This window comes from Mobula hypostoma, chromosome 18 (genome assembly GCF_963921235.1).
Source record: "Mobula hypostoma chromosome 18, sMobHyp1.1, whole genome shotgun sequence".
Taxonomy (NCBI): Eukaryota; Metazoa; Chordata; class Chondrichthyes; order Myliobatiformes; family Myliobatidae; genus Mobula; species Mobula hypostoma.
Genome location: NC_086114.1, coordinates 37,809,913 through 37,877,060, shown reverse-complemented (window position 1 = coordinate 37,877,060; position 67,148 = coordinate 37,809,913). Strand labels below are relative to the sequence as shown.

The window sequence follows — 67,148 nt, the reverse complement described above, 5'->3', positions numbered from 1 at the left end:
AACTAATTCCTTCGTCTTGCTAATGTTGAGGGATAGGTTATCGTCTTCGCAGCATGCCACTAGTTTCTTAATTTCCTCTCTGTACTCAAACTCATCATTACCCGAGATACGGCCTACAATTGTTGTGTCATCAGCAAACTTATATATTGAGTTCGATGGAAACATGGCTACACAATCATGGGTGTACAGTGAGTACAGCAGGGGGCTGAGTACACAGCCTTGTGGGGCACCGGTGCTCAGAGTGGTTGTAGAGGAGAGCTTGTCCCCTATTTTTACAGCCTGGGTCCTTTCTGTGAGGAAGTTGAAGATCCAGCTGCAGATCTGAGTGCTAAGGCCCAGATTCCGGAGCTTAGGAATCAGTTTATTTGGAATGATGGTATTAAAGGCAGAGCTGTAGTCAATGAAAAGGAGCCTTACATATTGCGTCTTTATTCTCCAGGTGTTCTAAGGAGGGATGTAGGGCCAGAGAGATGGCATCTGCCGTTGACCTGTTGCTCCGGTAGGTGAATTGCAAAGCGTTGAGGTTGACCGGTAGGCTGTGGTTGATGTGTGCCATAACCAATCGCTCGAAGCACTTCATAGCAATTGATGTCAGAGCCACAGGTCGACAGTCTTTCAGGCATGCCACCTTGCTCTTCTTTGGCACTGAGATTATCGTTGCCTTCTCAAAACACGAGGGGATCTTAGACTGAAGCAGGGAGCAGTTGAAGATGTCAGCAAACACTCCAGCTAGCTCGCTTGCACAGGCCCGGAGAACCCGTCCTGGGACGCCATCTGGGCCTGTCGCCTTCCTTGGATTTAGCTTCAGGAAGGCCCTTCTAATGTCCTCCTCGGTGATGATGAATCTCGATGCCACCAGGGCCGGTTCATCCAGAGGGAGCGGGACGCTCCTCTTCTGTTCAAATTTTGCGTAGAACATGTTAAGTTCATCAGGAAGAGAAGCGCCACAGTTATTGAAATTCCAAGCCTTTTCTTTGCACCCAGTGATCTCATTTAGACCCTGCTATAGTCTACTGGAATCCCTTTGGTTAGCCTAGGCTTCCAACTTGGCTCAATATTGCCTCTTAGCGCCCTTAATGGCTTTCCGTAGTTCACGCCTGGATTCCGCGTAGTGACTGGTATCCCCGGACCTAAAAGCCACAGCTCTAGCCTTCAAAAGGGACTTGATCTCATAATTCACCCAAGGTTTCCGGTTAGGGAATAACCGGATCATCTTGCGAGACACGCAGTCCTCCATGCATTTCCAAATAAAGTCCATGACAGCTGAGGCATACTCATCGAGGTTAGCTGCCAAGTCCTTGAATACTAACCAGTCCACCAATTCAAAGCAGTCACGGAGGACCTCATCCGTTTCCTCCATCCATTTGAAACATCATCTCTTGCTTACCATACTTAATCATGTATCATGAAGCTAGCAGCACAATATATTGCCATATCTGCAGCATCTCCTAGTGTTGGCTTTACAAGTTGTTTGAAATCCACCTAGTATGTCATATTAATCTGTATTTTTCACTGGCAATGTTCATATAGGCAGTGGCTATAATCATGGGATCTCCTATGTTGTACATTCAACTGTGAGGCAAGTATTCCTACTTTCTTTACAATTCACTCAAAATAAAAATGTTTTTCATTTGTTTTGCATCAAATTTCCTGTATGTGTCCACATACTTGGCAATATTAAAGGATTCTGATTCTGATTCAGTAACAGCATTTCTTGCAAGCATAATAATCTTCTGACACAAATCCCATAGATCTTTATTCCCTTAAATTCTAAAAATTTTTTGTTTTCTTGAATATACTCCATGGCTGAGCCTCCAGAGACCTCTTGGTCTGAATCTTCCAAAGGTTCAAAAGGTGAAGAACTTTCTCCTCCATCTTTATCCACTACTTTTGAGATTCCAGACAAGCCATATGGGAAAAACATAAACTCTGCATCAATAATTTCAAGACCATGAAAAATATTTTATGCTTCAAATAAACCATCGCTCAGAATGAGTACAGGCTCACATTTTCAATCTCTATAGGACAGAAGAACAAACTCAGGAATCAATCTGGTAAATTGTCACTGCATTAACCTCAAAGTTAGACAGCATAGAAGCAAATCCTTTAGCCCGCCGTGTCCATGCTGACCATTGAGTACTTATCTATTAGTCAGTAACATCTTAGATATCAATGATTCAAGACCTTGCCCAGATGCTTAAATTGAGAGATTCCATCACCCTCAGATTCCTTCTCAACTTCTTACCCCTTACACTAGATCCAGGCACTCTGCTTCTAGCCAGCTCCACTACAGTGACAAGTTTCCTACTATTTATTGTATTTAGGCCCCACATAACTTAATATATCTCCATCAGGACTTGCTCAGCTCAATGGAAAATGAATCCAGGCCATTCAGTCTGTCATCATAATATCCTGGCAAATCTCCGCATTCTTGACATAGAGAAGAGATCAGAAATAAGCACAATTCCTCAGCTACAACCTAATAAAAGTATTATAAATTTGTACCATGCTGTATTCAATATCCTGGCCAATCAAAGGAAGCATCTCATATGCCTTCTTCAGCACTTTATTTATCTGTGCTGTCAACTTTATTTACTGGTACACAAGTGTCTCTTTATTCCCCAATATTCCCTTGGATTCTTTCAATCATGGTGTATTCCTAGACGTATCACATCCCCTCAAAATGCATAACTTTGAATTTAACAGAATTAAATTCCCTGACACCACTCTGCCTAATTTACCAGCTGATCGTTATTGTTCTGTACCTCCTGTACCTAATAAAGTGACCATTGAGTGCATGTTCTGGTCTTCTGCTGCTGTAGCCCATCCACTTCAAGGTTTGACATGTTGTGCATTCAGTGATGCTCTTCTGCACACCACTGTTGTAACACGTGGTTATTTAAGTTGCTGTTGCCCTCCGGTCTGGCCATTCTCCTCTGACCTCTCTCATTAACAAGGCATTTTCACCCATAGAACTGCCGCTCACAGGATAGATTTTGTTTCTCTCACCATGCTCCATAAGCTCTCAAGCCTGTTGTGTGTGAAAATCCTAGGCTATCAGCAGTTTCTGAGGTATTCAAACCATCCTGTCTGGCAACAACATTAATTCAACGGTCAAAGTCACTTAGATCAGATTCTTACCCATTCTGATGTTTTGTCTGAACAACAACTGAACATCTTGACCATGTCTGCATGTTTTTATGCTTTGAGCTACTGCTACATGACGGACTGATTTGATATTTGTACTCACAAACAGGAGTACAGGTGTACTTAATAAAGTGGCCCCTGAGTGTATTTAACAAACAGCAAGTGCATCAACACAATTACCTGTGGTGCATCACTGGTCACAGGCTTCCAATCACAAAACAAATCTCCACTATAACCCTTTGTCTTCAACTATAAAGCCAGCTTCAAATCCAATTTGCAAACTTGCCTTGGATTTCATGGACTCTAAACTATTTGGCCATCCAGGACATTTTTATAAACATTGATAACCCTTAATAGCTCATCCAGGTTTCCCAGAGCTTGTCTTCCATATAGAGTCATAGAGAAGTACAGCACAGAAACAGGTCCTTTGGCCCATCTAGTCCATGCCAACCACTTAAACTGTCTACTCCCATCGACCTGTACCGGGACGATAGACCTCCATACCCCTACTATCCATGTACCTATCAAACATCACTTCAGTGTTGAAATCAAGCACGCATGCACTTGTGCTGGCAGCTTATTCCACACTCTCACAGACCTCTGAGTGAAGAAGTTTCCCCTCAAGTTCCCCTTAAACTTTTCACCTTTCACCCTTAACCTAGGACCTCTGTTTATAGTCCAACCATACCTCAGTGGAAAAAGCCTGATTGTCCTATCTATACCCCTCATATCTTTGTATACCTCTATCAAATCTCCTCTCAAGCTTCTACGTTCTAAGTATTCAAGTCTTAACCTATTAAATCTTTCCTTATAACTCAGTCCTCCAGACTCGGCAATATCCTTATAAATTTTCTCTGTACTCTTTCAATCCAATTTACATATTTTCTCTTGGTAGGTGACCAAAACTCCAAATTGGGCCTCACCAACATCTTATATAACTTCAGCATAACATCCCATCTCCTGTATTCAATACATTGATTTATGAAGCCCAATAAATGTGCCAAAAGCTTTCTTTACGAGCCCTATCTACCTGTGATGCCACATTCAATGAATTATGGACCTATTTTCCCAGATCCTTTGTTCTACCACACTCCTCAGTGCTCTACCATTCACTGTGCAAGACCTATCCTGGGTAGTCCTATTGAAGTACAACACATTAAATTCCATCTGCCATTTTTCAGCCCATTTTTCCAGCTGATGCAGATCCCTCTAAGCCATGATATCCTTCCTCACTGTCCACTTCACCCCCAATCTTGGTGTCATCCACAAATTTGCTGATCCAGTTAACTACATTATCATCCAGATCGTTGATATAGATGACAAACAACAATGGACTCAGCACTGATTCCTGCAGAACTCCACTGCAGGCCTCCATTCAGAGGGGCAACCATCTACCACCACTGTCTAGTTTCTCCCACGAAGTCAATATCTAATCCAATTTACTACCTTACCTTGAATGCCAAGTGACTGAACATCCTTGACCAACCTCCTAACCTCCTCTGTGGGGCGGGCGGGGGGGGGGGAGGGATCCTTGTTAAATGTGTTGCTAAAATCCATGTAGGCCTTGCCTTCATCCACTTTCCAGGTAACTTCCTCAAAAAAACTCTACAAGATTGCTTAGATATAACCTAACATGCACAAAGTCATGCTGACTATACTTAATCAGTCCATGTCTATCCAAATGCATATATAATTATAGGCTCACTGGCCTGTAATTTTCTGGTTTATATTTAGAGCCTTTCTTAAACAGTGGAATAACATTGACCTCACCAACATCTCCAGTCCTCTGGTACCTTCCCTGTCGCTAAGGATGATTTAAAATCTCTGCTAGGGCTCCGGCAATATTTACACTTACCTCCCATGGGATCTGAGGGAACATCTTGTCAGGCTCTGGGATTCATCCATCTGGACTTGCTACAGGATAACCAACATCTGCTCTTCTGTACAGGATACAAGTAGTAGATGTTGCTTTGCCTCCCTTCAATAGCCTCTGTCCATCTCCTGAGTAAACACAGATGCAAAAAATTTACTTATGATCTCCCACCACATCTGTTTTGACTCCACACATGGATTACCATTCTAATATTCCAGAGAACCAGTTTTGTCCCTTGTCATTCTTTTGCTTTTAACATATGTGAGAATCCCTTTGGATTCTCCTTTACCTTGTCTGCTAGAGCAAATTCATGCCTTCTTTTAGCCCTCCTGATTTTTTTCTTAAGTGTTCTCTTGCATTTCTTCTTCAACATAAGCACCGCATTTTCTCTTACTTGCCTATAACTGCTAAGCACCTTAATTTTTTTTCTTAACTAAGGCCTCAATATCTCTTGAAAACCAAGGTTCCCTGCACTTGTCATCATTACCTTTTATTCTGACAGGAACATACAAGTGTGTACTCTCAGAATTTTGCCTTTGTAGACGTCCCACTTACCAAGCACACCCTTGCCAGAAAACTGTCTGTCCCAATTCACACTTACCAGATCATTTCTGATACTATCAAAATTAGCCTTTCTCCAATTTAGAATCTCAATCCACAGCCCAAATCTATATTTTTGCATATTTACTTTGAAACTAATGGCATTGTAGTCACTAGATGCAAAGTATTCCCCTACACACATTTCTGTCACCTGCCCTGTCTCATTCCCCAATAGCAGATCCTGTATTGCATACTCTCTCATTGGGACTTCTATGTACTGAATAAGGAAACTTCCCCGAACACATTTGACAAGCACTATCCCATCTGGTCCTTTGACAGTAAGGGAGTCCCAGTTAATATCCGGAAAGTTAAAATCACCTACTGTAACAACCTTATGGTCCTTGAAACTGTCTGTGATCTCTCTACAAATTTGTTTTTCTAAATCCTGTGAAATGTTGGGCAGTCTGTAAAACAGCCCCGTTAAAGTGTTCATACATGTCCTATTTCTCAGTTACACCTATAATGCCCCACTAGACGAGTTCAGTCTGTCCTGATGGAGCACTGCTGTGACATTTGCCCTGATAAGTAATGCCACCCCTCCTCCTTTAATCCCTCCCACTCTGAAACAACAGAACACTGGAATATTGAACTCTCCTGCCTCTCCTGCACCGTCTCACTAATGACATAATTCCAGGTATCCATGCCCTGAGCTCATCCACCTTTCCTACGATACCTCTTCCATTGAAATACACACAGCTCAGGGCACCAGTCACACCATACTCAACCCTTGATTCCTGACTTTCTCTGAGGTCTTACCAACATCTGTCTCCACAACCTGTGCACTAACAGTTCTGGCACTCAGGTTCCCATCCCCCTGCAATTTTAGTTTGAACCCCATCATTCAGCATGAGCAAACCCCGCTAGGAAATTAGTCCCCTTCCAGTTCACATGCAAACCATCTCTTCTGTACAGGTTCCACCTTCCCTGAAAGAGAGCCCAATGGTCTTATGCCCTTCCTCCTACACTAACTCCTTAACCACACGTTAAACTGTATAATCTTCTTATTTCTGGCCTGATTAGCACGTGGCATGGGTAGAAATCCCTGAGATCACATCTCAGGAGGTTTTGCCTTTTAATTTAGTACCTAACTCCCTGAACTTCATTTGCAGAAACACATCATTTATCCTACCCATGTTATTGGTACCTACATGGACCTTGAACTCTGGCTGTTCACCCTCCCATTTGAGAATGCTGAGGACTCAATCTGAGATGTCCTGGACCCTGGCACCTGGGAGGCAACGTATCACCTGAGAATCTCGTTCTCGCTCACAGAACCTCCTTTCTGTTCTCCTAACTAGTGAATTCTCTATCACTACAGCTCACTTCTTCTCCCCCTTCCCTGCTGAAGATCTGACCGGCACTGACTTTCCACTGCAAGGACAATATGTGGGGGAGATCTCAAATATATTTAAGTCCAAAATGTGAGTCTAATTTCATGGTTACTTTAAGAGAGGTGTGAGAGCCCTGTTGGCAGCTGATGGAGTAACATCATTTTAGATTGTTCCTACCCTATTTACTTTATAGTCTCCTATCAGTTTTTTTGAAACCTTATTATAATACTTTAATACTGCTCTACTATGGCTGGGGAAAAAACAAAAGCTTCTGCAAAAGAAAGGGAAACAGAAGATGAATCCCTTGTCGCTTTGGATTCAATCAGTGACTTCCATAAACGGCAAAAATCAGAATTATCTGAGGAGTTTTAACGACTTAATGGAAAATTGGATACAATCCAACAAACTTTAACTGAGCATGAGAACCGAGTTCAGGTAAATACTGCAAAGCTGTTGACACTTGAAGAGGATGTTGAAGATACAATTAAACTCTGTAAAGAGTTATCTTTATCCAATGAAAAATTGATGAAAAGGATTATCAATCTAGAAAATAGTAACAGGAGAAATAATTTGCGAATTCTGGGTCTTGAAGAATCAATTAAAGGCACTGAACCTACGAAGTTCTTCGCAAATTTTCGGAAGCAGCTACTCCCTGTTTTATTCACTTCTGAGCCTAAGTTTGATCGAGCATATCGCTCGCCGACTTCGAAGCCACTGCCGTCGACAGTGAGACCTAGGTCGGTCATTCTAACTTTTCATGAATCTCATATTAAGGACCTTTTAATTCGCCATACCCATCGACAAGGAATGATCGATTTCCATGATTACAAGGTCAGATTTGTGGAGGACTATTCACCTGAAGTTATGGCTGATCATATGAAATATACAGAATTTATGTTGGAAATTTACAATAAAGGATTTAAACCATCTCTTCGGTTTCCCGCCCGTCTGAGTATTGTTTTGAAGAACGGATTGCAAAAAAGAATAAAGTTAGTTGAAAACGCAAAAGGGTTTCTGAAGGCTGAAGTCTAAAACTGTTATATTTCTTATTTGATCAATTTTTTTCTTCTGTTCATATGAATTTGAAATAAAGTTTCAATAAGCTTACATTCATATATTGTTTTTTGTTTTTTTGATATTTGTTTGTTATATCCCTTTTTGAGGCTTTATTTTAATATATCTTTCTTTGAACTTATTTAAATTGATCCTTTTATATTTTCGAATACTGAATTATTTTTCTTTTTATGTTGTGTCTTGGTAGGGACATAATTGACCTTGAAGGACCGGAGTTTCTGTCAATGGGGGGAACCTTTTAGTTGTTAGCTCGCTGATTGTCTGTTGGTCAGCTTTCTCGTTTTGGGTGTGGGAGGAGGTAGAGCTTATTTCTCTCTGGGAGCTGTGTTGGGTTGATTATATGATTGTCTGTTTGACTACCTTACCCTATGGTTTGCTTTCTAGTTTTAATAACTTATGGCCAGATCTTTTAATTACATGATGATTGGTAATTAAAATGGTTCGAAATATTAACTTATTTAGTCTGAATGTGAAAAGGCTGAATCACCCCATTAAATGGAACAAAGTGTTCATTTTTATTAAAAAATTAAAAGCACCCATTATTTTCTTACAAGAAATGCACATACGCAGCTGTGATAGCTTACGTTTTTTTACTCGGTGGAAGGATATTCAATTCCGTTCTTCATTTAATGCAAAATTACGTGGAGTTTCGATTTTTGTAGATAATACAGTTTCTTTTGTTCAGCATAAAGTTGTTTCGGATCCTAATGGTCGATTTGTTATTGTATCACGGAGTTTAGACAGTAAATAGATTGTTTTTGCTAATGATTATGGCCCCAACGTAGATGATCCAGGGCTTTCTGAATGTCTGTTTTCATTTTTGCCAGATTTGTGTACTTACTCTCTTGTGATGGGAGGAAATTTTAACTGCTGGTTAGATCCAGTATTAGCTCATTCGTCTGTTAAACCAGCCACACTTAATAAATCAGCTTTGTTTATCCAATCCTTACTAATTAAATGTGGTATAGTTGATGCTTGGCGTTTTCTTCATCCGACGGACAGAGAGTATTCATTTTTCTCTCATGTCCATCATTCTTATACCAGGATTGATTATTTTTTTATTGATAATCAAATGATTCCATTGGTTCGATCGACCGAATATAAAGAAATTGCTATTTCAGACCACGCTCCTGTACTTTTATCTCTAAATCTTCCTGGTCCTATCCCTATGAGTAGATTTTGGCAATTTAATTTAACTCTGTTATCCGATGAGGACTTTTTAAAATTTATGGAGAATCAAATTACTCTTTTTTTTTGAAGAAAACATGTTGGAAGAGACATCTAGTCTTATTCTATGAGATATTTTTAAACCATGTATCCAGGGTCAAATTATTTCTTATACTGCAAGTATTATTAAAGAAGTTAAAGAGAGAAATGAACTAGCTAATCAGTTAAAACAACTGGACCATAAATATGCTTCGGTACCCAATTCTGAAATATATAAGAGACATATTGAAACCAAAACTAAATATAATCTTCTTTTAACGTATCCAATTGAAAACCAGCTTTTATATTCACGGAGATAAAACTGGTAAGCTACTGGCTAATCAATTGAAGCCATTTATAACCAAGCGGCAAATTAAAGAAATATGTAAAATTAATGGGGACATGACAACTGACCACTTTGAAAGTAATGACACTTTTTGGGAATTTTATTCCAAATTGTATAGTTCTGACTCTGTTAATGATAATATTGTAATGAATAATTTTTAGATCAATTAAATATTCCTAATCTTTCGATAGATGATCGTAGGCAACTGGATCAACTTATTTCCCAGGAGGAAATTGCTCAGGCTATTCGAGAATTGCGTTCTGGGAAATCCCCAGGACCCGATGCATTCTCTGGAGAGTTTTTTAAGGCTTTTTCCTCCTTGCTTATACCACATTTATGTTCTACCCTTACAGATTCCTTTAAGGTAGGAAGGTTACCACAGTCTTTTTACAAAGCTTCCATGTCGCTTATTCTTAAAAAGAGTAAGAATCCTACTGAATGTTCTTCATATAGACCTATCTCTTTACTCAATTTTGATACTAAAATGTTATCTAAAGTGTTGGCTCGCAGTCTTGAAAATATTATATCTTCTATAGTTTCAGATGATCAGACAGGATTTATTAAAAATCGATAATCTCATTTTAATATATGGCATTTGTTAAATGTCATGCATTCTCCATCTAAGGAAATATTGGAATGTGTGATATCTTTGGATGTGGAGAAGGCCTTTGACAGAGTTGAATGGAATTATCTTTTTACATCCTTAGAAAAATTTAATTTTGGACCCAATTTTATTCATTGGATTAAATTACTTTATTTATTTCCCTCCACTCAGGTTCTTACTAATCTTCAGAATTCTAAACCCTTTAAGCTCCAATAATCAGAAGACCAAGATCAGAAATTGCATGTCTGTAGACCAGTCCAATGAACTTCTCTCAGGCTTACACAAAGTGTGATAACTTGGATTAGACACAGTTAGATGTGGCTTAACAATTATTTTACTCAGGGTCCACATTATTTCCTGTCTCATTCCAGTCAATTTTTAAGTTTTATGTCTTCCTTAACTTCGGAAATATTGCCCTGAAAATCCATTCCAAAACATTAAGATACATCAAAAATAATTCTATTTAGCTCAGGAAATGGCATCTTAACTGACACTGTAAAATCTGACAATGCTGGTAATGGGAGAATAAAGACAGCTAATATTGATCAAAAGCTGTGTCTTCATTTTACATGTGCACGCCAACTCCGTGATGAGAATAGAATTGGGATGATGGGAACCAAAACTTTGGACTCTATGATTGCCACAAGAGGTGAAAGTGAAGTATTTACAATGATAGTCTGATTTTCTATCTAAAAGGGAATCAATTGAGTTAGAATTGGTACATTAAGAGGATGATATTGATGCACATTGTTAACGCCTGCTGATGAAGCAATGCAATAAAGTCGCACTCACTTGTAGCCCACATTTCTGTGTCAGATCAAGGAAAGATTGAGAAGAGGCTGTACTTAGATCTGGGAAGCAAATCTGGTGCTTAGATTTGAGAAGTATACAGAGTTATGAGCTTTTGAATAAAAGGCTGGTTGAAGGCTAGTTGACATAGAGGATCCAAGACCAGTTTTTTTTAAAAATAGTGTGAAAGAGAGTGAATATCTTAAAAAAAATCATTTACAATGTCAAACTTGAAAGAAAGCTGTATGGTTTAGAATAGAGACATACGATTTGAGAATTATTATTCCAAGGACAGAGCTGGAGGATATCATGGGGGACAATCAGGAAGCCATCCCAAAAACACTTAAAACTTCATAATGTACAAGTTCCTTTCAATGTTCTTTTTAACTCTGGTCCCACTAGCTTTTTAGGTAACAGATTCCTAAATATACCAACTTGCTAAATATAAAAATCTCTCATTTTCCTTCCTAATTTTGGAGACTGCAGAGCTCTATAATGATTACATACAGTCAATGACCACTTTATAAGGTACCTCCTGTAGCTTATAAGGGCACCTAATAAAGTGGCCCCTGAGTATATGTTCATGGTCTTCTATGATAATAGCCCATGCACTTCAAAGTTTGAATTGTTGTGCATTCAGAGATGCTCATCTTCACACTTCTGATGTTATGCATGGTTACTTAAGTTATGGTGGCCTTCCAGTGAACTTGAACCAATTTGGCTATTCTTCTCTGACCTCTCTCATTAACAAGTTATATTCACCCACAGAACTATCACTCACAGGATGATTCTTGCTTTTTGCACCATTCTCTATAAACTCTAGAGACTGTTGTGCATGAAAATCCCATGTTTCTGAGATACTCAAAACACCTCATCTGGCACCAAGTCATTCCAAGGTCAAAGTCATTTATATCACATTTCTTCCCCACTCTCATGCTTGGTCTGAACAACAATTGATTCTTCTTATTCCTTCCTCTTCATCCTCTTCCTTCTTCCTCCTCCTTGTATATTTATATTTCTATTAAATTCTATGATAAAGACCTGTGTACTTAAGGAACTGCACTAAATATATAAAGCAATAATCCTATGACCCTTTCTACAAAATACTATTAATAATGTTAAACTCTGTTTTATTCTATGATAACTTTAAAATCAACCATCCTCTTGATTATATCTTGAACATTGGACCTCTAGGTGCTCAACCATTTCTTATTAATTACAATACTCGCACCTCCCATTATAGTTCTTCTTCTGTAAAATCTATGTAGTATTTAAACCAGTGCGCCCAAACTTCAATCTCGATATTATCACCTTCTCCCTCCTGCTCTTTCCTGCATTTCTCAACCATCCCACTTATTTCTGGAAATTATAAAGAAGTTTTTCTCTACATCCCCATTGTTTTCTCTATTTTTTTAATTTCACGTTTAGTAATGTTTTTCATTTCTCCTTCATGGTAATTTATTTGAGTATCCATCTCTGTTTGCCTAGGTGCCTCCTTTGCTAATTTATCCACTTGCTCATTCCCTCCAATACAAACGTGCTGGATTCCACACAAAACAAATACAGAGTCCTATGAATTTAAGTCCGAATAAGGTTTGCATTATAATATCTGATCTTGCCTCTGAATGCAAGTCTTTTAGACTCCTGATTGTTGTGCTTGAATCAGACAATATCACAACTCTCATCAGTTTCACTTCCTCCACCCACTGCAAAGCAAATAGTCCAGCTGTCATTTCACCTGTATACACTGAGAAATCATTTATCCTCTCTTGTTTTCTCATGTTAAAATCAGGCATAATCGCAACATACCCCAAATCCACTATACCATTTTTGAAGCATCTGGTATATTTGAAAATATTCATTGCTGTGTATTTAGTATTTCTGTAATACTTGAGTAATCTTTTATATATTTCCTGATTAAGCATTCTTGTTTAAATACTTATGGGTTATATGCATACATCATCATACTACCATGTGATGTGTGCGCCTCACCAGAAGTAAATACGAAGTTAGACCCACATTTCAGACTCCCATGCCTTCCCTTGAATCACGTTAATGTTTTGAAATTACAAAACAAAACATTGGCGGCAAGCTATTTTTAAACTAACCCCAGGTAGCTACTGAGACATTTGAACTAAAAAAAATCACAGCAAGCACAATGGTGAGTAAAAAAATCTAGCCCAGCACATGCAGTGACAGTCGAGTTTTTAAAAAAGCAGCACAGCACATGTTCTTCAGAAGGGAAGACACAATCAAGTTTTTAAAGAAAGTCAGAAATTTGAATTCATGGGTTCATGAACAGAAAGAAAAGGTTCACAAGTTCATATACAGTGAGTACCATCTGTTAATAATCATCAAAAAAAGCAGAAATGACTGGCTGCTTTGGAAAAATTTGGCACATTTGATCACCTAGAAGATGACTAGCTCATGTACACTGAGCTAATTCAACCTTATTTTGAAGCAAATGAAATCACCAATGAGAAACAAACACCAATTTTGCTAAGTGTATTAGGTTTAAAAGACATACAATTTGCTTTGAAGTTTAACTGCTCCAACCAAACCAGCAGAAATGTGCTCTGCTGATGAGCACTACTTTGTCAAAGTAGTGCAGGAACATTTAGGACCAAAGCCATTGTTGATCGCAGAACACCTTGTTTCAGAAGCAGAATCAAAAAGGGGAGTTATTTTTGGCATATATGTACGAATTGAAGAGATTGTCCAAGCATGACAAAGTGTCCCATGACAGACTTTGTCAAATGCCTTGCTAAAACCCATGCAGACAACATCCACTACTCTACCTTCATCAATCTCCTTCATCACTTTGTCAAAAAAGTCAATCAAGTTGATAAGACACAACTTGCCCCACATAAAGTCGTGCTGGCTTTCCCAAGTTAGGTCATAGGTTTCCAAATGTTCATTTCCTGGCTCTAAGAATTTTCTCCAGAGATTTTCCTACAACTGACATAAGACTCACTGGTCTATAGTTTCCAGGATTTTTCCCTTGTTCCCTTCTTAAATAGTGGTACAACATTAGCCACTCTCCAGTCCTCCAAAACCTCATATGTGCCTAGAGAGGAAATGAAGATACTGGTCAGGGCCCCAGTAATCTCATCACTTGCCTCCCTCAATAACCTGGGGCAAATCCTATCAGAACCTGGGGCTTAATATACCTTAATACTCAGGAAGCCCAACACTTTCTCCTCCTTGACCTCTGAAAGCCCTTACATATTTATTATGAACTCAACACTGATCTCCTGGTCCTTCATGACCTTTTTCCTGGTAAATAGTGAAGTAAAATACTCATTAAGGAGCTCAATCATTCTCCACATCCAAGCAAATGTTCACCTCTTTATCATTGAGTGGTCATACCCTTCCCTGGTTACCCTCTTGCTCTTGATGTATGTACAGAATATCTTGGGATTTACCTTAATCCTACTTGCCAAGAACTTTTTATGGCCTCTCCTGTCCTTCCTAATCCATTCCTGAGTTCTTTTCTGGCTTCTTTATAATTCTCCCATGCTCCATTTGATCATAACTTCCAGAGCTTTACATACTTTTCCTTTTTCTTCTTGACTAAATTCATCACCTCTCTGGACATCTCTCCATTGAATTGAACCTCTTCTTCTTCTATTTCTGGCATTTTAGACACATCTAGGCATATTACTGCCCTCCGCAGGATGTATAATTAACTATAGAATTTCAAGAAACTCAAATTCTCGAACATAAACTAGTCACACGCACAAACTTAATAATAAACTCTTCAATCAGATGGTGGTTCTCTTGGTGGCCAAACAAAGGTTTAACAGAAAAAACAAAGTACATTTAAGTCAGACAGCCTCTTGAACGATATGCTTCTTTTAATTTTATATTGATTACAACTCAGCAAAACATGCTGAACTGTCTCTGGATTACCACAGTCACATAATCCAGTAGGATGTTTTCCTATTATCTTTAAATAATAGTTTAGCCCACAATGCCCCAACCTAAGTCTTGTTAACTTCATCATATCTCTACGATTTAAAAAGTAACAGTCTGAGACTTTTTTAAACGAGCGGGTGACTAGAAAAGAAATGCCTTCCCTTTAATTTATTTTTCCAATCCTCCTGCCACTTCTTCTCTATACCTTTTTTTAAAATCCTACTTTTCAATTCTGCTCTGCCTAGGGGAACTCTAATTTCTACTTGCCTGCTCTGTAAGGAAGACTTTGCAATGCCATCCACAATTTCATTTCCCTCCACGCCAGCATACTCAGGTATCCATGTAAATCTAACTGCACAACCCATCTTCCCTACTCTAAACAACACTAAGAGAATCTCAATAACTATGTCAGGACGAGCTTTTGATTTATTCCCTTTTATAGTCTCTAAGGCAGCAGCAGAATCCGAACAGATGATAACCCTACGTGGTCGAGAGTCTTCTATCCACCATAAAGCCCAGAGGATTGCTAATAATTCTGTTGCAAAGTAAGAAACACCACCTGAAACCCGTGACCAATCTTAGGGCCAAGTTGAGACACATACATCCCAAATCCTGCCTTACTGCTCTCTGGGTCTCAATGAGCCATCAGTAAAGATCTTCAAATAAGGTCCCCATTTATTATTTAAATATTCATTTATGATCGACGCTGTTGAAATTGCTTTGCTTCCTTGAAGCTGAAGAAGGAGGAATAGGTCTACTTCTGGTTCTGGCAAAAGCCAAATAGGAACAAGTGGCAAGCAAATTTGGTCAACTATGTCTTCCTCAGTCAGTTTCAATTTCACAGCCAATTTATTAACCAAATCTAAAAATGGATATCTTTTAATTTTACTTTGGCGCTCCGACTTCCCCTGCAAAAGACACTTTGGCGGACAGCTGTGATTGAATCCATTTAGTTTTGCCCAATACTGCAGGCCCAACTGAATTTGTCTTAAATGTACAGGCACTTCTCCCATCTCCACACATAATGCCGGGATTGATGTTGTTCTAAAAGCTCCACAACAGAGTTCCCCTAGGTAGAGCAGAATTGAGAAGTAGGATTAAAAAAGGTATAGAGGAGAAGTGGCAGAGGATTGGAAAAATGAATTAAAGGGCAGGCATTATTTTTCTAGTCACCCACTAATTAAAAAGGTCTCAGAATGTTACCTTTTAAATCGTAGAGATATGGTGAAATTAACAAGACTTAGGTTGAAGCATTGTGGGCTAAACTATTATTTAAAGATAATAGGAAAACATCCTACTGGATTATGTGACTGTGGTAGTCCAGAGACAGTCCAACGTGTTTTGCTGAGTTGTAATGGGTACAAAATTGAAAGAAGCATGTTATTGAAAGAAGCTTAAATGTATTTTGGTTTTCTATTAAATCTTTGTTTGGCCATCAAGAGAACCAACATCAAATTGAAGAGTTTATCAAGTCAAGTCAGGTCACTTTTATTGTCATTTCAACCATAACTGCTGGTACAGAACATAGTAAAAATGAGACAACATTTTCCAGGACTATGGTGCTACATGAAACAATACAAAAACTACACTGAACTACGTAAGAAAAAACACAAAAACCACACTAGACTACAGACCTATCCAGGACTGCATAAAGTGCACAAAACAGTGCAGGCACTACAATAAATAATAAACAAGATAGTAGGCACAGTAGAGGGTATAGTAGGTTGATGTCAAGCCAGGCTCTGGGTATTGAGGAGTCTGATGGCTTGAGGGAAGAAACTGTTACATAGTCTGGTCGTGAGAGCCCGAATGCTTTGGTGCCTTCCTCCAGATAGCAGGAGGGAGAAGAGTTTATATGAGGGGTGCGTGGGGTCCTTCATAATGCTGTTTGCTTTGCGGATGCAGCGTGTGGTGTAAATGTCTATGATGGCGGGAAGAGAGACCCCGATGATCTTCTCAGCTGACCTCATTATCCGCTGCAGGGTCTTGCGATCCGAGATGGTGCAATTTCCGAATCAGGCAGTGATGCAGCTGCTCAGGATGTTCTCAATACAACCTCTGTAGAATGTGGTGAGGATGGGGAGGTGGGAGATGGACTTTCCTCAGCCTTCGCAGAAAGTAGAGACGCTGCTCGGGCTTTTTTTGCTATGGAGCTGGTTTTGAGGGACCAGGAGAGATTCTCCGTCAAGTGAACACCAAGAAATTTGGTGCTGTTAACGATCTACGGAGGAGTCGTCGATGTTCAGTGGAGAGTGGTCACTCTGTGTCCTCCTGAAGTCAACAACCATCTCTTCTGTTTTGTTTACATTCAGAGACAGGTTGTTGGCTCTGCACCAGTCTGTTAGCCGCTGCATCTCCTCTCTGTATGCTGACTCATCATTCTTGCTGATGAGACCCACCACGGTCATGTTATTGGCGAACTTGATGATGTGGTTCGAACTTGATGATGTGGTTCGAACTTGATGATGTGTGTCGTAGCACAGTCGTGGGTCAGCAGAGTGAACAGCAGTGGACTGAGCACACAGCCCTGGGGGGCCCCGTGCTCAGTGTGGTGGTGTTGGAGATGCTGCTTCCAATCCAGACTGACTGAGGTCTCCCAGTCAGGAAGTCTAGCATCCAGTTGCAGAGGGAGGTGTTCAGGCCCAGTAGGCTCAGTTTTCCAATCAGTTTCTGAGGAATGATTGTGTTGAATGCTGAACTGAAGCCTATGAACAGCATTCAAATGTACGTGTCTTTTTTGTCCAGGTGGGTTAAGGCCAGATGGAGGGTGATGGCAATGGCGTTGTCTGTTGAACGGTTGGGATGGTATGCAAACTGCAGGGGGTCCAGTGAGGGGAGCAGAAGGGTCTTGATGTGCCTCATGATGAGCCTTTCAAAACACTTCATGATGATGGATGTGAGTGCAACGGGACAGTAATCATTGAGGCCACGTGCACTGAACACTGAAGACTTCTTCAGCACGGGGACGATGGTGGCGGCCTTGAATCACGTAGGAATGACGGGGTTGCTCAGGGAGATGTTGAAGATGTCAGTAAGAATATCTGCTAGCTGGTCTGCACATCCTCTAAGCACTGTGCCAGGAACGTTGTCTGGTGCAGCAGCCTTCCGTGGGTTGACCCTGCACAGAGTTCTCCTCACATCAGCCATGGTAAGACACCTGGTCATTTGGAGGAGAGGTGGTCTTCCTCTCCACCACGTCATTATCCGCTTCAAACCGAGCGTGGAAGTTGTTCAGCGCATCTGGGAAGGAGGCAGCACCAGGTGATGTTGTCCTGTAGTTGGTGATGTCCTGAATGCCCCTCCACATGTGCCACGTGTCACCGCTGTCCTGGAAGTGGCTGTGGATTCACTGGGCGTGTGCATGCTTTGCCTCTCTGATGGCCCGGGAAAGATTGGCCCTCGCTGTTGTTAGGGCTGCCTTGTCGCCTGCTCTGAAGGTGGAGTCACGGGTCATCCATGGCTTCTGGTTAGAGCGTGTAGTGATGGTCTTGGACACAGTGACTTCATTGATGCACTTGCTGATGTAGCTAGTCACTGATGCCGTGTACTCCTCTAAGTTGGTAGAGTCGCCATCGGTTGCAGCCTCCCTGAACATGTGCTCAAAGCAGTCTTGAAGAGCAGAGATGGCTCCTGCTGGCCAGGTTTTCATCTGCTTCTGAACTGGTCTGGAGCGCCTGACGAGCGGCCTGTATGCTGGGATTAGTATAACAGAGATGTGATGTGAGTAACCGAGGTGGGAGCGGGGCTCTGCCCAGTACGCATTGGGAATTTTTGTGTAAACAAGATCCAACGCATTCTCCCACCTCGTTGGAAAGTCCAGACTAGGTTGTATTTGAGAATTTGAGTTCCTTGAAGTTCTATAATTAATTATACATCCTGCGGAGGACAGTAATATGCCTAGATACGTCTAAACTGCCGGAAATGGAAGAAGAAGAAGAAGAAGATGAAGAAGAAGAAAGAAGAAGAAGAAGAAAACTAAACTGATTGAGGAAAACAGATCTGGGATGGAGGAATAGCTTCGATTCATGTGCAATTAGAGTTAAGGGTCCTGTTGTACTTTCACATTAAAGTTTTACCAGGACAGAATTGGGGTGGTGGGAATGAGGAGCATTTATTGATGATAAGTTAAAAATATTAATTTCCCATCTTTTATCCTTGTTTGTTCTTGTATGTTTGGTGTTGTCTGGTGACTTAGATAACTTGTGATGTTGCTTTGATCAACATATTTCAAGATAATTGCTTTCTGATTTTTTAGCTTTGCATCTTCTAACGAAGGGGTCCCTAACCATTTCTTCTGCCATGGACTCTTACAATTAAACAGGGAGTCCACGGACCCCACGTAGGGAATCCCCGTTCTAAACGAACAATTGGAGCAAAATTAAGATCTGATAGTGATGGATTTTCATTGCAATTTTGTCTTTAATTGGTATTTTCTACTTCATTGTATTTTTAGAGATTCTGTTTGATTATTAAGATGTTAATCTTTATAATTTGAATTACCTCATACTTTTAAGGATGATAATTAATTACTTTGGAGAAATACAATGAAATTTCTGTAGTTCTGCCAAAGTTCTTTAAACAAGTCTCTTATACACTCAAACACCCAGGTATAAAGGGAAAATGACATTCTGAAAGTGAGAGTGAATGGAAGACTAGCTTTTCCAACCTGTGGGACAGGATGGAATGGGGAAGACTGATCAGAGGCTGGGATTCTGTGCAGGAGCACAAACTGAAGGCCAGACAGTCATGAGATAAATGTGACAAAAAGGCTGGACTGCTGCCTAGAATTTGCGGAATTCTGCACCAAAGAGCTAATTATACTTCATCATTCATGTACCAACACTAAGGGGCCTATTCTGGTTGGCTGCCAGTGACTAGAGGTGTTCCACAGTGTTCTGTATTGGGACCACTCCTTTTCCCATTCTATGTTAATGATTAGGATAAGGGAATTGATGGTTTTGTGTCCACGTTTGCAGATGATAAAAAGATAGGAAGCAAAGCTTTGAGGAAGGAGGGACTTTACAGAAGAAATTAGACAGATTGGGAAAATGGGCAAAGAAGTGGCAGATGGAATATAGTGTAGGGAAGATATGGTAATGCACTTTGGTAGAAGGAATAAAGGCATAGACTATTTTCTAAATGGAGAGGAAAGTCAAAACTCAGAAGTGCAAAGGTACTTGGGGTCCCTTTTATAGGATACGCTAAAGGTTAACTTTCAGGTTGGGTTGGCAGCAAGGAAGCTAAATGCAATGTTGGCATTCATTTCAAAAGGACTAGAATATGAGAGCAAGAATATGATGCTGAGGCTTTATAAGGTTTTGGTCAAACCACACTTGGAGTATTGTGAGCAGTTTGGGGTACCTTTTCTATGAAAAAAATGTGCTGCTATTGGAGAGGGTCCAAGGGATTTTCACAAAAATTATTGCAGGAACGAAAGTGTTCATATATGAAGAGCATTTGAATGTTCTGGACCTGTATTTGCTGGAGTTTCGAAGAATGAGCGGGGATATCTTTGAAACCTATTGAATATTGAAAGGCCTAGATAGAGCGGATGTGGAGAGGATGTTTTCTGAAGTGGGTGAGTCTAGGACCAGAGAGCACAATTTCAGAATAGAGAGACTGCCATTTAGAACAGAGTTGAGAAGGAAATTCATTAACTAGAGGGTGGAGAATCTGTGGAATTCATTGTCACAGGTTGCTGTGGAGGTATACTTAAAGCAGAAGTCAATAGGTTCTTGATTAGTCGGGGTGTTCAAGGTTAAGGGGAGAAGGCAGGAGAATGAGGTTGAGGTGAATAATAAATCAGCCATGATGGAATGGAGGAGCAGACTCAATGGGCAGAGTGGCCTAATTCTGGTCCTATGTCTTATTATCTTGTGCAACAAGTTAATCATGTGTTGTATGTCCTGCCCATGCATTCTCAGAGGGCAGGACATTCTATGGCCATGAAAAGGACACCAGGATGGTGTGTTGCCTCCCAGGTGCTAGGATCCAGGATGTCTCATAATGGCTGCAGAAGATTCCCTAATGTGAGGGTAAACAGCCAGATCTTGTTGTGCACATTGGCACCAATGACAAAGGTAAAGAAGGAAAGAGGTCCTGTGTGGTGACTATAGGCAGCTAGGAAAGAGGCTGAGGAGCAGGACCTCGAAGGTAATAATCTCTGGATTACAGTACTACCAGTGGAATATGTTAGTCAGGACAGGAATAGGATGATACTACAGATAAATGAGTTGCAGAGGGACTGGTACAGGGAACAGAATTTCATGTTCTTGGATAATGGGAACCATTTCTGGGGCAAAGGGTGACCTGCATAAGAGTGATGGATTCCACCTAAACTGGAGAGAAACCGATATCCTGGCCGGGAGATTCACTAGAGCTCCTCAGCAGGGGACGTGAACCAGAGTACCAATTCAGAAAGTGAAAGGATGGAGAGGAAGGTAGATGTCAGAGCCAGTAAAAACAGGTAGAACAGGAATAATGGATATGATGATATGAATAGTTTGAAGTGTGTGTAACTTAATGCTAGGAGTATTATGGATAAAGGTGATAAACTTAGAACATGGATCAGTATGTGGAACTATAATGCTCTGGCGATTACGAGACTTGGTTTTAGAGGGACAAGAATGGATGCTTAATGTCTCAGGGTTTCAATGTTTAAAAAAATTGAGAGGGGGGTAAAAGAGTTGGGGGAGTTGCCCTACTTAGCAGGGATAATATCACAGCTGCACTCAGAGGGGACATAGTGGTTGGCTCGTCCACCCAGTTTACATGTGTGGAAATCAAAAATAGGAAGGTAGCAACCACTCTGATTTATTAGGTGTTTCTTGAATCAATATGTAGTTAATCCAACAAGAGGAAGGGCTCTACTGGACCTGGTGTTGCACAATGAACCAGACGAGGTCACTGATCTTCTAGTGGGTGAACGGTTGGAAGAACAGTGACCACAACTCTTTAAGTTTAAGATAGCTATAGATAAGGATAGGTATGGACCTTGCAAGAGGGTATTTAATTGGAGCAGGGGAAATTAGGAGAAAATTAGGCAGGAACTAGGTAGAGTTAATTGTGAACAGTTGTTTGTGGACAAGACCACACATGGTATACAAAGGCTGTTTAAGGAGCAACTGGACAGGGTACAGGACAGGTATGTTCCAGGAAGAAGAAAGACAAGGATGGCAAGGTAAGAGAACCTTGGATGTTGAGAGAGTGATGAATTAAGTCAAGAAGAAAAAGGAAAAGTATGAAAAGCATAGGAAGCTAGAATCAAACAGAGCCCTTGAGGGTTATAAATAAGCCAGAACAGAACTTAAGAATGGAATTAACTAAATCAGGAGAGTCCATGAGAAGTCCAGGATTAAAGAGAATCCCAAGGCATTTTATAAATAAATCAAGAGCTAGAGGATAACTACAGAGAGGGTAGGATCACTCCAGGATGGGGGGGGGGGGAGTGCATTTAGGGGGAGCAGTTGCTTGGATGTAGACAATATGGATGAGGTCCTTAATGAGTACTTTACATGAGTACTTACTAAGGAGGTGGACATGGAGGATAGGGAAATCAGTGCTGAGCATATTGATATGCTAGGGCATTTCATGGATAAGGAGGAGGTCGTGTTGGGTCTCTTAAAGAGCATTAAGGTGGATAAGTCCCCAGGACCTGATGGGGTATACCCCAGGCTATTGAGAGAGGCAAGGGAAGAGATTGCTAGGGCCTTGACCAATATCTTTGTGTCCTCTCTAGCCAAAGGCAAGGTCCTAGAGGACTGGTGAGTAGCTAATGGTGTTCCATTATTCGGGAAGGATAATCCTGGAAACTGTACAGTGCTAAGTCTCACATCAGTGGCAGGGAAGTCACTGGAGGGAATTCTTAGGGATATGATTGAACATTTGGAAAACCATGGTCTAATTAGGGACAGCCAGCATGGCTTTGTGCAGGGCAAATCATGTTTTACTAACATGCTTGAGTTGAGGGCAATTGAGCTGGTAGAATATTGGATGTTGTATATATGGATTTTTGTAAGGCATTTGACAAGGTCCCTCATGGGAGGCTCACCCAGATGATAAAGATGCATGGTGAATTGGCCGTTTGGGTTCAGAACTGGCTTGCACGTAGAAGACGGGATAGTGGTTGAATGGAGTTATTCTAGCTGGAGGTTTGTCATGACTGGTGTTCCACAGGGATCTGCTGTTTATAATGTATATAAGTGACCCAGATGAAAATTTGGATGGGTGGGTTAGTAAGTTTACAGATATAATGAAGATGGTGCTGTTGTTGATCGTGTGGAAGACTGACAAATAATCCAACAGTGAAGAGAAATGGCAGAAGGAGTTTAACCTGCCCAGATGAGAAGTTCCTCTCCTTGGTAAGTCAAATGCAAAGAGACAACACACCGTTAAGAGCAAGACCCTTCACAGTGTTAATGAGCAGAGGGATCTTGGGGTCCATTTTCATAGTTCCCTTAAAGTGGTTTCACAGTTTGAATTGGGTGGTTAAGAAGGTATATGGCATGCTTGCTTTCATTAACTGAGGCACCAAATTCAAAAGTCAGGAAGGTATGTTGCAGCTTTATAAAACTTTTAGTTGTGCTACAGCTGGAGTATTGCATAACGAGAGGTTGGAAAAAATTTGGGTTGTTTTCTTTGGAGCAGCGGAGGCTGAGGGGAGATCAGATAGAGGTTCATGAGACTATGAGAAGCAGAGATAGAGTAGGCAGACAATATCTTTTTCCAAAAGTTGAATTCAGGCATGCATTTAAGGTGAGGGGGGGGGGTCCTTTCAAAGCAGACTTAAAGGACAAGGGTTTATACAGGGTGGCAGATGCCTGGAATGCACTGCTTGGAGTGGTGGTAAAGGTAGAAATTAGAGACTTTTAAGGGACATTTAGATAGACACATGAATGTGAGGAAACTGTAAGGACCTGGATATTGTGTCAGCAGAAGAGATTAGTTTTGTTAGCCATTTGATTTCTAATTTAATTGGTTCAGCACAGCATTGTCAGTCAAAAGGTCCGTTCCATGTTCTATATTTTTTGTTCTACAATGCAGTCCAGAGAATGGAAAGGGAAAACCTGAGATCAAGTGGGGAGTTCAGGAAGACCTCTTTTCCCAGGAAGTTGTGTGGATGTGGGTGGAGGAACTCAGCAGGTCATGCAGCTGGAAGGTGAGAAAGATTGTTGACGTTTCAGGTCAGAACTGTGCAAGAGAAACCACACAGATACTGCCCAACCTGATAAGTTCCTGTAGCTCATTGTTCATTAGAGTATGTGCAATCGCTTGTGTCTCACACTTATTGAGAGTAGCTGAGGCAATGGAGCAGTTACGTGAAGGGGAAGAACGGTGAACACGCACACCCTATTTCCTGAAAGCAAATCCTCAAATGCAGGAGTCTATGGGCAGGGGGCCTGGGGGAATTGTGGGCCTATAAATAGATCACATCACAATTATTTTGCAATAAATTTTATTTCTCATATCCAGTTTTTTGTAATAGCCAATTTCCATATCCTGAATAGTGTTACGTAACCGGCAACAATGAATATCAATCGAGTTAGGTTATATAAAAACACCCAAACATTTATTTAACACGGATAAACAATAAAAAAAAACGAAAACCTTAACCGGAAGTTAACCGCTATGCGGCCGTTCAACAAATCGCCACTCGGTACTGGTTCTTAAAGCAATAAATGCGAAAACAGTTCTTAAAGCAGTAAAGTCAAATACAGTTCTTAAAATGGTAAATTCGAAAGTCCAACAGATTTATACATTCAATTGGGAGAGACTTCTCTGGAGAAGGAGTTCTTCATAGACGCGACTTTCTTGCTAGTTCTGTCCAAAAGGATTCACAAAGGAAATACACGGCTTAAAACAACTGACCTTTCTTCTGGCAAGCAAATTCTGCATGAACTACCTTGCTCTTTTTGCAGGAGTTATCTTTAATGCAGGTCGCTACTTCTTCAATGAAGACTCAATAAGGTTGATCCTTGTTAAACTGCCAAACGATACCAACTTCTCTTAATCCTTCAGGTCCTGTACTTTGATAAAGTCTTCACTCTCCAATACTGCTGAAAAGGTACATCAACAAATCTGGCAGAAATGGGTAAACTACCAATCCAGCACTATTGTACCTTACAATAGATCACAACACCCCGTTTTAAAAATGAAACTGCATCATAAAACAAATACGCAACCAAACGGAGACACTGACTAACGTTGTGGCTGGAAAACTAACTGCATCACCAGGGGTCTTCCCTTTTATATCCGTGGGGAACATGCCATCACGTGACCTCACATCAGCGGGAAAATTACATCAGCTGACCTCCAAAAGACTATTACATCATTCGCACAAGAAAGTCACAAGATCTCCTTGAGATATATAACAATAGTCATAACCAAGACTCCATTGTTACAGCCTTTGATGCAAAGGAGTAAAGCAAGAGATGGGAGAGCTGTCTTAAAGGTTGTCATAGGAGACAGGCAGCAGGCAGACTATTTGTATGGAGAAGGGGCAGATGAGGAAGGAGGGTATAAGCAAAGAGGGGTTGGAGAGGAGAGTGATGTAGAGATTGGAGGAGGAGGAAGAGGAACGTGGAAAGAAGGGTGGTCAATTAAAAAGGAGGAAGGGGCATGGATTAGATTATGAGAACACTCAGTCCTTTTTTATTGTCATTTAGAAATGCATACATGCATTAAGAAATGATACAATGAGAGAAGGTTACAGGAAAAAAAAGCATTGAGCGAGGTGCTGATAGTAGGAATGGTTCACTCCAGGGCAAACAGACGTGAGAATAAATGTTGATGTTGGCACAACCACGCGGTTTACCGCCTATAACCTAATTGCCTGTGCTCACTGATAACCCAGCTACGCCGTGCGGGAGTGGGGGTGGGGTGGGTTGGGGAGAGGAGGGCGGGGTGGGAATGACGTAAACACGTCCCATTCAAAGCGTAAACACCATTTCACGTGACCAGCTCCGCCGCCCGTTGTAGTTGAGGAAGCAAGGTAAATTGAGACGCATGCGCAGTGACTGTAGGCGAATGTTCCGGAAGGATTTGGTGTGTTGTGGCGCAGTTCAGGGGAGGTGAGTACACGGCATGCCGGAAAGGGGGAAATAGTCGAAGTAGAGTGCTTGTACCTCGCGGGTAATGTCAAGGTTCCCTCGGAGTGGGTTAGAGGATCACGGCCTCAAGGGGAAGGGGAATGGAGACCGGTGTGGGAGTTCCTGGCGTGAGGCCGTGTTTCCTGGTAGCCGGTCGCTCGACGCGCACCCTCGCTAATCCTGTGCCCGTTTGCTAATCCCATTTGCTCCGCTCCTTCCTTGCCCAGGGATGGAGGAGTCCGGCCCCAAGCGGTTCCGGGCTCCTGAGCCCGACTGCCGCTACATCGCTCCTTTACCTTCGGCGGGGCTCGTCGCGGTCATGTTAACGGAGCTCTGGTGTAAAACCCAGGGATGTTGCTCACTGAAGGTTTTATGAAGCTGGCATGTGAATTTAGCTGCTACTTTAAAGGCTTCTGTGTTTTGGTCACTGTTGGCTGTCATTCTGTGGATTTTTAAGTAAAAGGTTGCCCTCGGGCTGTGACACAAGCTTGCATCATGTACTTCCTCTCTTCAGTCCTCGGCACCAAATGTTGCTCAGTAGAATCATACTGTAAGGGTCAAATGTGTGGTCCAGTACTGGCCCCAAGATATCCCACGAGTAACAGGCCTCCAGTCGGAGAATCGACCTTCAAGCATAGCCCGCTGCTTCCTGTCGTCGAACCAATTCTGCATCCAGCTCATTAGCTCCCCAAAGCTCGTGCAGTGTTACCTTCCAGATGACCTGCCATGCCTGACCTTGTCCAAAGCCTTACTGAAATCCACATAGACAGCATCCACTGATCCTTCGTTAACTCTTCAAAACACTCAAAGATTAATGATAAATGACCTCACACACAACCATGCTGAATTACTCTTTTTAATGCACACATTCTTTCTCTCACTCTCCTTTTTCTCCCTCTGTCCCTCTGAATATACCTCTTGCCCATCCTCTGGGTCACCCCCTCCCCCGTCTTTCTTCCCGGACCTCCTGTCCCATGATCCTCTCGTATCCCCTTCTGCCTATCACCTGTCCAGCTCTCGGCTCCATCCCTCCCCCTCCTGTCTTCTCCTATCATTTTGCATCTCCCCCTCCCCCTCCAGCTTTCAAATCCCTTACTCACTCTTCCTTCAGTTAGTCCTGACGAAGGGTCTCGACCTGAAACGTCGACTGCGCCTCTTCCTATAGATGCTGCCTGGCCTGCTGCGTTCACCAGCAACTTTGATGTATGTTGCTTGAATTTCCAGCATCTGCAGAATTCCTGTTGTTACCATGCTGAATATTCCTGATTAGGCCTTGAGTGTCTAATCATTTGTAGATACTGTCCCTCAAATTTCCTCTAGTGATTTCCTATCAACTGAAGTTAGACTCACCAGCAAATAGTTTCCTGGCCTGTCCTTGCTCCCTTTCTAGAACAGTGGAACAACAGTAGCCACCCTTAAATCTTTCGGAACTTTGCCTGTAGCTAATGGCAAAGCTAATTTCTCTGAAAGCCTCTGATATTTTCTCTGGTCTCCCATAACATCTGGGTATAGTCAAGCCCTGGTGATTTGCTAGATGTGCTTCAACGCTGCAAATTACTATCTTCCTCAAATGCATATGATCCAAAACCTCACTACATATTATCCTCACTTAGCTTCCATGATATTCTCCTTAGTAAATATGGAGAAAAAAGACATTTAAAGTCTCAGACGGCAGAACCTACTGGCTGTTGATGAAGTAGCAGCGTTTTTATAATTGCTCCTACTCTACTTAATTTACTGTTTTCAACTTGTTTTGAAAACTTACTTTTAAACTCATTATTGTTTTACAATGAGTCGTGCCAAAGCTGCTAAAAAAAATAGGACCCTCCTGTAACTTTGTATTCTATTTTGGAGACACTTCGGAAGCATAAAAATGAACTTTCGGAGGAGTTCCAGCAGAAATTCCGGCAACTGAGCGCTGAATTTAAATGAATGGATGTAAAATTGGATTCTATTAAAAAAAACTAAATGAACATGATAAATGGATAAAGGAGAATAAATACACTTTGACGATCTTGGATGTGAAGATTGATGACCTGGAAAAGATCTGTGATAAACAGTTAATGAAACATTAAGACGGAAGATTATCGACTTAGAAAATAGAAGCAGAAGAAGCGTATTCTGGGTCTTAAGGAGTTAATGGAAGGCAATCAGCCTTCAGAATTTTTTGCAAACCTTTTGGCTAACTTATTTCCGAATATTTTAGAATCTCCACCTAAAATAGACCGAGCTGATAGATCGCCAGTATCAAGACCCCCTTCAGGAGAACAACCCTGTTTAATGATACTTTGTCTTCATGACTTTCAAACAAAGGAAATTTTAATTCGTGAATCTCATCAGAAAGTTATGATTGATTATGAAGGCCAGAAGATATGAATTGTGGAGGATTTTTCACCTGAGTGTTGAATGAACGCTTTAAAAAGTTATGTCTGAGTTGTATAATAAAGGTTTTAAACCCTCTCTTCGTTACCCTGCTCGTCTTAGAATCATTTTGAAAAATGGCTCTCAGAAATGGTTCCATTCGACTTGAGGTGCAGGATTTCTTAATTTCTGAATCAGTATCAGAAGTTTAATTGTTCAATAATTCCCTACAGTAGGAGTGTTACAAATGTTAAAATACCACTCCATAAAAAACAAATTTTCGTTGTACATTTAACATCCAGATAAACAATCAGCGATCACATTATCTTTACCCTTAATATGAGTGATCAAAATATTGTAGTCCTGTAACATTCAACTGAATTATTAAATTGGAGTTTAATTTCCTTAACCCTTTTCCTTAACAGTCAGAGTGGCATGACCAAATTCACTTTTAGCTAAGTTAATAGTTAAGTTAGCTTTTGAAAGTTTCTCAAATAATTTCTCCACTGCAGTAAGATGTGCTTCCCAGGTATTATTTGCTGTAACTAAATCATCAATAGAAGCATCTGTATCTTTTAATCCCTGAATCACGCTATTAATCATCCTCTGAAAAGTACCTGCTGCATTCTTCATCCCAAATGGAAGAACATTATATTCATATAACCCAGATGGGGTTACAAATGCTGAAATCACTCTACCTCTATTCGTCAATGGAACACACCAATAACCTTTTAACAAATCAATTTTTGTAAGGAATTTGGCTTATCCAACTTTATCCACACAATCACCTACCCTAGGGATTGGATATGCATCATTTTTTGTCACAGCATTTACCTTCCTGTAATATGTACAAAACCTAATACTATTGTCTGGCTTAGACACCATAACACACGGTGAACTCCAATTCGAATTAGAATGACTAATAATATCATTCTTTATCATATACTTAATATTTTGTTCAAGTTCACATTTTTCCCTCTCCATTTGATACGGATGTTCTATGGGTTTTGCATCTCCAACATCTACATCATGCGTAGCTATGGTGGTTCTAGGGACATCTGGAAATAAATCTCTATTTAAAAATTTACTGTTTCATCTGCTCTCTCTGCTCTGGCTGTAAATGAGCTAATTTTTCATCAATATTTTCTAGAAGTTTTGAATTTGGTAACCTGGCTGAAATAATTCTGGGTTTAAAATGAGTTTCAGGTGAATCCTCCATTAAGTTTTTATCAAGATCAGACTCATTATTGATCACAACAGTCATAGTAGCAGCTTCTCTCTCATAATACGGTTTTATCATATTTATATGACACAGCTGTGTTGTCTTTCTCCGATCTGGGGTTTTTAACCACGTAATCTACATCATTTACCTTAGATTTAATCTCATCAGGACCATGAAATTTAGCTTGTAATGGGTTCGTTTGCACTGGGAAAAGGACCAACACCTTATCTTCAGGCTTAAACAACCTCATCCTAGCTTCCCTATCATACTAAGTCTTCATCTTCTCTCGAGCTAACTTTAAGTTTTCCTTGGCCAAGCTACAAGCTTTATATAATCGTTTTTTTAAATTTTAAAGCATAATCTAGCAAATTAGTGTGTACCTCTTTATTAATCCACTGTTCCTTTAACAAAGCCAAAGGTCCTCGAACTCTATGCCCAAACAGAAGTTCAAAAGGACTAAAACTTAATGATTCCTGCACTGCCTCTCTTACTGCAAAAAGTAGTAAATGTATACTTTCATCCCAGTCTTTTTCATTTTCCACACAATATGTCCTAATCATAGTTTTTAATATAGAATGAAATCTCTCCAAGGCTCCTTGTGATTCTGGATGATAGGCTGATGAAATAATCTGTTTTGCTCCCAGTTTATAAACTATCTGCTGAAACGATCCAGACATAAAATTACTACCTTGATCCGATTGTATTTCCTTAGGCAACCCAAAATAAGTAAAGAATTTCATAAGAACCCTTTGTCACAGTTTTGGCTGTTATATTCCTAAGAGGTACTGCCTGTGGAAACCTAGACACTGTGCACATAATAGTTAACAAATATTGATGTCCAGTTTTAGTTTTTGGCAAAGGGCCTACACAGTCTATGATGATTTTTGAGAATGGCTCACCAAATACTGGAATTGGTTGCAGTGGGCCACTGGAGTAACCTGATTAGGTTTACCCACAACTTGACACGTATGATACGTTCTACAAAATGTCGCCACATCTTGTCTTAAACTAGGCCAATAAAAATGTTTAGAAACTTTGTTCATAGTTTTCTTTACACCTAAGTGACCACCCAAAGGAATACTATGAGCCATAGTTAAAATCTCATTTCGATAAATTTTAGAAACTACTAGCTAATGATTAACTTCCCATTCCTCACTAGCAGAAATTGTAGGCGATCTCCACTTTCTCATTAATACTCCCTTTTCAAAGTAATATCCTACTGGTACTTTTTCAATTTCACTATCTGGAAGAGCTTGTTCTTTTAATTTAACTATCTCAGGATTGCTACCCTGCTTTGCTATCATCTCCTTCCGAGATAAAGACAAATCTTCCTGGTCAGACTTGCCACCAAAATCCTGATCAAATAATGTAGGTAAGAAAGTTTCTGATACATCCTCAAAATTCGAATCTTGATTTGAACTGTTATGGGTAACAACCTCATCCTTTACATCAGTCTTTTTAGCCATAGCTCTTGTTATAACACAGGAAGAATCTGTGTTAGAATCCCTCTGTGGATCCTCAGAATTTGAATTTATTGTCAAATGCACTTCAGGAAAAACTTGTCCACCTGCTAAAATATTCCCTAACAAAAGAGAAACATTATTCACAGGTAAACTGGATTGTAGTCCTACTTTAACAACCCCTGTAATGAATTCTGACCTTAAATTTACTCTATGTCGATGTACTGGCATAATGGCACTCCCAACTCCTCTTATGTAATTTACCTCATCAATGTCAGACTCATCAATAAACTTCAGCACACTGTCTAATATTAGTGATTGAGAAGCTCCAGTATCTCCAAGTATTCTTATTGGTACTGAATTGGATCCTTCTTTCAAGGATACAAATCCTTCTGTTATAAAAGTTTCATATCCCTTCTTAACTTGGTCAGACTCTAACACATCTTCATTAGTAATTTCTTCAGTAAACCAATCTGGGACCAACGGGTTCGCTACAGATCTGTGATGTCGGAATTCTATAAGATGGATTTAAGACCAGCGCTGCTGTACCCTGCACGTCTAAGGATTCGCATGTCAGATGGAGCCCTTCGTTTTTTTGATTCTCCATCGGAGGCCCAGAGTTATCTGGATCAATTTTCACCTTCAACATCTTAATTGCTATTTTTTTTAATTATCTCCGTTGATCGGAGGCTGTGAATTGGTTGGTTTTAACTTTTTTGTGCCCTATTTGGGCAGAAAAGTTTATTTTTGATTTCTTAATATGGTTGCTAAACTTTCTTTTTAACTGCGTCATTTCTTTCTTTTCCCAGGGGATTCTGGGTGGTTACTTCCTTTTTGTCATCTTACGTATTTCCTGTGTGGCCTTAAATTTTGTAGTTTTTTTTAAATTTTATTTTGTTTTGCTTTTTATAACTAGTTTATGTTAATAATCTTATTTTTTCTTGTTGTGTTTATTCATGGGTTTGGGGTTTATTGTGGTTTTTTTTAATATATATTCTCTGGCTTTTGTTCTGTTGTGTGTGTATTTTAATTGAGTTACCTTTTTTTACTTTTTTACTGTTTTACAATTAGCTGATCTTTTTCATATTTATACCTTTTTTTTAGGGAGCGTATACCGGAAGTCATGGGGGTAGTTTTAGCGCTTGCTTCTTTCGGGTGGGTCTGCTTTAGATTTTGCCTTGGGGTCTTGGGGCGGGGGGGTGGCAGGAGGGGCTTCACGTTTTAGTTTTTTTCTCTTTGGGCTATATACATTATTGAAGTACTGGTTGCGTCCTTTTTCCCGGTATCTTTTGTATGTTCTGTTTCCTCTCCGGGTTCGTGGGTCGAGCCTATCGTCAATCCTCCTAGCTGTGGGTTGACTTTAGGATTTATGGAGTCTATTATTAATTTTGTCTCCTGGAATACTAACGGTCTTAATCATCCTATTAAAAGGAAAAAAGTTTTTAAAGTGTTCCGGAGACTTAAAGCACAAATGTTATTTTTACAAGAGACCCATGTACGGAGGGGGGACAGACTACGTTTTTTTAAATTCTGGAAGAGGCAACAATTTCATTCGAACTCCAATGCTAAGATTCGAGGCGTCTCTATTTTTATAGATTCCTCAGTTACTTTTATACAACAGGATATTATTTCTGATCTGAATGGTAGATTTTTATTGGTTAGTGGTTTACTATTTAATAAAAAAGTAGTTTTGGTTAATGTTTATGCTCCTAATATGGATTGTCCGGAATTTTATAAATCATTGTTTAATCAGTTTCCGAATTTGAACGAGTTTTCATTGATCTGGGGCGGAGATCTTAATACCTGTTTGTCTCCAGCTTTGGACCGTTCGGCTCCTTTACGGACCTTACCTAATAAATCTGCAACTTTGATTAACTTTTTCCTTTCTGATTCTGGGTCGACGGACATTTGGCGTTTTTTGCATCCTCAGGAAAAAGATTTTTCCTTCTTTTCACATGTTCATCATTCCTATTCAAGAATTGATTATTTTTTTATTGATTCTCGTCTTATTCCTTCAGTGATTAAATGTGATTATGATTCTATAACCATTTCGGATCATGCTCCACTTAAGCTTTCTATTAAAATTATGGCCAATATACAAAATAATAGACAATGGCTTTTTAATTCGCTGTTGCTTCAGGACTCGGACTTTGTTAACTTTATGAATGAACAGATTGAGCTTTTTTTTACAATTAATCATACAGAGGATATTTCGGTTAACACTCTTTGGGACACTTTTAAAGCCTATATTCGTGGTCAGATTATTTCGTATTCTGCTGCTTTGAGGAAGAAACAGAAGCAGGAGGAGATGGAAATTGTGGACAAGATTAAAGAAATTGATAAGAAATATGTTATGGCTCCTTCTGAGGAGTTATACAAACAAAGAACTGAACTTCAAATGGAACACAGTTTACTACACTCGTCCTCGATTGTAAACCAATTAAAGAAAACAAGAAGTGAATTTTATGTTCACAGTGACAAAATTGGCAAGCTGCTGGCTAATCAATTGAAATCTAATTATGTTAAATCTCAAATCAATCAGATTTATAACCAAAATGATCGATTGATACTGGATCATGTGGGGATTAATCAAACCTTTTGTGATTTTTATTCTTCTTTATATCAATCAGAGTCTCCTCGAGATTCTAAATATATGAATGATTTTTTAGATAAGTTAGACTTCCCTCAGATTTCACAGGATATGTCTTCTATATTAGATACTTCCATTACTATGGATGAGATTAAGAATGTTATTTTTTCTATGAATCTGGGGAAAGCTCCTGGCCCGGATGGGTTTACCGTTGAATTTTATAAATGTTTTGCTTCTTTATTGATCCCTTGGCTCTGTAGGGTTTTTGAGGCTTCTCTGAAACTTGGTAAACTTCCTGAATCTTTTAATAGAGCGTCAATTTCTTTAATACTAAAGAAGGATAAAGACCCTGCTCAATGTGCATCTTATAGACCAATATCTTTATTAAATGTTGATTCTAAAGTTTTTTCTAAGTTATTAGCAAATAGACTAGAAAAAGTACTTCCTTCTATTATTTCGGAAGACCAAATGGGTTTTATTAAAGGTCGTTACTCTTTTTATAATATTCGTACATTGTTAAATATCGTTTATACTCCCTCACAAAATGTTCCTGAGTGTGTTATTTCTTTAGACGCCGAGAAAGCTTTTGATAGAGTAGAATGGCCTTATTTATTTAAGGTGCTTGAAATGTTTAATTTTAGCTTGAAATTTATATCCTGGATTAAACTGTTATATCATTCCCCTGTAGCCTCGGTCCGTACTAACTCTTTAAACTCACCTTTTTTTCCTCTCTTTCGAGGTACTCGACAAGGCTGTCCTCTTAGTCCCCTATTATTTGATATTGCATTAGAACCTCTTGCAATTGCCATTCGAGAATCTTCAAATATTACTGGGATAACTCGGGGATTAAAGTCCCATAAATTATCACTCTATGCTGATGATTTACTTTTATATATTTCTAATCCTGAGAAATCCATTCCTGCTGTTTTAGAGTTATTAGCACAATTTGGTTTTTTTTCAGGTTATAAATTAAATCTTAGTAAGAGTGAACTCTTTCCGATTAATAAACATCTTCCCTTATATTATAAATTTCCATTTAAATTGATTGATAATTATTTTTCTTATCTTGGGATTAAAATTACTTGTAAATATAAAGATTTATTTAAGATTAACTTTTTACCATTAATAGACCATATTACTCAACTTTCATCTAAATGGTTTCCCTTATATTTAACTTTGATGGTCGTATTAATGCAGTTAAGATGTTTTTTTTGCCAAAATTTTTATATGTGTTTCAGGCATTACCAATTTTTGTTCCAAAATCTTTCTTTGATAAAGTTGACTCTAAAATTTCTTCATTTATTTGGCAGAATAAGAATCCGAGACTGGGTAAAATACATTTACAGAAAGCTAAGAGAGATGGAGGTTTAGCATTACCTAACTTTAGATTCTATTATTGGGCTATTAATATTCGACATATGAAATTTTGGTTACTTGATCAGGACATACTATCTATTCCTAAATGGGTAGCATTGGAACTACAATCTGTTCAGGGTTATACACTTGGCTCTATTTTAGGTTCCTCTCTCCCTTTTGATTCGAAACGCCTTAAGCAGGTCTCTAACCCGATAGTTAAATATGCTTTGCGCATTTGGTTTCAATTCAGAAAATTTTTTGATCTTAATCAATTCGGGTTAGCGATTCCTATTTTAGGTAACATTTTTTCCTCCCTCTTTTACGGATCGCGCTTTTCAAACTTGGAAGACTAAGGGTATTTTACGGTTTTTGGATTTATTTTTAGATGGTTCCCTTATGTCTTTTGAACAATTATCTAATAAATATAACTTATCAAGAATACATTTTTTTAGATATTTACAAGTTAGAAATTTCCTAAGTACTATACTTTCTTCCTTTCCAATGCTTCCTCCTACATATATTTTAGATTCGATAATTAACCTTAATCCATGTCAGAAAGGTGCATCGGCTATGATTTATAATATTATTATGAAACTTAGGAAAGCTCCATTTGATAAGATTAGGGTAGATTGGGAACAGGAATTGGGGCTTACCATTTCTGTGGATGATTGGGGGCAGATTTTACAATTAGTTAATACTTCCTCTATTTGTGCTAAACATTCCCTAATTCAATTTAAAGTGGTTCATAGAGCACATATGTCCAAAGATAAGTTAGCGCGTTTTTATTCGCATATTAATCCTTTTTGTGATAGATGTTCGGGGCAGATAGCCTCTTTAACTCATATGTTTTGGTCTTGCCCTACTTTGGAAACTTTTTGGAGAGATTTTTAATATTATTTCTAAGGTATTAAATATAGATATCTCTCCTCACCCTATTACTGCTATCTTTGGACTACCTAAAATTTCTAGTAATCTTTCCCCTTCAGCCCGTAGAATGATTGCATTTCTTACTTTAATGGCGAAAAGATGTATTTTACAACATTGGAAAGAGCTTAATGCTCCAACTACCTTTTTTTGGTTCTCTCAGACGATTTTATGTTTGAATCTGGAGAAAATTAGAAGTAATCTTTATGATTCTTCATTTAAATTTGAACAGATTTGGGGACCTTTTATTCGATATTTTCATTTAATGTAATATATACCCTTGTTTTTTTTTTCACTTTTTAATGGAGGTCGGGATTGAGGACGTGATTTTAAGTTTAACTCTGTTTGGTTTCAAGTTAGCCCATTGCTTTGCTTTTAGTTAGTTGCACGGTGGGTTTTTTTTTGGGGTTTTTTTCTTTTTTTCCATTGATATATATAAAATTTAGTATACTATTATGTTATCTTGGTTTCTTATGTTTAAATTACATTGTTTGTAGTTTTTTTTTGGTATTGATACCTTCTGGAATTTTATTATACTTTAACATTGTATTAATGTTTATATGGCTTACCTTTTTGTATACTTATTCAATAAAAAGATTTAAAAAGAAAGTAATTTCTGAACCCTGTGGCTTTATAGGTTTTTCAATATGCTGCACACAGGCATCTGGGACGGATTCTTTCTCTTCCTTTTTCAATCAAAAACAATTAGCTACTACGTGTCCAGGTTTCTTACAATAATTACAAATAATACCAAAATGTCTTTCCTTCACATGTCTCCCTTCATCCTTACTTTTCTCACTAACTTCAGATTTAATTTCTGGTTTACCTTGACTCTCTGCTATTTTTCTTTTTAAAAAAATTTTACCTGGAGAAAATTTATTTTTGTGAATTAAAACATACTCATCAGTTAATTTAGCAATCTCCTGCAATGTCCCGTTCATTTAAGTATGTTCTCACTTCGACAGGAATGCTGCTTTTAAATACCTCTTGCAAAATCAACTTTCTTAATTTATTATACTCCCCATTTACATTTTTAGAGGAAACCCATCTCTCAAAACACACAGATTTCTCACAGGCAAATTCCACAAGTTTTTTTGCACCGATTTCTTCAAATTTCTGAATCTTTCTCTATATGCTTCCGGAACCAACTCATATGCCTTTAATATATGCTGTTTAACAATGTCATAATCCAGTGCTGGCTCAGCATTTAAAGCTGTATAAACTTGTTGTGCTTTGCCTTTAATTACACTTTGTAACATCACTGGCCATTGCTCTTTCAGCCACTTTAAACTTGTTGGAATGCAGTTAGCCTTGGAAATTTTTTGGATCTCAGCCAGTAAATTGTTTTGGGTGGGTAATGTTGGTAGGTTTAGCTGTCGACTGCCCTTTGATTGACTTTTTTTCTTTGAGTGGGGGGTGGGTTTTTTCTTTTCTATCAGCTGTTTGGTTCTTTTAGCTTCAGTTGTTGCTTGGTTACTTTATCTTAAAGCTCACTGTTTGGATTTAATATATATTCCAGTGGTTTTTATTCTAACCTCTCTCAAGCAATCTTTGAAGTGGACCATACTATTAATTTACTTAGCTTTAATATGAAATGATTAAACCATCCTGTGAAACGTAGTAAGATACTTAATTATATTAAGAAATTGAATATTTTTTTACGAGAAACACATGTTCGTAAATGTGATAATTTACATCTTTTCAGCCATTGGAAGGGTTTATTGTTTCATTCCTCCTTTCAGGCTAAGGCTAGAGGAGTTTTGATTCTTGTAGACGACAATTCAGTTTCTTTCGTTCAACATAATGTAGTGCCTGAGACCAATGGGCGTTTTGTTATAGTGTCAGAGAAATTAGATAATAAATGATTTTTGCTAATTTGTATGCCCCGGATATAGATGATCCAGGTTTTTTTGAACGCTTTTTTTCACTTTTACCAGTTTTAAGTCTGTATTCGCTGGTTTTAGGAGGAGATTTCAACTGTTGTTTAGACCCTGTTTTAGATCGTTCATCTTTTAAATGACTGACTTTTAGTAGATCTGTCTCCTTTATCCAATCTTTTTTCAGTCTCCCTCCTAGATGCTGATTTGTCCAACAACAGTGATGTCAGCAATCTGAAATATGGCATTGGAGCCATGCTTAACCTCATAGTCATTGTATAAAGCAGGGGGCTAAGCACACAGCCTTGTGCTGATGGAGATTACGGAGGAGATGCTGTTCCCAATCAAAATTGATTGGGGTCTGTAAGTGAGGAAATCGAGAATCCAATTGCACAAGGAGGTATTGAGGCTAAGTCCTTGAACCTTATTGATTAATTTTGAGGGAATTATAGTATTGAATGCCAAGCTGTAGACAATGAAGAGCATCCTGATGTGTGCATCTTTGCTGTTCAGATGTTCCAAGATTAAGTGAAGAGCCAATGAAATGCCATTTGCTATGGACCAGTTGTGATTGTAGACAAATTAGAGTGAATCCAAGTCGCTTCTCATGTTTCATCACCAATGTTTCAAAGCACTTAATCACAGTGGATGTGAGTGCCAGTGGACAATAGTCATTGACGCAGGTTACCACATTCTTCTTTGGCACTGGTATAATTGAACCCTGGTTGAGACTTCTTAAGCGAGAGATTAAAGATCTCTCCAGTCAGTTAATCTGAGACTGAGACTACTTAAACGAGAGGTTAAAGATCTCTCCAGTCAGTTAATCAGCACAGGTCTTTGGTACTCAGCCAGGTACTCCATCTGGGCTGGATGCGTTCCATGGGTTCACCCTCCTGAAGGATGCTCTCATGTCAGCCTCAGACTGAAATCACAGGGTCATTGAGGCTGTGGATGGTCATGAAGGTTCCTCCATATTTTGATGGCAAAGTGAGCATAGAAGGCATTGAGCTCATCTGGCAGTGAAGCCTTGTTGTCACTTATGTCACTTGATTTCACTTTGTAAGAGGTAATAGCATTCGAGCCCTGCCACTGCTGTTGAGCATTCCCCAGTAATTCAAGTTTGGTCCAGAATTGCCACTTCACACGTGAGATGGCTTTCTGGAGATCATACCTGGACCTTTTGCATCTTGCTCACCAGACATAAATGCCACTGATCTGGTCCTTGGCAGATTGCAGATATCATGATTCATTCAGGGCTTCTGGTTGAGGACGACTTTAAATGATTTTGTGGGGCACGCTAATCCCTATAAAGTCCATGACAACCGTGATGTATTCATCCAGATCCTCTGAGTCCTTGAATACGTCCCAGTCCACTGACTCAAAGCAAATCCCACAGCCACTTCTCCACCTCCTGCAACCACCTCATTGTTGTCCTTATCTCTTTAGCCTCTGCTGTATCCAGGTAGGAGAAATTTGGAGTATTTTGTGCAGTTCTGGTCACATACTTGTAGGAAAGATATCAATAAGATTGAAAGAGGACAGAAAAAAATTACAAGGATAATGCCCAGATTTGAGGACCTGACTTGAGGTTGAATATATCAGAACTTTATTCCCTGGGCATAGGAAAATGAGATATTTGATTGGGGCATACAAAATTGTGATGGGTATAGATAGGGTAAATGCAAACAGGCTTATTTCCACTAAGTTTGGGTGAGACTAGAAGTGATAGGTTAAGGGTGAAAAGTGAAATATTTAAGGGAAACCTGAAGGGGAGCAATTTCAGTCAGACAGTTGGGCAAGTGTAGAATGAGTTGCCAGCAGAAGTGATGGATGCAGGTTTGATTGCAACATTTAAGAGAATTTTCGATAAGTACTTGATGAGAAGAGCATGGAGGGTTGTGGTCGAGATGTGGATCAATGGGTCTAGGCAGAATAACAGTTTGGCACTTTCTAAATGCACCAAAGGGCCTGCTTTAGTGCTCCATGGCTTTATACATTCTTGGGATCACCTTTACCCTGCCTGCCAAATCCATCTCGCACTTTCTGCCCTCCAATTTCACTGGTAAGCCTGATGTTAAGCTTTTTCTATTCATCCATGAACTCATTTGTAGCTTGCTGCCAAAACATGATGTATAATTCCTCCTTTATCCCTTCCCAAAGCCTTTTGTCACCCAAGGTTCCCTGAACTTGGCATGTCTGTTGTTCACCCTAATAGGTCCATGATGCCCTTGAACTCTTGATCTAACCCCTTTAGAAATCTCCCACTTGCCAACTTCCCTTGCCTTTAAGTGGAGTCACCCAGTTAACCCCAGCTGTATCCTGCCTAATGTCCTCAAAGTTGGCTTGCTTCAGTTTAGTTCTTAAACCTGTGAACCTGTTCTATCTAGCTAGTTTTAAAACTGAACTTTTAAAACTAATAGAAATGTGGTCATTGAACCCAAAAAACCCTGCAACTGCCACTTCAGTTACATGTCTTCACAACAAAGCCTCAGTTCTCCACAGTCAAAATAACCAATTTTCTTGACCAAACTTTTTATTGGTTGCTATTAATCAATTAGCCAAATGACTATTAATTAACCATTTTCAAATGTGCTTCTTAGTTCTGAAGAAGGGTCTTGGCCTGAATCCTCGGCTGTTTATTCCTTTCCATACATGCTGCCTGACCTGCTGAGTCCCCCCAGCAGTTTGTATGTGTTCCAGTATCTGTAGAATTACTTGTATTTTTGATGTGCCTCTTTTAGAGTCTGTTTAGTGACACTCACCAGCTAGTCCCAAGACCTACCTCTTTTAAACATTCTTGCCTCTTTCTCCAAGTCACGACTCCTGTTAAGTGAAACTCACCTTTTCAAAAATTCAGCAGCAAATAGGGGAATTCAACAATCTGTCTGAATGCATCGACTTGTGTTCCAAAAATAATTCACTTTTGATTTAAAGATGACATCCACATCTCAAGTGGCCTTGTTCAGTTTGGGCAGTTGCCAGGGGGATGATTGAAGCTGGAGACTCGAGACTACAGGTGATAAATTACAAAGCCAAAAAAAAAAAACTCCTGGAGGGACTCAGTAGGTTGAGCTACTTGGGGTGTGTGGGGGGATTGTCAATGTGTCAGCCTGAATTCCCCAACTTCCTGCTAACTATTGGGAGGCCTATAGTATAACCCCAGCATAGTGATTGCCCTTCTCTTATTAATTCTAGACATCACACCTAATTGGACGATCCCTCATCTTTTCTGATATTATGTTCTCCCTAATCAGCTGTAGGGCTCCCTCTTTTTTGATTCCCCTCTGTCGTGACAGAAACTTCTACACCCCAGAACATTAAGAAGCCAGTCTTGCCCTTAACCCAAGAACAATTCTGAATTTAAAATAATATCATAATTCTAAGTGTTGATCCGTGTTCTAACTCAGCCAACCTTGCCTGTGAGACTCTGCAATGAAGTGGATGCAGTTGAGCCTCCCAAGCCCTCACATGCTTCCTAACCTACTTCTGTCTGCTCTGCCCACTAGCTTGTGTTTTTCTTCCCACTTACAGCAAGTGGGACTTTCCACATCCCCCTACCCTGCCAAATTTGTGTATTTGATGGGTCAGGAGTGTCCTGTTTTTTAACCTTCTAACGGGGAGGTCCTGTTTTTTTTTAAACTATCCACCTAATCTATTAAACTGACTTTCCTATTTCTACCTATGTAATTGTCAATGTTTAGTAGACTTTGACTGTTCTGTCTGCTCCTCCAGAATGTTCTGTACCTGATCAGAGAAATCCCTGATCAGGAAAACAACCTGCCATTCCATAGTCTCACTCTCAGCAGTTTTTTGTGGAGGAATTAGTACAGAGGATTCCTATGATGTTGCCTGCACTTGCTGCCCTTCCTGATGGTCACCCATCTCCTTTCTGTACCTGAAGTGTGACCAATTCACCAAACCTACTATCTATGACAGTTTTCCACATCCCAGATGTTCCATAATAAATCCATCTGGATGTTTTCACTAGTCTCTAATGTTGAGCACTGGTTTAAGGAAGAGGTGGAAAGTTCGTGCACTTAAGTCCTAAATGGCCACCCACACATCCTGGTCTAAGACATGTCACCTCGGGTATACTTGCCCACACTAATGCTTTATATCATGTCAGAGTTTAAAATAAATTTATTATCAAAGTATGTATATCACCAGATACTATCCTGAAATTCATTTTCTTGCAGACATTCACAGTAGAACAAAGTACAATAGAATCGGAAAAACTACACAAAAAGACTGAGTGCAAATACGAAAGGAAACAAGTAATATTAAGTAAATAAGACTGAGAACAGGAGTTGTAAAGTTAGTCCAAAGGTTATGTTCAATAATCAGTTCAGTGTTGTGAGTGAAGTTCTCCATGCTGATTCAGGGGCCTGATAGTTGAAGGGTAGTAACTTCCTGAGCCTAGTGGTATGGGACCCAAGGCTCCTGTACCACCTTCCCGATGGTAGCAGCGAGAAGAGATCATGGCCTGGATGGTGACGGTCCCTGATGTGGATGCTCCTTTCTTGTGCAGCGCTCGTTGTAGATGTCCTTAATGGTGAGGAGGGCACTTCCTATGATGAACTAGGCTGTATCCACCACTTTTTATAGGCTTTTCTTTCTTGGGCATTGGTGCTTCCATACCAGATCATGATGCAACTGTTTTAACTGTTCTCAAACACAAATAGCTATTTTTTTTGAAGTTGTGTCCTTGATTGAATAACCATAATTTGTTTTTTTTTAATCTTCCCAGTTTAAGATAGGGAAGAGAATCACACTGAATGAGTATCTTAACTTTTATAACTGCACAGTTTTTCCAGATTTATGATCATCCGGCCTATGAGGGTGGAATCCCAAGTGGGTAGAAAGCTAAAATGGTGAGGATACTGCTATCCTTGTGTTGTCTGGAACAAGACTTGATTATCTTCCAGTCAGCAGTGAGCAGCATCAGCTCAAAATGACTTTTGAATTAATTGTGGGAAAAATATACTATTGCTGAATAAGCATTTAACTTTTACATGTAGCTTGAACATGTCATTGAAGTCATTAGCAATGTTTGGTCTGGTGAATGGTAGCCAATGTTTCTCACACCTGGATGCTGGACCTGACACAATCCTGAGTGTAGTTATCTATTTCAACTTTTATATGTTTCTTGTTTTCTGGATAAATGAACTATAACCAAACCAAGCAACTGATAATTTACTTAAAATATGTTGGCAGTGTGTCAAGCAAAATCTTTCACTGAAAACATTTTCTCAGTTATAGTGTGGATGATATTCTAATAATCAGAATTGGAATAAACACAGCTTGCTTTAAGTGAACATTTCCACTTTTTAAAGTAGCATTATCCTGTGTAGTTTTCTAGATTACTAGAAAAGGTTATTGATCTGCATTGCTCTCTTAAATCTACAATTGTACATTCTCTTTCTGCAGGTAACATTTCCTAGGCAGTTACTGATCAGACTTAAAGTGTAGTAACAATGTTGGTGGCAAGATTTGCCTGTCTGAAGAATTTACCAGCACTGAGCCTGCGGCCTGCCCTCACTCAGCAAAATCCAGCTTGGAGTCATAATCTAAAGACTAGTCAATGGCTTTTGCTACCCAAACAGGTGAGTTAAAGTAGTTACTAAAATGTTCATATAATAAAGATGAATACATTTTATTCACTTGAGCCTTTGCTGAAAATTCTCAATGTTGCTAATCTCCCCCGACCACTGTCAGACTGCAGTCTTCACACTGCATTTCCTTTTGAGCTCAGTTTTCTCTCCAATTAATACTTAATTTCTTCAGCAACTTTGCCCATCTCCATCCCAGTCTTGATTTACATAGCTAACAAAGGATTCTGTCACACTAGACTGATTACTCCAGTACTCCCCTGCCACTTCTTCATTTCTCACCTACATATACTTGTGCTCATCTAAGTTCCACTTCCTGTACTCTAAGACGCATTCCTCTTGGGGGATACAATGGTACAGTTATTAAGCTGCTAGTCTGATTACTCAAATGTCTGCATGCATTATGCAAGGACATGAGTTTAAATCACCTAAAGGCAGCTGTGTGTAATTTAAGTTGATTAAGTAATTGGAGTGTCAGTGGTTTTGAACTGTGCTGGCTCTCTAATCTTCAGTGAGATTGATGAAAATTAGGTCTCATAATTTGTATGCGGACAGTGGAATTTTGAATACAATGTTTTTTTTTATAGTGTGGAGCCTTGAGTGGTGGAGAGGAGGAGGGGCTATAGAATTAATTCTGCAGGAGACAGGGAGCACTAATGAGATATAGTTGGGTTGAAACATGGAAATGGTATTGTTGGACATGTGAATTGATCCAATTAATGAATTTCTTGTGGTTTGATACTTGGCTAATGCCAAATGAACGCCAAGTTCTTATAGCACTCAAATCTGCTCCAGTGTTTAGAACAATGCAGTGAGTTCAATGAGATTAGGAGTGGGAGTAGATTTTTTGACTCCTTCAGTCTTCTCCACCATTTGATGCGACCATAGCTGATCTGACTAGTCACATTTATTTCTGTGCACAGTAATTATTTTTTTGTTTAGGATGCATCTAAAATGTAAGCTGTGAAGCATAGAACCTGTGTATGTTTGGGCACAATGCTACATTCTGGATTTGATGGTGAATTTTCAAATTTGTATTTGAACTGGGCCCTTCTGCCTTAGATCATCCATCTGTCACCTGGCTCAAATTTTCTCTCTTATGATATGACCTGCTTGGCATTCCCTAGAGCCCTGTATTTCACAGATTTTGTACTTTCTGTAGCTGCCTTTATCTCATGACTTTTACATTTTGCTTACATTAAGGTAATGTAAGCAAAATTTAAAGGTAAGCACGTTTCTAAGTTAACATGTTCGGCACAGCTTTGTGGGCTGAAGGGCCTGTATTGTGCTGTAGGTTTTCTGTACCTATTATCTCACTGTAACTGGTCTCAATGATCGCCACGCAGTTTACTATTAAGTAGATTTTTTGCACAGCAGCCTGTATCCAAGTCTATCAGAGAGGTTCCTTCTCCCCCACCCCAGTCTCTGCCTTTTCAAGCAATCATGTTTTCTTCCTTTTCCAGTTTTGACGACAATCATATTTTTCTTTCCACTGATGTTGTTGAATGTTTTGAGCATTTTTTGTTCCTATAAATCAAGTAAAGCTTTGAGCCACTAAAGCATTAACATTCTTCCCCAAGAAAGGAGACAAATACTGTACAGTGCATTCCAGATGTGATTGCATAAACAATGGAATTATAACCACTTTATTTTTGTGTTCAGTTTCCATTTTAACAAACTGTTTGTTTTCCTAATTTTTTTTTCTACATACTGGATTTTGCAAATCTTGTAATTAGACACCTAGACCTTTCTGCAGTTTCTCACCATTTATGTAATATGCTGCCACGTCTTTGCTCATTGACTTAATCTATATCCCTTTGTAACATCTATGGCAGTTTACTTTCCTTCCTATGGTGGTAGTGGAAGCAAATACAATTGTAGCATTCAGGGATTTTAAGCAGGCATATTCGGGATGGATGGGTATGGATTATCTAAAGAAAGTAGTTTAATTTGACATCATGCCCAGTACAGATATTATGGGTCAAAGGGCCTTTTCCTGTGCTTTGTTGTTCTATCTGTTCACCGTTATCCACAGTGCATGTTACTTTTCCAAGGAGCTACAAATACTTGGTCAATTATGTTATTTATAAAGTGAAATAATGTTCTCTTTGCCTGATTACCTTAAATTTTTTGTGTGCTGTTATAAAATCATCAATAATTGCACCTACCATTTTCCACTTGTCAGTTGCTAAACTAGGTGGCCTGTTTGTCTGTCTCCTTTTTCAAAAACTACCTGTATTTCTATTTTCTGATCTAAAGGAAAATTCCTGAATTGAAGGAATATTGAAAATTTAAAGTTCACATATTTAATATAGTTAATTTTTCTAAATAATCACAAATTGTATCCCGTTCCTGAAAGTTGTCATAAGTACAAAAATACTTACTTTGTATAAACTGAAAGACCACCTTAAATGTTTTAATATTCTAACCAATCCCATAACCTAATTTGGCAGTTCATTTTAAATCCATTTTCATGTCCTTATAATTGCCTTGTATTAAGTTTAAGTACTAGTCTTGTAACTGTTCTTTTCTCCCTCAAGACAAATGTAAACTTCCGTTTAAAATTATGGTTGCTACTACCTTAAGTGCCTTCATGGTGTGTTAAACATGAAAAATTCTGTAGATGCTGGAAATCCAAAGCAACACAGACAAAGTGCTAGAGGAACTCAGCAGGTCAGGCAGCATCTATGGAAATTAGTAAACAGTCGATGTTTCGAGGCAGAATCCTCCTCCAGGACTACTTCAGGGATTGGTGTTTGCCCTGGTGTCCTGAAGAAGGGTCTTGGCCTGAAACATCTGGATTATTTTTTCAGTATGTGGATTAAAATTGATCCCCCTCAACCCCGAATTGGATTACCTTACCTGTCTGGCATACTTATGTTAATATTTTCCTTATGCTGCTGCCTACAGACGCTGTACACTGCTACCACCAGTAGCTTCGTGCCTCTGTTATCAACGGTCAGACTCTCTCTACATCTGGTTTTCCTGCTGAGTTATCCCTTTATATTATACTTATACTATCATTAATTACTGAGCTGCTACTCCAGCTTTTTCATGCTTCCTAAATGTCTAGTACTCTTCAATATTTGAGTCGCAGTCTGTCATATTTAAGCCATTTCTCATACTTCTATTTGCACTCTCAGATCAGTTGTTTCATTCCAAAGGCCAAATGCGTCCACCCTCTCATTTATTAACCAAACAGATGGAAAGATCCTCACTGACTTGAACAGTTGCAAAGGTTAAGCCTCATACAGTTGTATTCCCCTGTACCCAACCTATCAGTGAATACCCAACTCATGATATTTACACTTCATTTGATACAAAGCATACATGTATTTCTTCCCTCCCTGAAGTGCGGAGTCCATAGCTGAGCCTCCAGCTCCAACTTGACACTAAAGCTCCTCTATCTGCTAGCAACACACATCAAAGTTGCTGGTGAATGCAGCAGGCCAGGCAGCATCTCTAGGAAGAGGCACAGTCGACGTTTTAGGCTGAGACCCTTCGTCAGGACTCTTGTTGTTTGTTGTCTATCTGCTCGTATGTTTTTCTTGTATTAACTAATGAATTCATTGTAACTGTTGTTTTCCTTTTTATATTTTAATACTTACTGGTAATTCTATATTATTTTTAACCTTGGCCTACCAGATACCATCACCAACTTTTTTTTGCAAAGCAATGGTATTCTCTGTCCTGGGTATGAGGATAAACTACATCTGGCTGTGGAGCATTTGCTTTGGGTAATGAGGTTACCATTAACCACAGCTACCTCAAGGTCACGCTTAGGCAAGGTGTAGCACCTGTTAACCTCCCTACTTGGGTTACAGTGAAGCCATGGAATGCAGGTGGTGGATGAAGCAGAAGGCAAGTTGTGAGTAACACAATTGATGGTTCCTGCTTCTCAGACGCTGAGTAGTAGATCCTTTTAATAGGACAATGTTCAGGGTCACCCGTCTTGTAAAGACACTGCGTCGGAAGCAAGCAAGGGGAAGCTACTTGTATTTTATCCCTAGTACAACCATGGTTAATACATACACAAATGTAAAAGACAACAGTGTAAATGGCAGCCCACTTTCAAATAGTGCGGACACCTCGCTCGGTACGGGATATCATGTAAACAGACAGGTGAGCCCGGATTGTCATACCACTACTGTCTGCAAGAACAAGAGACTGCGAATTGCCACTTGGAATGTTCGAACCCTGCACCAAGCTGGTAAGCTAGAAAACGTAAAATTAGAAATGAAGAGGCTAGAAGTCAGCATCCGAGGCCTAAGTGAAATAAGATGGAAAGGCACTGGAGTATTCCAATCAGACGAACACAAGATGATGTACTCTGGTGGAGATAAACATGAAAAGGGTGTTGCAATCATCTTAGACAAACAAACATCTAAGAGCCTGCTAAGATATTGGCATATCTCAGACAGAATGATGCTAATCAAACTAAAAGGACAACAAAACAACATCTCTATCATCCAAGTATATGCACCCACAATGGCAAGCTCAGAGGAAGAAACTGATGCCTTCTACCACTCCCTAGACAAAGCACTAGAAGAATGCACAAGAAGCCATCATAGTCATGGGCGACTTCAATGCAAAAGTTGGTGAGGGAAGAGAAGACCATATTGTTGGAGACCAGGGATTGGGAGAAAGAAATGAAAGAGGAGAAGAGCTTATATCACAAACAATCAGATAATCACCAAGACGTGGTTTAAACAACATCCAAGAAGAAAATGGACATGGAGAAGCCCAGATGGGAACAACAAAAATCAGATCGACTACATAACAATAACAGATTCAAAAACTCTACTAAAAGCTACCCTGGAGCAGACTGTGGAAGCGACCAGTCATTTGCAAAATGAAAATAAAGATGAGAAAATTAAAAAAACCAAAAAGATCAGAACCACTGGATTATCAACAACTACAAAACAACCCTCATCTGAAAACAGAATACACAATCAAGGAGAAAAACAGTTTTCAATTGCTGCAGGATGAAGGAGGCAAATTTTCCTTGGACATACTGAAGGAATCCATGATCGTAGCTGCAAAAGAAACCATCCCACGAAAAGAACAGAAAAGTAAGAAGAAATGGATAACTGAAGATATAATACAATTGATGCAACAAAAACAGACCATCAAACTAAGAGACAACGAAGACTACGAACAACTTGGATTAGACAATAAAAAGAAAATGCAGAGAAGCTAAAGACAGATGGCTAAATGAGAAATGCTCAGAGATAGAAATGCTACAAACCCATAACCCTGGAAACAATAAGATTAAAGAACTAACGGGGAAATTACCTTGCACAGCAAGTGGATGCATAAGGGCAAAAGATGGCAGGCAACATCGCTGTTGAAATGATACTGGCCTTAGAAGATTTTGGAATAGAGAAAATAACAGAAATAGCGAATGAAATCTATGATCATGGGGAGATACCTGATGATTTAAGTAAATCCGTGTTCATCACACTTCCAAAGAAAGAGGGAGCAACAGAATGTGAGTTACATCGTACAATAAGTCTGATGAGCCACGTGGCAAAAATTATTCTCAGAGTAATCATGATGAGAGCAAGATGCTGTATAAAACCAGAAATCAGTAAGAAACAATGCGACTTTGTGGAATACTGGAACCAGAAATGCAATTTTCATGCTACAGATGATCTGTGAGCGAGCTATCCAGGTACAGAAAGACATGTACCTATGTTTCATTGACTATACAAAAGCTTTTGACACTGTCAAACAGCAGGATCTTCTGGAAATGCTTCAAGATCTTGACATAGAGGGGAAAGATGCACGTTTCTTAAGAAACTTATATTGGGACCAGAGAGCATCCATCAGAATAAAAGGAGAAGTGAGTGAGTATGTGACTATCACGAGAGGTGTCAGGCAAGGTTGTGTCTTTCGCCACACTTATTCAACCTGTATAGTGAAAATATCTTGAAAAGTATCAAAGACTTCAAAGGATTCACAATTGGAGGCCATAATATAAATAACATCAGCTATGCTGATGACATCGTACTAATAGCTGACTCAGAAACAAAACTTCAAGAACTACTCACTATAGTGGCAGCAGAAAGTAATCGCAGAGGCCTCTCAATCAACACCAAGAAGACAGAAAACATGGTCATCTCTAGAAAGACAAACATCCCACAATGTGTGATCAAGATCGGAAATACAAACATCAAACAAGTTAACAAATTCAAATATCTTGGCAGCCTAATAACAAGTAATGGCAGGTGCGACACAGATATCAAATACAGAACAGCAATGGTGAAAGAAACTTTCCAAAAAATGAAGACCATATTAACAGACAGAAAGATGAGCATGTACACTAAAAACAGAATACTACAGTGCTACATTTATTCTATCCTGACTTATGGAAGTGAATGCTGGACCATTTCTCCAGCACTGGAAAAGAGACTAGAAGCAGCTGAATTACAGTTCTACAGGAGAATATTAAAAATATCATGGACCACACACACATCAAATGAAGTTCTCAAAAGAGCCCAAGCAGTTCGATCACTCATACTAATAATAAGAGAAAGACAACTCACATTCCTAGGACACATCATGCGGAAAAATGAACTAGAAAAACTCATACTCTCTGGAAAGATTGAGGGGAGTAAACCTAGAGGAAGACCTCAGCTTATGTACATCAGAAGCATAGCCAGGTGGCTACACATTGACGAAATGGAAGTCATCCAAAAAACAAAGGATAGATCTATATGGAAAACCATGGTCACCAAAGTCCACATCGGATATGGCACCTAGACAGACAGACAATGGTATTCTGAAAGGCTCTACTGCTTGATAAGCTAAAAGAAACTCACAAGCTTCTTGCGTATCAGCCACTGGACTTGCATCAGTATAAACCCATGGTAATTGTGCACACATTTTGGTCCTAATTTCCTCTATACACCATTCAGTGTTGCATCATGATGAGAAGAACTGATGTCATGTTTGGTTCTCTTGATATGGCACCTCTTCCAGGTTTCTTGAATGCTGGTTTCTCCTTGCCACTTGACTCTAAAATGACATGAGTCATAATGTGCTGCTGGGAATAGCAGTAGCACACTGGTCCATGTGTTGTTAAAGGGTGGTGGTGAAAGGGGACAAAAATGCAACCATTCTTAGCAGGTATGCCTTCAATGTCAATTCAATATGTGCAGGGAATTATCGCTTATAAGCAAGGCTCTGCTGTTGGTTATTTCTTTCACAGTGAAGAGAGAGAGAGAGAAACTTCATAGTGTGATCTTGGAAGAGAAATACTACTATTTAGGCTTTCCTTTTATTTGCCACATCACCCATTAAACTTTAGGGATTCTTTAAGTAATAGGTTAGATTATGAGGACAGTCAGTCCTCGTTTATTGTCATTTAGAAATGCATGCATTAAAAAATGATATAGTGTTCCTCCAGAAAGAAATCACAGAAAAACAGGACAAATCAAGACTAAAACTTGACAAAACCACATAATTATAACATACAGTTACAACAGTGCAAAGCAATACAGTAATTTGATAAAGAGCAGACCATGGGCACGGTTTTAAAAAAAGAAGTCTCAAGTCCCGATAGCCCCATCATCTCACGCAGACGGTAGAAAGGAGAAACTCTCCCTGCCATGAACCTCCAAGCGCCGCAAACTTGCCGATGCATTGGAGCACCCAGCCGCAGCCGACTGAGTCCGTCTGAAAGTTTTGAGCCTCCAGCACTGAGCACCATCCACTGCCGAGCGCTTTGACCCTGCCCCGGCGCCGAGCAACAAACAAAGCCGAGGACTCGGGGCCTTGCCCTCCGGAGATTCTGGATGACACAGTGGCAGCGGCTACAGGTTGAAGAGAGGCTTAAATTTGCATTTTTCCCCTCAGTTCCTGCCGTACATCTGCCCTATATAACATGCAATGCACTTCTAGGGGTAATACTTCAGGTACTAAATTTTATTTTGTATTTTATTGTGCATATTTACAGAATGGTGCCCGAAAGACCAGTAGCATCATGAAGGATCCCACCCAGTCTGCTTATGGACTGTTTGTCCCTCTCCCATCAGGGAGTGTACTATCCACACCAGGACCATCCAACTCAAAAATGGTTACTTTCCCCAAGCAGTAAGGCTGATCAACCTTCACTCACCAGCTCTTACCAGCTCTTCCTTCAGTTAGTCCTGGCGAAGGGTCTCGGCTGGAAACATCGACTGTACCTCTTCCTAGAGATGCTGCCTGGCCTGCTGCATTCACCAGCAACTTTGATGTGTGTTAGTTGTATGGAACTGCTCATTTGGTTCTCTTCCAGTAATGATTGAATTAAGAAAATTAATAGTTAACTAAAGTAATTTGCTGAATGGCAGTACATGTGGTGGTGGTAGTAGTTTTGCACTGCATTTGTGCCAGTTAGAACTGCTAATTTTGGTTTTAAGATGGCACTGGTGAAACACTGTGACACCTTACTAGCAGTAAATAAAAATACTAATTATTCCATTACTTTCACTTATTCTGGAAAACAATCACAGCAATCATTCGCCTGCAACTTCACTTTCGGAGTTGAGCTTCTGAGCTATCTTTATAACCTGGCATTTATGTAGTGTGACGTCTCAAATGTGCAGGATGGTTGCGGCGTAGCATGTACAGGCCGAATCGAGGCAGTGGGGCCCGAGAGCGAGGAATGAGCCAAAGTTTTGCCATTGCTGTAGTGGACTGGGAGCCAACTTGAAGCGTCAGATCCAACGTGAGGTGTGCCAGGCAAGGCAGAGTTGAGGCAGTGAAGTTCGATCCTGAGAGCAAGAAATGAGCCAATGTTTGACTGATTTTAAGCGCTGGGCCAGATTGGAAAGGTGAGGTGCAGGCCTGGGCCCAAGAGTGTAGCTAAGTGGCAGGGCTTGGGTCTGAGAGCAAAGAATGAGCCTGTGTTTGGCCAAATTTAAGCGCCGGGCCAGATTGAAAAGGTCAGGGTGTCGGGGCCAGCGGCGAGTGGTGGTTTTCAGGTCACTGCTCGGCGAGGTTTGCTTGATTGTGGCTGTGGCCTGCAATAACAGACTCCTGGATCAACTGCAATGATGACTGGCTTTGTGGCTATGAACTTTAGTTCTGTATGCTATTTACTTACTTTTTATTGCTTGCACGATTTGTTTTTTTTGTACATCGGATATTTGATGGTCCTTTGTAGTGGATTCTGTCATGGTTGATCATTTTGTGGCTGCCTGTAAGGAGACATATCTCAAGGCTATATATAGTATACATTGATCATAAATTTACTTTGAACTTTAGTTATTAGAAAATCAACAGAAAAGGCAGCTTAAAGTATTGGTATACATATTGTCATGTGTTTGGTTGGTGTCTGTTTCCACATTCTTATTATCTGTGCAGATGCGTTTCTTCCCTAATGTATTTTTCTAAACCTGAATGTTCACCATTGCCAGAATTATGCCACCAAGTCACGTGTTGCTGTGCGACGAGCAAAAACAATGCGAGAGAAGATGAAGGAAGCAATGTTCAGCCCATCACTGGAGACTGCAGCCAAATGTAAGGTCCAGATTCAGCGAAACATCCTTCTGTAAAACATTCATGGGCTTTTACTGGGGTAGTTTTATTGTTTGGAGATTATATCATTAAAAAATGGGTCCACAAACTTGACATTCCAATACTTATAATAAGGCATGTCCATAGGAGAAAATTGAGTACATTTTATACAGTTGCTCTTGTATACGTGATGAATTTAAACATTTCCCAACTCTTGATCATCTCTCCTAAGCCATTCATTCTTCTTTTCTGAGATGTCTTTTGTCTTCCAGTTCTGTTTGTTCCAACAGGACTGTTGCACCTCTTTAGTTTTCTGTGCCTTTAGTTGTGAATTCCTTTCTGCACAATCATCCTTTCTTCTATATTGCCATACTCTTAATGCTTCATGAACTACAACTTGAGCATTTAATTCATTATTTATGTTCCTCAATTCTTACAATGAATAATGTGTTAACATTGTGAAAAGGCAGTTTAGGCTCAGCATGGGTTTTATTCACAATCAAATTTTGGCTGCAGTACAAGCATTGTCAGATTAGAAACAAGGCAAAACGTTCTCTATACCACTCCCTTAATCTGCTTTAACTTGCCATTTGGAAACCCTTCAGTAAGTTTTCCCATTAAATAAGTATTATGGATGATGAATTAGATTGCCTGAAACCTAATGCGTGTGAAAGTCTCTTGGCTGTCTTCACAACATGCTCTGAAAGCTGATTTGTTGAATTTCAGTTGATAACACTGGAAGATTGTTCATAGCTGGAGGAGCAGCTCTTGGTCTCGGGGCACTTTGTTACTATGGACTGGGAATGTCCAATGAGATTGGAGCCATTGAAAAAGCTGTGTAAGTATATCGCTCTTGGCAAGTAGCTATGTGGAGTAATAACACAATTGATTTGTAAGAAATTTTATTTCAACTTCTCAGTGTTGATAATTTTAAACAATTAAGTTCTCAATCTTGTGCTCTTCAGACAGTGTTCTACACAATTTGATCAGAAACACTACCCCTCCTTATGGTATTATTAAGTTCTTGATTAGTCAGGGTATCAAAGATCACAGGGAGAAGACAGGGTTGAAGGGGATAATAAATCAGCCATGATGGCATGGCAGAGCAGATCATTGGACTGAATGGCCTAATTCTGCTCTTGTGTTTTATCGTCCTCACTTAAATGCTAATTTAATAATCAGATATTTCTGAATATTGGATGAGAGAGAAGTCGCACCATTTACTGGTTCTGGTCTGGCAGTAGCAGTCATTGGATGGTTATCAGCAATGGGAATACTAGCTTTCACAACCCTGCTCTTCTTTCAATCTAAAGGTTAACTATAGACCCACTGCCAAACCAGCTGTGATTTGCATGCAGGTCAAACTTGATGCCTTCTAGAGCATATTGTTGCAGTGCATGCAGACCATTTAGAGACTTGCCTTTTGGTTTCCATATATTTTTTAAATTATCTTGCTGTTACTGCACCTGTAACCCTCTCACTGTGACTCATAACAAATTAGGCTTGTTAGCTATTTCTGACTAACAGCCACATGACTCAGCAATGTATGGGTAATGGTGAGATGGCTATTTTCAGTAAACAACACACACCTAGGGTAAGATTCAATACAAACAGGAAAGTTGGAATGTTCTATTAAGGGAGTGAAAATTATGGTGAGTACTGTATAAATACAGTCCTATGCAAAAGTTATCATTCACCAGGAAATAATGGAACTTAAACCGGCATAAACTTGGTGTAAGTATATTTACAAATATTTCAACTTTAACAAACATTCAACAGAAAAAACATCCATTACAGTTAAACCAGTCTATTATGTGCACATAAACATTCATTAATGTGTAGTCATGTGCTTCACTTTAATTACTCACATCACTGAACCCATATTCTGCTTGAGAGGCGCCAGACAGGATTCGAACTTTCCTTGAAGTCTGTTAAGAACTGATACAATATTCTTAAGCAAATCAAATGATGTTATGTTAACAGAACCAAAATACTGGACTGTAAATTTGAGTAGCAGTACACATGGCATTTTACAAAAAAGTCTGCAGAAAATAAAATGCCCAACAGCATAACTATAGTAATACAATAAAACATGTTCTTAACCAGGGTATTAAGAAATTTTAATTCAACTCATTTAACAGGTCATTATGGGCTGAAGTAACAAATAAGAAAAACTTATCTCAAAGATAATTTTAGAAAGTTGTTTGTTTTCCCATGTCATTATTTCTGGCTATTTCCTAAGGTTACTTGTTAGGTTCTCGTCTGATAACTGGGTTTAGAGGCAGGTAAGTTTAGCTATTAAATCAAGTGTCAGGAACAATGCTGAGTTATGCAGGTTAATTTATCAGAGAAAATGTAGTGGTAATCTTGCAAAAACCTGTTGGAAGAATTTCACTGTAGTTATGTAGGTACCTTGCCCTCCCAAGACGCCTGATTCATTGAACAAAAAATGATGCTGAAAAATAGTGGTGAACAAATTTTGATCTAGAGTCCAATCTGCTTAAGAAGCTAACTAAAGTGATCTGTCTTGCAGCATCTGGCCACAGTATGTAAAAGAGAGGATTCATTCCACCTACATGTACTTTTCAGGAAGTGTGGGGTTAACAGCACTCTCAGCTGTGGCAATCAGTAGGTCACCAGCGATCATGAATCTGATGATGAGGAGTTCATTTTTGGTAAGTGGCTGAAAATAATGATACTTCCAATTGATGTTTGCTGTGCGGAAGCTTTTTCTGTTACCCTAATAATTATTTTCAATATCCTCTTAAAGGAACGTCATGTTCAGTTTTGGTTTTTTCCCCAAAATATTTTCTGTTTTGTTGCTTCAATAAATGCTAGTTTGAGAATGACTTGCTGTTAGTTTTAGCCACAGCCCTTTTACAAGTGTTGTTGTCAGCTAGTTAGGCTTCTTGTGCATTTAACATCTGAGAATGTGTTTGAATATGATAATAGTGTTATAATTCTTGTCCTGGGAGTCCTCAACATTTACTGTGGGCTACTTGGCATTTGGTTAAGTATGGTGAAGAAAAACCCAGTCATGGTAGCACTTGCTGTACTCCCTCAGTTAATGAACCATTGCTTATCCGTGTTTCAATCATTTGACAGAAGAATGTTGAAGATTCCATCATGTTGTGTAGCTCTACCACCACACTATGTGCAGTACCCTACCTGCAAACTGAGAGTTGGTCTGAGGAATTAATAATGAAAGGAGATGCCAAGTGAAGCAAAAAAGTATTCCACATCACTTTTAATCTCCCAGCTGTACATCAGGAAATGGGAGGGAGGAATCTAGGAATATTACAATCACCAAGGAAGGAGTACTGAGTAGCTTGTTGGGTATGAGCTGACAAGTCTTTCATTCCTAATGAGTTTTATCCAAAGTCTTATAGCAAATGACTGCTGAAACAGTTCTGGTGTATTCTCTGGAGAGAGTAATATATTCCAGAATTGGAGAATGGCTATTTCCTTTGTTGGTTAGTTTGCAGCACTCTGCAGGTTTGTGTATGATACCAGTTTCCTGATACCCATTTCCCCTCTCTTATTGTTAAAAGGCAATAGGAGCAACTTTTGCAGCTATGATCGGAGCAGGAATGTTGGTGAGATCTCTACCTTATGAGAAAGGACTGAATGCTAAGCACCTAGCCTGGATGTTACATGCAGGTGAGAAATCTGTCAGACTTGGTTTAAAATAAACTAGCCAGCAGCAATTATTTTTAGACCATACGACCATAAGCTGTAGGAGCAGAATTAGGCCATTTGGCCTATACTGATCCATTTTCCCTCTTGGTTGCAATCTCCTTCCTTCTCCCTGTATCTCTTCATGCCCTGACCAATCAAGAATCCCTCAAGCTCTGCCTTAAATATATGTAAAGACTTAACCTCCACAGCTCCTTGTGGCAACAGATTCCACAGATTCACTACTCACTACCTAAAGAAATTGCTTCTCCTCTCCATTCTAAAAGGATGCCTCTCTATTCTGAGGTTGTCTGCTCCCACCATCCTTTCCATGTCTCCTCTATCAAGGCCTTTCAACAGTTGATAGGTTTCAATTAGGTCACCCCTGGATTTTTAAATTCCAGTGAATACAGGCCCAGAGCCATCAAATGCTCTTCATATGACAAGCTGTTTAATCCTGAAATCATATTTGTGAACCTCCTTTTGAACCCTCTCCAGTGTCAGCACATCCATTCTAAGATAAGGAGCCCAAAACTGCTCACATTACTCCAAGTGAGGCCTCATCAGTACTTTATAAAGTTCCAACATTACATCCTTGCTCTTGTATTCTAGTCCTCTTGAAGTGAATACTAACAGCACATTTGCATTCTTCACCATTGACTCAACCTGCAAATTAATCTTGAGAAAATCCTGCAGAAGGACTCCCAGTCTCCCTATACCTCAGATTTTTGAACTTTCTCTCCATTCAGAAAGTAGACTTGCCCTTCATTTCTTCTACCAAAGTACATGACTATGCACTTCACTGTATTCCATCTGCCACTTTGCCCATTCCCCTAATCCATCTAAGTCCTTCTGTAGCCCTTCTACTTGCTCAAAACTACCTGCCCCTCCACCTATCTTCATATCCTCCGCAAACTTTGCAACAAAACAATCAATTCTGTCATCCAAGTTATTGACATATAATGTTTTTTTAAAAAAAAAAGCAGTCCCAACACAGAACCTATGGAACACCACTAGTCACTAGCAGCCAACCAGAAAAGGCTCCCTTTATTCTCACTCTGCTTCTTGCAAATCAGCCACTGCTTTATCCATGCTAAAACCTTTCCTGTAATACCATGGGCTCATAGCTTGGTAAGCATCCTCCTTGTTACCGGCCTTCTGAAAATCCAAGTACACAGCATCCACCAATTCTCCTTTGTCTATCCTGTTTGTTGTTTCTTCAAAAAATTCCAATAGATTACTAAGGCAAGATTTTCCCTTGAAAACCATGATGACTATGGCATATTTTATCATGTGCCTCTAAGTACCCCAAAACCGGATCCTTAACAATTGACACCAACATCTTCCCAATCAGAGATTAGACTAACTGGCCTATAATATCCTTTCTTCTGTACTTTCTCTTCTCTTGAAGAGTGGAGTGACATTTGCAATTTTCCAGTCTTCCAGAACCATTCCAGAATCTAGTGATTCTTGAAAGATCATTACTAATGCCTCCACAAATTCTCCAGCCACCTCTTTCAGATCCCTGGGGAGTGCACCATCTGATCCAGGTGACTGATCTACCTTCGGACCTTTCAGTTTCCCAAGAACCTTCTCCCTTCTCCCTGGTAATAGCAACTTCACACACTTCTGACCCCTGACACTCTGGCTCTTCCTTCCACCATGCTGCTAGTGTCTTCCACAGTGAAGAGTGATGCAAAATTCTTTCAATTCATCTGCTATTTCCTTGTCCCCCGTTACTACCTCTCCAGCATTGTTTTCCAGTGGTCCATTATCCACTCTCACCTCTTACGCTTTATGTATCTGAAAAAACATTTGCTATCCACTTTAATATTAGTTGCTAGCTTACTTTCACATTCCATCTTTTCCTTCATGACTTTTTCAGTTGCTTTTTAATGCTTTTTAAGAATTTCCCAACCCTCTACTTTCCCCATAATTTTTGCTCTATTTTTTGCCCTCTTTCACTTGTGTCATCTTGCCTTTAGAACACTACTTCCTCTTCAGGATATATTCTGCGCCTTCCAAATTTCTTTCAAAAATTCCAGCCATTGCTTGTCTGCCATTATCCTTACCAGTATTCTTTTCCAATCAACTATAACCTCCTTTCAGCCATGATTCAGTGATGTCCACAACATCATACATGCCAGTCTGTAACTGTGCTACAAGTTCATCTACCTTATCCATATACTGTGTGCATTCATATATAACACTTCTAGTCCTGTATTCACCCTTTTCAATTTTATCCACCTTTTGCATTGCAAGGAGATGTCTCATTGACTTCAATTTTGCCCTATCGTCAGCTTCTTGATGGGAGTTTTTCTACACACTACCTCTGTTTGTAAACCAACTACCTGATCCTCAGCACTATCACCCTGGTTTCTATCCCCCAACCAAATTAGTTTAAACCTTCATAAGCATCTTTAGCAAACTTGCCCTGAAGGTTTTTGGTCCCCTTCGGGTTCAGTGGTAACCCATCCGTTTTGTACTTCCCCAGAAGTGATCCCAATGATTCATGAATCTGAACCCCTACCCCAGTTCCTCAGCCACGCATTCATTTGCCAAGTGATTCTTACCCTCACTGGCGCATAGCACAGCCAGCAATTCAGAGATTGCTACCCTGGAGGTGCTGTTTATCAGCTTTCTACCTAGCTCCCTAAAATCTCTCTTCAGGACCTTCTCACCTTGTCCACCTATGTTATTGGTGCCAATATGTACCAAGACTTCTGGCTGCTCACTCTCTCCCTGGAGAATGCCGTGGACCTGATCCAAGACACTCCTGACTGTGGCATTTGGGAGGTAATATACCATCTGGATGTTTCTATCGTGCCCACGGAATCTCATCTGTGTTCCTCTGACTATGGAATCTCCTATCATCATTGCAGTCCCCTCACCTCTATGCTCTTCTGAGCCACAGTAACAGACTCTGTGTCAGATACTCGGTCACTGTAGCTCCCCCTGATAAGTTGTCCCCCCTCAATATGATCTGAAGTTGTATACTTACTGGTGGGGGAGCAGCCACAGTAACTCTGCACTGGCTATGTATTTCCCTTCCTTCTGACAGTCACCCAGTTACCTGCCTCCTGTAGCTTAGTGGCTACTGCCTCCCTGTGGCTCCTATTTATCCTTCTCATTCTCCCATATGAGTTGAAGGTCATCAGTCTGCAGTTCCAGTTCCATAATACATTCTCTCAGGAGCTGCAGTTTGGTGCACCTGGTGCAGATGTATTTATTCGGGAGACTGGACGTCTCCAGACTTATCTTTAGTGCACAAATTTCTATTATAGGCTTTTGTTTTTTCATCGGCCATCCTAAAAGTTTATTTGCTCCTCCACTAGTGTATTGTGATGCATGCCATCAATGAAATGCACAGAAGTTATTTACTTGTTATACTGACAACTCTTGCCAAAGCTGCAAGTTCTACCACCGATAAGGGTAGCTGGCACATAGAAGTACCACCACTTTAAGGTTCTCCGTGGTAAACACATCTCACTGAAAGTCAAAAGAAAAAATGCAGATGGCATAAATATTCAGCAAGTTAGGCTGCGTCTATGGGGGCAGAAGCTTGTTTATCTCCAGGCATGGTGGGGAATGGCATGGCACCATAGAAACGTTTTCACTAGACAGACTGTGGCAGGTCACGAATGTGTCTTGTGGCCACTTTCACAAGAACTGTTAAAGATGAGCATGAATTCTGGCCTTCAGCCACACCTAAATTCCCAAAAACATTTAAGCAATGCACTTTCAAGGAGTTTTTGTTTCAATATTCTGCAGTTCCAATGTTTAAAGGAAATCTTTAAATGTGTGTACTTCAGAAACTGATTATTTTTAATGTGTATTTTGATTAGGAGTGATGGGAGCAGTGGTTGCTCCTGTGACCCTTCTTGGTGGGCCTCTGCTGATCAGAGCAGCGTGGTACACAGCAGGTATTGTGGGAGGTCTCTCCACTGTTGCTATGTGTGCCCCAAGTGAGAAGTTCCTGAACATGGGTGGACCATTGGCTGTTGGACTGGGCTTAGTGTTTGCTTCCTCTTTAGGTAAGTGACTTAAGAAAGATTGCTGCAACTGTTTAAACAAGGTTTTAATCCATTTGTGGCTTATCTGTACATTCTTGTATCTTCAGGCTCCATGTTCCTGCCTCCCACCTCTGTATTTGGTGCTGGTTTATATTCTGTAGCTGTCTATGGAGGGTTAGTGCTTTTTGGAATGTTCCTGCTATACGATACCCAGAAGGTGATCAAACGAGCAGAGATGTACCCGGCTTATGGCGTTCAGAAATTTGATCCCATCAATGCGTGAGTATAAAGTTAACTTGTGTATAAGAAATAAAAGGAAAAGTCTTTTGCATCTTCAGCACCTCAAAGATCTTGGCTCATGAAAGACTGCCAGAGTGAAGTTGGTGCACAGAACTCATAGGCCATCTGCCTCCAGAATAGTTACATTAGCTGGGTCCCATCTCCAATCCTGCATAACCTAGCACTATTTACAACTGTATCCTGATTACATCTCACCCTCACTAATGCATTTATTTGCCTTCATTGGTCCGTAGTCCAGTTTTCAAATTGACATTCCTCATATTCTGATCATCCTCCTCCCCCCCCCTTACAATTTGCCAAGAATTTTGCATTTCTCCAAATTTGTTGCCTTTTTGTATCACCTTCCATTTGTCCACTGGTATCTTTACAACATTGGTTTAGTGATAATCCTTGAAACCTTTCTACTCCACTCTGTTAAATCCATCTAGAACTGAATTTTCAGTCGTTTAGCTAATTTCATTCCTCTGACTTTACAACAGCCTTCATATGATAAGGACATTTTATAGGGATTGTATAAATGCATGGTGTTCACCAAAATTCATTTTAATCTCTAGACCATGAATTGACACAAGGTCATTGTTACAAATTCTTTTTCAAGTCTGCAAGTTTTTCAACTGAATGACAATCCTGTCTTTTAGATTCTTTCCTTGTGCCTTTAAATGTTTCCTACTGCAGTTGATTAGCATTTGGAATAGCATGTTTTTGGAAGGGTTTGCAATGAGGACATTGTGTTGGTAATAGGTGTCATCTAATGATTATTCAGTCTAAGCTTTCTCAGGAATGTTAGACCATAACACATCAGTAGAATGAGGCCATTCGGCTTATCAAGTCTGCTCTGCCATTCCATCATGGGTGATTTATTATCTTGTCAACCCTATTCTCCTGCATTCTGCCGTAACCTTTGATGCCCCAACTAATGAAGAGCCAGTCAACTTCCACTTTAAGTACACCCAATGACCATCATAACTGCTTGTGACAATAAATTCCAGATTCACTGCACTCTGGCTAAAGGAATTCCTCCTCATTTCTGTTCTAAGTGGACATCCTTCAATTCTGAGGCTGTGTGCTCTGGTCCTAAACTCCCCCATTATAGGAAACATCCACTCTATGTAGGTCTTCCAATGTTCAATAGGTTTCAATGAGATCCCACCTCATTCTTTAAAGTCCAGAGAGTACAGGCCCAGAATCATCAAATACTCCTCATATGTTAACATTCTTACAATCTTTCTTTTGAACTTCCTGTGAACCGAAGCCCAAAACTGCTCACAATATTCCCAAATGTGGTCTAACCAATGCTTCAGCATTATATCCTTACTTTTATATTCTAGTCCTCTCGAATGCTAACATTGCATTTGCCTTCCTTGCTACTGACTCCAGTTGCAAGTTAACCTTTAGAGAATCCTGAATGAGGGCTTCCAAGTTCCTTTGTACCTCTTATTTTTGAACACTACCTACCCCTCTCTCCTTTGTATTGTCTGCAGACTTGGCCATAAAGCCATTAATTCTGTCATCCAAATCATTGACATATAATGTGAAGAAAAGCGGTCCCAACAGGACACCACTAGTTTCTACAGCCAACCAGAAAACACCCCCTTTATTCCCATTCTTTGCCTCCTGCCAGTCAGCCAATCTTTCCTGTAATACCATGGACTCTTGTTAAGAAACCTCATGTGCCGTACCTTGTCAAAGGTTTTCTGAAAATCCAAGTACACAACATCAACTGATTCACCTTTTCTATCCTGCTAGTTATTTCTTCAAAGAATTCCAACAGATTTGTCAGGCAAGATTTTTCCTTCTTGAAACCATGCTGACTACAGCTTATTTTATCATGTGCCTGATCCTTAATAATAGACTTTTCATCCTCTAAAGTCAGGCTAACTGGTCTATAAATTCCTTTCTTCTATCTTCCTACTTTGAAGAGTGGAGTGACATTTGTAATTTTCCAGTCCTCCAGTACCGTTCCAGAATCTCTTGGTTCTTGGAAGTTTATTAATAATGCCTCCACAATCTCTTCAGCTACTTTAAGAAACTCAGGATGGAGTTTAATCCGGATAAATGTAAGGCATTGCATCATGCATTCGGTAGTGCAAATGAAGGAGACAGTGTGCTGAGCAGAGAGATCTTGGGATCCAAGTTCATAGCTCCTTGCAAGTGGCTACACAGGTCAATAAGGTGGTTAAGAAGGCTTATGGAATCCTTGCTTTTATTAGTTAAGCATTGAGTTAAAAAGTCAAGGAGTTAGGTTTCAACTATATAAAACTCTGATTGGGCCACATCTGGAGTATTGCATACAGTTCTGGTTGACCCACTATAGGAAGGATGTTGAGGCTTTGAAGAGGGTACAGAAGAGGTTTGCTAGGATGCTGCCTGGTTTAGAGGGCATATGCTATCATGAAAGGCTGGAGAAACTTAGATTATTTTCTCTGGAGTGCTGGAGGCTGAAGGGAGATCTAATACAGGTTTACAAGATTGAGAGGCACAGATGGAGTGGATGGAGAGTATCTGTTTCCCAGGGCTGAAATGTGTTATACCAGAGGGCATGCATTGAAGGTGAGGGGGTGGGTAGGTTCAATGGGGATGTGAGTGGTAAGTTTTTTTTTATTCAAGATAGTCGTGGATGCCTGGTATAGTGGTAGAAGCAAATAAATTGGAGACTTTTAAGAGATGTTTGGATCGGCACATTAATGTAAGGAAGATGGAGGGATATGAACATGATGTAGGTAGAAGGGATTAGTATTTGGGTGTTTTTGATTTACCTTTTAGCTGATTTTGCACAACATTGTGGGCGGAATGGCCTGTACCTGTGTTGTATTGTTCTGTGTTCTAGGTTTGTCCACCAGTTTTTTATCCCCCATTACTACGTCTCCATTATCATTTTCCGACTGTGCAATATCCACTCTGTCTCTTACTCTCAAATATAACACCATCAGCACTGTATTCATCACCCTTAATTTTACCCCATGCTGCACCAACTCATCCCACAGACTGCAATTTTGCCTCATCATCTGCCTGTCCTTCCTCAGTCTCACTGCATACTCCATGACTTGTATACTAACTGCCCTCTGCCCTATCACTTCAGTTCCCAACCCCCCCCCCCGCCAAATTACTGTAAATCTGCCCTAATGACTAGCAAACCTGCCTGCAAGGATATTGGTCCCCCTTGGATTCAGGTGATTATGTATAAAGGTTAAAAAAAAAGAAAATTGTTGTTGTTTTCCCTGTAACAGTCAAACCTCTAAGCACCAAGAGAATCCAAAAGCTGCGGATGTTGAAAATACACCAAAGGTCAGGCAGTATCTTTTGAAAGGTTTTTCAGCTCAAAGAATATTCATCAGAACCATTAAGGCACAAAACAAGTTGGTTATTAGTTGCAGAGAAAGTGAGACCAAGGTTGTCATTGAGATGCCTGCTGAGGGTGAATGTGACAAAAAAGACAGGGAAATCCTGCCAGAGACCAGAAGAGAACTTAAAGTTCTGCATTTTTGGGAGAGAATTCAACACAAATGAAAATGCAGATGTTAGAAATCTAGAATTAAAAACAGTGTTTGAAATACCTTGTGGGTCAGGTAGCATCTGTGGAAAGAAAGAGTTAACATTTCAGGTTGAAGACCGTTGAAATGGGAAAGAGTAAGAACAAAGTGAATATCTTGGGTAAGTGTGAGACTATGGTTAATATGAGGGTATAGTGCTTCCCACCCCCCTCCCCAGCCACCCCCGGTACTGTAGTGAGGATTTTCTTAATTGGACAATCAGTTGGCTACAGAGGCAGCAACTATTCAGACGTGATTCAACTCTGAAACTGGACTATTGGTATAACAGCTGTAAGCTGACACTGACCTTATTTCTAACTGCATGGTTACCAAATGGATGTATCTTTTGATACATCTGAGAGGATCTTTGAGTGCAGGAGGATTGCTGATCATTGTATCCAAGAGGCCTGGTTCACAAGTAAGCCAGACATTGATTTAACAGGCTTCTTATCTAGTAATCTTTTAGCTTGATTTGTCACATGTACATCGAAACATGCAGCGAAATCAGCGACCAACACAGTCCGAGGATTGTGCTGAGGGTACCCCACAAATCTCCTCTCACTTCTGGCGCAAATGTAGCATACCAATAACTTGCCAATCCTAACTATACGTCTTTGGGATGTGAGAAGAAACCCAGGCAGTCAGATGAAAATGTGCAAAATCCTTACAGACAGCAGCAGGAATTGAACCTTGATTTGTGATCACTGGTGCTCAGTCATGGCATTGTTGGTGTGTTATTAGATATTGGGATGACCCAGGCAAATCCAACAGATGTTGGACTTGTATACTTTCAGGAGATGGGTCCACAGGAACTAACCTAGGGTGCATCCAGATATTTTTGGACGCCCACATGCTGACTTTACAGAAACCTGGCCAGATGTCAGGAAAACCCAAGCAGAGCTAACAGATGTTGAACAAATAGAAACCTATCCTGATCCCTTTATCCCTTCCTTGATTAGGCTATACTAACACCCTGATTTAAATCTGTTTTGTCTATTGATGTTAACACTTATTCTTTATTACAGATGCATGGGGATTTACATGGATACATTAAACATCTTCATCCGAGTAGCAACTATACTGTCAAGTAGTGGCGCAAACAGAAGGAAGTAACGGGAAAGAAGTTGGATGACTTCCTGTGAAGTGTACTTGTGTCCCATTACCAGTGGAATAAACCTAATCAAAAGGAGTTGATGTTAAACCTCAGCTGAGATATCTATTGTTTGTGGGACATTAGGTTGACTTAGAACAGCTTTGCATCTCCTTTGTTTTCTTCAGCAAGTAAAATTGAAGTTATAATGGGAATATAAGGTGTGTCAAATGAAATTACCTTGTGCAATAGTTTATTAATATCTGTATATTACAGCAATTTAAAATATTCAGTGACTCTTCCAGTTTAATAAAGCCTTGTTAACATCATTTCACCAGTGAATCATGAATGTAACTTCCCAAGTTGAAAGTGAGGTTTAACATGTTCTTCATTGACTTCCACATTTGGGCATTTGGTAGATCCAATGTGCCAGATTTATAATAAGTCCTTTACACCAGGGGTCCCCAACCTTTTTTGCACTGTGGACCGGTTTCATATTGACAATATTCTTGCGGACCGGCCGACCGGGGGGGGGAATAGACTATAATGACCATGAAGCCTTGCGCGGGCACCAGTGCGCATGCGTGTACGTGCCGACTTTTCTCTACAAATCGTTTTTGGCGATTCTGTTCGGAGTGGGGGTATAAATCATGAATGCAATACAGGTGATAAGTGGCTAATACACAATTTCGTTTCTAAAAGGGTTTATCTAACGAATTTAATATTAAACACAGCGCATATTTTCCTCGCATGAATATAGCGATAAGCCAGTTATCAGGGGAGCTTGAAGTACGTGTTGAACGAACTTCCAGTAGAAGTGGTAGAGGCAGGTTCCTATTATCATTTAAAGAAAAATTGTACAGCTATATGGGCAGGAATGGAGGGTTATGGGCTGAGTGCAGGTCGGTGGGAGGAGGTGAGAGTAGCGTTCAGCATGGACTAGAAGGGCAGAGATCGCCTGTTTCCATGCTGTAATTGTTATATGGTTATGTAAGTCAATAGCATCATAACATTCTAAGTAACGTTTGGATATTAAACACAGCACGTATTTTCCCCGTATGAACATATAAAATCATTGCAACGCACCAATATCGCTGAATCAGTGGGAGCCCTGGGCTTGTTTTCCTGCAACAAGATGGTCCTATCGAGGGGTGATGGGAGACAGCAATACTCGAAGGAGGTTCCCTATGTCCAGTCTATTCTGCAATTTAGTTTTCGTTGCATTTATTGCAGAGATATGCTGGAAATGGAAGCAACGTTTTCAGTGCCTTCGTGGCTATCTCAGGATATTTAGCCTTGACTTTGATCCAGAATGCCAGCAGAGATGTTATGTCAAACACGCTTTTCAGCCCGCCGTCATTTGCAAGCTTGAGGAGTTGATCTCCTTCCTGCGCTGACATGGATGACGCGTGCGTAATGACCTCGCATGCGTTCAAGCTCAACAGTGGGCGTGACAGGGGATGAGGAAAGGTGCAGCTGACTCCTATCACCAAATCATATCGTTTCCTCACGGCCCGGTAGCACATGCTTTGCGGCCTGGTACTGGTCCGCGGCCCGGTGATTGGGGACCGCTGCTTTACACCAGCGCATTTTAAATTATTTGCCAGGGGTAACTTTTGGACAAATGATTCCTGAGCTTATTTGTTTTCTATGATGTGCATA

The 67,148-nt window shown here is 39.9% G+C and overlaps 1 protein-coding gene across 1 annotated transcript; it reads left to right on the top strand.

Annotated features, from left to right (window-relative positions):
• The first annotated feature begins 25,832 nt into the window (after positions 1 to 25,832).
• ghitm (growth hormone inducible transmembrane protein) lies at positions 25,833 to 65,812 on the top strand. Its single transcript, XM_063070755.1, has 9 exons — positions 25,833 to 25,957; positions 43,193 to 43,368; positions 52,779 to 52,881; positions 53,605 to 53,716; positions 55,412 to 55,553; positions 56,430 to 56,538; positions 60,399 to 60,587; positions 60,674 to 60,845; positions 65,422 to 65,812. The coding sequence occupies exons 2-9, from the start codon at positions 43,240 to 43,242 to the stop codon at positions 65,507 to 65,509; spliced, it is 1,044 nt and encodes a 347-aa protein (XP_062926825.1). The 5' UTR covers positions 25,833 to 25,957; positions 43,193 to 43,239; the 3' UTR covers positions 65,510 to 65,812.
• Positions 65,813 to 67,148: the final 1,336 nt, after the last annotated feature.

What these genes read in the sequence shown, in the direction of transcription:
- ghitm (XM_063070755.1), top strand. Translation starts at nt 43,240, where the DNA reads ATGTTGGTGGCAAGATTTGCCTGTCTGAAGAATTTACCAGCACTGAGC. An exon ending in GGCTTTTGCTACCCAAACAG is followed by an intron (nt 43,369 to 52,778) that starts GTGAGTTAAAGT and finishes CACCATTGCCAG; the next exon opens with AATTATGCCACCAAGTCACG. An exon ending in AGCCTGGATGTTACATGCAG is followed by an intron (nt 56,539 to 60,398) that starts GTGAGAAATCTG and finishes TATTTTGATTAG; the next exon opens with GAGTGATGGGAGCAGTGGTT.